Here is a 70352-nt window from a genome sequence, read left to right as displayed (position 1 = left end):
CTGTGTGGAGCACCTGGGAAGCGGTGGGAAGGGGCAGAGGGTCCCTGCAGGTCCCGGGCACCGGCTGCCCAGTGGTGGGAGCAGTGGCTGCAGTGCCCGGCCTGGCCGGAGGCGCCCAGCGAGCACGGGCGCTGTCATGTCGCTGTTTGGCAGCTCTCTGCCAAGCAGAGCAGCTTGTTCTCTTTCTTCAGGGATATCCTAGAAGTGTCCCGAGCTGATAACTTGCTGATGTGCAATGTCTCAAGTTTATTTAGGCAGTTGGAGTCTCTTCAAGCTTCAAACAAATGCCTAGATTGTCTCCAAGGGAGGAGTTAGCCACCAGTGCGTCCCCAGTCACATCCCTGTTGTGCTCAGATTGATTAATGCTTGCAATCCAGAAAGAGGATAGATTACAATTGTGAAATGGAGTCATTAATTTAAAAACAGAAGTTGGATGAAGCAATACTATAGAGTGTAGCTCTTTCCCAATCATTTAAACAGCTTAAAAACGCAGATTCCCTTTCATCATGCAATTCTATAGAAGCATTTTGTCATGCAAACAATTAAGCTCCAGTCCTCTGGGAGCAATGCAGCTGACACTGTCAATCCGGGCGAATCTGCCAGAGCAATAAATTAATCACAGACGCCTCATTCCAGAGGTTCAGGGAGGAAGTTGTGGAGTAAAACTGTGTTCTGGGCTTTGCCTGAGGTCAACTTAGGTTATTGTTGCAGCCTTCCCAGCCTTGAATTCTCCAAATTAACAAAAGTCTTGGAACTGAATGGGTTCTGTTACCTGCTGTTGCTCCTGTTTCTTTCAGACTTTCAGGCTTTTTATGGTACCAGTCTTGTTTCCTTGCTATGTTGCAGACAGAATCTGCTGTAATGATGATTTCTCTCTATATTATATTGCTTCTTGCTCTTTGCTTTGCATCATTTGCATCAAAATATGACAGATTTGCCTGAAGAAAACAGAACACAACATCATCCCATGACCAGGTCTGAGACCTGCTGGAGGAGCCCAGTGTGCTGGTTGTGCCATACACAGAATGCCCAGGAAAATCTAAGGATTTGACTTTGGAAAAAAAATAAAAGAGAGAGTTTTGGTATATGATAGCATATCCATTAACAATATGAATAACAGTTTCAGATGTAGCTAGGAGTGCAAGCCGCATAATCATGTTTACTTCTCACCTAAGAGCAGATTCATGTAGTTGCATAGAACTGGGCAGAGATGAAGAGTACCAAGGAAGAATACTAATTACCAAATAGGGAAAAAGTACTAACATCCATTATTGACCAGTAAAACCTTCCCAACAATACTCAGAGCCCTCAGAGGAGCCAGTTCCCGTTATCTTCTGGATCATGTGCTCAGGGCAAGACCCGATGGGTTCTTTAAAATTCGGCAATGAAGATTTGATTATTCAGCCTTCTGTTCAATTTCCAACGTCTACAAAAAACCCTTGTTGCCAGTGTCTATTTTGTGCTAGTGCCCTTTTCAGTACCACATGATTTTCTGAAAGACGCAGCTATTGGAATAGCCCTACCAGCCCGCAGGAGCCTGAGTGCAGCTTCACAGCGGAGAAGCGATCTCGCTGTCCTTGTGAAACGCGTCCCTGTGATGTGGGCGCCGAGCAGGGCAGCTGCCCCAGTGCCAGCACAGGGACCTGCCTTCCCAACAAGCTGTCCTTAACTCTAAATGCAAGCACAAGTGTTTGAAGGGCTACCTTGTAACCCAAATAACCCTTGAGCCCCCAGCTTCCAAAATTATTTATTATGACAGTTTGTGTTAGTAGGTAGCTATATATGCAAATGTGTAAAGAAAGATCCAGAAATCCCCATCTGTTTGAGTCCAAAGTAACACAGAATGGACCCATCTCTCCCAAATTGCTCTCTAACTGCTCTGTTTGCGTGCACCAATATGGAAAGTCTTTAGCTGCTTTTGTACCCTCTGTAATGCAGGGGCAGCCTCTATTGGGCAGGTCACTAATGGTTCCAGCAGCTAGAAGTCATTCAAATTTCTCTGGTAGCTTCCATCCTATGCTTTATAGAAGACCCAACCAAGCAGCTGCTCTGGTTTTTCCTATTTGATTACTGTCCCTGCTAGTAGCGTTACTGACAAACCATGAGCAGGCGTTTGACGAGACATCGTTGGAGGAAAAACGCAAGCTGAGAAATGCTGAAGTTCTCAAGTCTCTGACATGGTGAGATAGTGAAGTAGCGTGCTAGACAGCTGAACAAGTCAAGCACAAATAGATGCATGTGTTAGCAGGCTTGCCACGCTTCCGCGACCGCTTCAGCAGCTTTATCTGTTACTAGTATTTTGGAAGGAAGGACAAAAGCTTAAGGCAGGGGGTGATTAAAGAGAGAGATCTGGGAAAGTTTAGACTCCTTGAGAATAAATCTGAGTAATGAAGAGCATTTATTATGTCTGTTTAAAGCCGTAATAAAAAGGACAAAGGGTAAATGCGTGCTCCCAACAATGAATTCTGGTTTATTTGTGGCTGCCACCCAGCTACACCCCGGGTGCTCTGTGCCTGCTTGCCAGGACAAGCGCCGGCCGGGAGTGAGCCGTGCCGGGCAGAGCGGCCGCAGCCGCCGTGCGCAGCCGCACGCACCGCGCCGCCGCGCCATGCTGGGCGCCGGCCGCTCTTTCCCCAAAAGCACAGGTCTCTTCTCTGGTATCTTTGCACGTTCTGAAAGTACCGGTGCTCCCCAAAGCCCCTCTGCCTACCTGGAAGCTGGGCCGGCATTTAACTGCGGGCGCTCGGCTCCCGTTTTCCTTGCAGCCTGCAGGCCCAGCTGGGGCTCAGCTGATCCAGGCCGGCGCTGACTTTTCCGTCCTCAGCAGTGGCTTTTGTTACACTGCCTAAGGAGCCTGGAGCTCCTGGGTCAGCCCTGGGCAAGCCCAGCCCGGCCTCGCTGGTCGCCGGAGCCGCAGCCGGTGGGATGTGCCCTCGCTGCCGCGGGTGGCTGCAGCTCCTGGGCGGCGGGCGCAGCCGCAGCACAACAGGGCGGCCCAGCAAAGCCCCGCGGTGTGGAGCACAGCAAGTGCCTGTCCATGTTCCACAGCCTCAGCCCGCCTCACTCTTCCTGTTAGCATGGGCTTTTCCACCAAAAGAAAACTTTCCAGTATTGGACTGCTTGACAGTGCAGAAAGTGTGTTACAACACAAGCTCTCGGGTACAAGCTCTTGTGTTGTCATCAGATCTCGGATGGGGTTGGCCATCGCTGCTGAGCACGGGCTCGCGCTGGGCCCTGCGCACCCGATGCTGCTGACCATGCTTGTATACCTGCTCTTACTCACCACAGTGTAGTAATCGCACAGACAAAAAATTAATGACATTCCGGTGCACGCTGCCTTCAGGAGAAGGCATTGCTCAGCAGGGAACTTATACAGAAAAATAGGTTTCCACGACATGCTGCCTACTTGACGGGAATTTTGTTAACATGGACTCGCTAGCAGCTACGCTGCCAGCTGACGGGGAGCATCACTCGTCCCCACAGAGCTGGGAGGCTTCTCATGCTTGTACGCTAGTTAAGATCTTCAACAGAAAGCCTTGGTTCACAACTATTTAACATCTGGGTGTAATTACTGACTTGCCTCAGCTTTCACCAGATAATAATCAGATAACTTTGGAGTAGCCTAAAGTTTGTGTTTTATTAGAGAGAGGTCAGAGCAACAAATTTGGCATCTGGACTTCTTAGGAGTTCAAGTGCCTGCTATGCAGATAAGGATGCAGGTTTGAAGCATATTTTAAGTTCAGAGGTATCCAGAACTAAAGTTTCCATCTGAGTTTCTCAGACTATCTGCCTGCAACAAATGTCATAGGTGATCTCTACATGATTTATTTCATATGCTGAAGCAGAAAGAGCAACTTCTCCTTTGAATTACTATAATTGTTATTCCAGTTCAAACTTTCATCCACTGTTCAGACTGTGACCATATGTTGTCCTCTCTCTCCCTGTTTCTTCTCCAGTTTGCCCTATTCCTACTAAATTCGCAGCCTGTTTGTGTTGGTCAGAAGCCTCAGAACCTGTACGTGCTGCTGTCTGCCAGGCTGCTCCTGCATGACCCTCTCCTCTTTGCAAGGGCAGCTCGGTTTCTATTCAAGCTGCAATGTTTTGCTAATGCTGTTGAATTTAGTAGCCACGTTTTCTGTTTTTTTTTTTTTTTTTAGCAGTTGTTTTAGTAGTCTGGCTGCACTGACTGTAACCCAGATAAATTACAGTATATGCCTATTTATTTTTATTCATTTCAGAGCTTGCACTGGATATTTTTTCCTGTTCCTTTCAGAAGAGGGAATCTGGTGCAAAATTAGAAACTGGATTCCACTTGCGTCATTTCCTTGAACTTAGAAGCATTTCTCATCTCAGAGGAGCAGCCACAAAACCCCTCTGACCAACAAAGAGGCCGCTCCTCTGTTCCCTACACCTTGGGGACCATACTGTCAGGCTGGGTAGGACAGCAGCATGTATGACCCTGCTTTTTTGGTCAGCATCTCAGCAACTGTGATGGGTCCGAGGATCCAAAACACTTCCCTTGAGGCTTCCAGCTTCTCAGAAGCTCTGTAATACAGAAATATATATATATGCAAACACACACATATATATATCCAAAGGCTATTTTCTCTACACTCTGTTATCAAATGTGTTACCCCTGTTGTCAGTCTGTCACTTGTGGCTTCTTCAAGGAGCCATGGATATGTCCCAAACTCCAAGTTTAACGGAAGTGCTGTAGAACAGCTGCTTTCAGGAAGGTTGCAAACCAACAAACTTTTATATCACGTTACATTTCCTGCAAGAAAAAAATGCCCTTAAAGTTTGATTCAATTGATATCCTAAGCAAAGAGATAATGGGGGTGGGAGGAGTGTTTATTTCTGTAGCGTGTGGCTGGATCCTTCCTGATCCCTAATAAGCGTTAGTGCACGAGTGCGAATCCATGCAGCTGCCGAGCTGCAGCGCTGTGTGAGGAGCGGAGCGGAGTGGGGGACCATGAAGGGCAGGGCTGGCTGTCACGGGGCCCCACGCTGCTGCGGGCCTCGAGCCGTGGCAGGAGGGCTCCGCTCCCGTGGGCTCCCGGCGGCAGCACGACGGGATGAGGGCCCCGCAGCGCACGAGTGGCTGGAGCGCCTCTACACAGGCATCCCTGCTGATCCGCCAGGATTTGTGGTGCTTTTCTGGGAATTTCAAAAAGAAAGAAGCGTAGGAAGGGTGTGAACACGTGCCAATACTTGCAGAGAAAAACTGGGAGGCTCAGGCCATTCAATATTCAAGTGATTGAGAAAAACCAGTGCTGGGTGTATATGTATTTAATGTGTCTTTGTGTAAGACAGATCTAATAAAGAAAACATGATCTCCGCCTTTGATAAGAGACAGGTTAGACTGACAGAGGTTCCTGGGGATATGCACTGGGATTATGTATATTTTTTGATTTACTACTCTGTGATGTTCTGATTTCAAAACAGCTTCATATTACAGCAGTAAGACCAGTTTAAAATGTGATGCTCCCTAAGGCTCAGTAGAAAGATGCATGCTATTCACTATTTCTATCAGTTACTGGGAAAGAAATATAAAATCATTGCTGATTTTGCAGTTGTTCATATTTTCTAAACATGTTCAGGAATATATGAATTTGGGGACTGCACAAATACCTGAGAATCAGGTTTTTAGGAAGTCAGGTCTGCTTATTTTTTCAGAAATAGATAAACAGTAGTTTAGTGTTGAAAAAAATCCCCTGATAGAAGTGGTTAAACTAGTGCAGCTTCTGCTCTGCGGTGAGGGGCAGTGATGAGCCCTGTGGGGATGATGGGCTCCCAGGGAGTGACCCGGTCCACAGCTGCAGGCCTGTGAATTAATGTTCATTTGTGTTAGCAAAACACCAACCCACAGGCTCCCTCTCTGCGGGAGGCCACTCTCCACGCTGCTCTGTCCGTTTCTTCCCATTATGTCGTTAGCAGAAACGATGTTTTTGGCGGAGGAGCGTGCGAGGGTCACCCGGATAGCGCTCCCGCGCGAGGCCTGGTGCGGCCTGCGGGCACAGCCGCTCCTCCTTGCTGTTGTTGCCGCAGGAGGAGGCGCCCGGGTGAGGGCAGCCCTGGCAGGGGGCCTTGACGGGGCTGCATGGGGCCAGCCGGGCTCTGGCCCACGCGCAGCGCAGGGCTGGCTCGGCGGGAAGGGCTGTGCCCAGCCGCGCGGGTCATCCTGTTGCGCCACGCACGGCGTGGAGAGCCTCCGCGGAACCAGGAATGCCAAAGCAAAGCCCTTCCTGATGCTGCGCCCGCGCCGTGTCCGCCCTGGGCGTCGCGGAGCTGGAACCCAACCTCTTCTGCATTTACAAGGGCTTGGCAGTTTTACAAGGGCAATTTGGATCCCAGCAGAAAGTTAACATATGTCGGCTGATGGGCAGAGCCCTGTTTTTATGAGGGGGGATAGGAGTGTCCTTGCTTTCTGCTGTTGGCATCTGCTCCCAGCAGCAGAGCAGGGATTGAGGCCGGTGCTCACACGGCGGCCGTGGCTCTGGAGAGGGGCTGCCTGCGCCCGCGTTCAGAGGCTCCGCACGCTGCCGGGAGACATTCCCCGTGGGAGCTACACGTGTTTCTCGCCGTCGTGCTGCACTTTCTCCCTGTTTATTTCCACACAAATGTCTGTCTTGCTTCTTTGCTCTTCGTTCCTGCTGCTCGGCCTTGCTGTGACCGCAGGCTGCCTTGACAGAAATCGCTAGTGAGAGCGGTGTGCTCTGCCAAGGTTGTCTTTATTTAGACAAGGCTCCTGCTTTCGGAGTGCTCTGCTCGGGAGGACCGGCTTGCTGCTGTCTGTGCTGCACACTGCGGGGCCGCAGCGCTCCCAAGGAAGGCGCCGTTCACACCTCTGCCTTGCTGCGTTTCTTCTCCCCTGTTGTACAGGGAAAACGGCATCTTCTGACCAAACTAGCAGTGTAAGAGACAATTTCCAAGCGTTTTTTGGTCTGGATAGCGAGCGATCCTTCTGTCCGCAGGACAGGGTGTCGGGCCCAGGTGGAGCGGGCCGTGTGTGCGAACCCTCCTCTTCTGGCAGAGCCGCGTGAACGGGACCTCGAGGTTCCTCCTTTTCCACAGAGCAGAGCAGAGCAGACTCAGGACACGTGGTTCAGCTGTGTTGAGCATCACGTTATGATTATTAGTATTGCGGGGCCTGGCGAGTGTCGCACAGGGCCCAGCACACGTCCCCTCCTGCAGGCGCTGTGACTAGGACAGGGTCTGACCTGAAGTGTTGTGTCCAGAGCCGGGAGAGGGCAACATATGTGAAAGAGCTGTAGGCAGCAGATGTACTCAGGCGGGGGCAAAGCCAGGATTGGAATTTAGGTTCCTACCCATTAAAGTAACAGGATCTGCAAGCTATGAACCTGCTCCTCGGCTGTGATGGATGGAGAATCGCAGTGAACCATGCAGAAGGGTGCCTGGAGGAGCTGAGTGTAGGTGTTGGTTTCACATCCCCACGCAGGGGGGTTGGCGTGAATGTTTCATCAATTCAGAAATGTCCTGAGAAATTTGCATGATAAAAAGCTTGAAAATGATTAATAGCAAGTGAGAAGGGAGTAGATTTCATGGGGCTTTTGGTTAGAAAAAATCAAGCGTCTTTCTAATATCTCTACTGGCAAATAGTCCTTGTGTGCTGCTCGCTTAGTTGTTGTTTCCCAGAGCTGTAAAACGGAGACCTTGGGCAAAACAGATGCTGTTTGGTCGGGTGAGGATTTAAGCCAGCCAAGCAGTGTGCACACATAGTGCCACCTGTTCTTTACAAGATTTTAGTGTGTTGAAGAGAGATTTTGAGGTAGACAATAATTCTGGAACAGAATATGAATAATGGACAGAATTGCTCCATTTGCAGCCTCATCCTCCCCAGGGAAATGTGTCTGCATGCACAGCATTTTGACCACCCTGGAGCTCCTGAGTGCCCCTTGCAGAACCAGCGTCCTGAGGTACTTCGGTGATAGAAGTCACACAAATCCACACGAGATACCCTGCCACCATGGAGTGACAGTGTCACAGCCATAAAACAAAATAGGTTGTAAGGGTCTTCCCTTAAATATGTGATTTTTCCAGGGACTGAACTGGTTATGTACATGATTTGGGGTTTAAATACTTTTGCATGGAAGTTTGTGACATATTGAGGGTTTGTTTTTTTAATTCATGATCAAATAAAATACTTCTAACAATTAAATCATTAACTTAGATTCCACTGGAGCATCTGTTGAAAAGATCAAGCTTGATTTCCGCATCCAGATCCATGCAACCCTGAGAAATCATCCCTACCCTAGAAAACTGGCAGAGTAATTCTCAGTCCTGCCAGAGCCAGAACAAGCAGAGCCTGCCTTCCTCAGAGCCGGGCTGCTGTGCCTGGTGTTCGGAGGGAGCTGCTGGAGCTGATGCTCTCCAGGTGGAGCACAGGAAGGCAGCAGTGCCCGGTGGCCCTCACCAGACACAGCGACCAAGACCCTGCGCACAGCGAACGGGAGCTCTCCCTGCGCACAGCGAACTGTAGCCCTCCCTGCGCACGGCGAACGGGAGCCCTCCCTGCGCGCGGCGAACGGGAGCTCTCTCTGCGCACAGCGAACCGTAGCCCTCCCTTCCCTGCGTACACAGAGCTTTCCCTTCCCTGCGTGCAGTGAACAAGGGCTCTCCCTTCCGTGTGCACACAGAGCCCTCCCTTCTCTGTGCGCACAGAGGCCTTCCCTCCCTGCACACAGCACATGCGGTACCGTCCCAGTGCGGCTGCTTTGGGTCTCTGAGGGCCTGAGGTCTCATCGCAGAGCCACTGGTAACTCCTCCAGCCCCTACAAGACACTTTCCTACAACACATGGGATTTAACTTCATGGGCATCCTGCAAATGGTCCTTTTCTAGCAGAAAAATGTTGGAGGCAGTGGCAAGATTCCTGCACACGCTTGTGTCAGACATGCACACCAGACAGCGTGAGTGCAGGAATACGATATTCTTAGGAAAACAGGCTCAGAGTAGGAAGGAGGAGGGAGATCCCATTGACCTTCCCCTCACTCAGTGTTTTGTGAAATAAGCAAACAATGGAACTCATGTTTTGTACTCCAGAGTGAAAACAGAATGAAATCTATGTGGGAGTCTAGTTTAAAGCACGAATAGATTACTAAAAAAAAAAAAACAAAAGGAGAAGATAATGGCAGAAACCCCTCATCAGGAGCCTCCGTGATCGAGTAATCATGGCCAGGAGGGCAGGATCCTCTGCAGCCAGCGGCCGTGCCGGGCTGTGCTCTGCTGTGCTGAGCTCTGCTCTCCAGTGCTGGCCTGCGCGCTCCCGTGCTGGGCTGTGCTCTGCCGTGTGGTCTCAGGGCCGGCCAGGCCGGGCGACACCGCTCCTGTCTGCAGGTGGCTGCATCCCTTCCTGATGGTTGAAGAACGGCCAGAATCTTCGACAGTGGATAAAATCCCAAACGCTAAAAATTTACATGACCACTTGCAATGTGTTCCCGGTTATTTGTTGTCTTCCCTGACTGCTATTCCTTTACGTAACTGGATTCTTGAGCAGAATTTCAATTGCAGCCATTCCCTTTTTAAGCACAAAGAGATAGTTTTAAATCTTCTGTAAGTGCTTGAATGACTTGTTATCTTTTACCCCCATGCACACATATTGCCGTATTCGTGCCTGAAAGGGGCTGGAAGCCGGGCAGAGGAGGGTGCGGGCATGGGCAGCGCCGCAGGCTGGGCACGGGTGAACAGCCCCGGCAGCTCCTCGCTGGGGCGTCCCGAGAGCTCGGCTGGCGGCAGCGCCCTGGAGCCCGGTGCTCCAGGCTCCTCTGCAGCCGCCGCTGCCTGCATCTGTGGGCCTGGGACACCCGGCTCCGCCAAAGAGCTGCCAGGCTGTAGGGATCTTGTTTGTAAATACAGTGCAGCAAGAATGGAAGGTTCCCCTGCCTCAGCATGACTCCGACTGTGAAAATCCCTTTTCTTTGGCCTGAAGGTTCCTCTGCATGTGTGTGTGTACAGCTCCAGGAAAGCCAGGCTGAGCCAGGCAAGGAACTAAGCGTAGAAGAACTACAGCAGAATTTATGTAGATGGTTGAAGTGCCGGTAGTGCCGTCGGTTCTGCTGGCTAACCTGTCGTCTTAGAGAAAGCACTGGTCCCAGGCAATGCAACTATTGCACCTGCCTTATTCCACTATAATTAGCTTTATTGCTATATAACACCTGTATTTTTTCCCCCACTTGATGGCATCCAAACCCGCGGGAGAACAGCCCGTGCATGGTTCCTACGGGCTAACCTGACTGATTGCATGTGGAAAGGAACAGTTTCTAGCAGCCCTGTTGGCTGCTCTGTTTTTTTTTTCCTAGCAGTGAATGCAACATTTACAAAGAAAAGAAAATGTGTTGATAGTCTCAAGGACAGGAACATAGTTGAATGTGTGGGCCCTGAAATCTGGCCCCAGTTCCATCATTGTTTAGGAATTCCTCTTAAGGAACCATTGAACATGTCTGCAAGTTAACGGCTGCTTTCAAACATTAATGAAGCGCCTTTTTTTTTTTAATTTTGGATGCAAAACCGAAGTGGAAATTTTGGGTTTCTTTGGCTTGTTTGCTTTTTTAACTTGGCTGAAGAGCTGTAGAGTTCTAGATTATCCATTAACTTCAAAATTGTTTTTTTAAAGCACAGATGGAGGTATTAAATAGAAAAACAAAAGAGCACTCTACAGGTTACTCCCTGAGTGGGAATGAGTCATACACAAAGCTTAACTACTACCCAGCACCAGATCCTATCTTTAGAAATTTTCTGAAGCCATTTGAAATTTGGGCAAGATGTGCAGTGCATCATCTGACTTCATTACATTAAAAGAAAAAAAAAAAAAAAGCAGAGACGTATAAAAACCTCATGAACCTCTGTTGGGAAGTTAAATTCTTTTTGATTTAATTAATTTAAGTGTGATAAGAAGCTCTGAGTGCCCATGTCAGTGAAGTGTGTGCAGAGCAGCACAGAGATGGACGCTGCTGCCGGGACTGTGTCCTCCTGCACTGCGTCCTCCTGCACCATGTCCTCCTGAACCACATGCTCCAGGACCATGTCCTCCTGCACCGTGTCCTCCTGCACCGCGTCCTCCAGGACCGTGTCCTCCTGAAGCACATTCTCCAGGACTGTTTCCCCCAGGACTGTGTCCTCCAGGACTGCGACCTCCTCCTAAGCAGCTGCACCAACTGGAGATGATTTCTCAGCTGCAGCTACCTCAGAGGTAAGACCAGCTCTCTAGGGCTCCAGAAAAGTATGAGCTGGTTTAGGACTCACCTAATTCACCTAGCCATGGGGAGAAGGTGACATGCCCGAGCTCAGCCTGAGCTGCGGTGTCTGCGGGACAAAGGCTGCGTCCCCAGCGTGTGCGGCCGCCCCAGCCCCGGGACTGCTCTTGGCAGCGGGCTGGGCTGCCCGGGATGCTGCTCCCTGGGGGCAGCCCTGGAGCTGGGAGGGTCCCCTGAGCCCGGCCCCTCAGTGCCCTTGCAGGGATCGGTGGCGCTCAGCGCTGTGTCCCCACGCCCGGGTTGCCCTGCACTTCCCTGGGGCTGCAGGGGATGTCGGGCCGCGGCTCAGACCCGGCTCGTTCGCTCCTTGGAGGAGCCAGCCCGTTCCTCGGCCTGGCCCTGCCCCATCTTCCACAAGACGCTCTCAGGTGTCGGGACGGTGCCAGCGGCTCCGCACGGCCGCAGCAGAACAGGGCAGTGCAGGGCAGCGCGGCCGCACTCAGCGGCTTGGGGGTAGAGCTTGGGTAGAGCCCGCACAGAGAGTGGGAGGGCTCTATCATGGCAGTGATGTGGAGAGCAGCCACTCCAGGGAAGGGCTGCGTGTTCAGAAAGCCCCAAGAAGCAGCAGGCTCCAGCCCGGACGCTGCAGGGGAAGCAGGAAACAAGAAACGTCCCTGGAGCGGAGGTGCTGCCCAGCCTGCCTGGGCATGCCAGGCACCGTGCTGGGCACTGCACCGTGCCATGCACTGCACCATGCAGTGCACGATACACCGTGCATCATGCCATGCAGTGTGCCATGCACTGCACCATGCAGTGTGCACAATGCTGTGCATCACACCATGCACCGTGCCATGCACTGCACCATGCAAGGAGCAGTTGTGAGGACCAGAAATTAAAGCAGTTGTAATCTGCTTTAAACTTATTTCTCCATGTTGTCCTCCATGTCTCCAACATCATTTTATACACAACCACTGTGATTGCTTCTCCTGCACAAGCACACAATCCATGTCTGCTTGTCCATGGTGACAGGGAACAAAAAATAAATCTGCACGGGTGTTTGAAGATCTTGCTTTCTGAAGGGGGGCATTAGCTGCTGCTCTCTACCTGAGATAGTGATATATTTCTGATTTTCTTCATTAGAATTTTTCATAACTATATTTCTTTTACCTCACAGAAACTGGGAAAGATCGAAGGCCCCCAAAGCCCTGAGCATGCTTTGGGATATAGCAGGGGAGACCAGGAATCTTACAGGCAAATAACTGTGAACACTACGACCGTTAGGAGTTTCATTTATTTAAATGCTGTATCTTTAAGTGACTAGGCCCCTCTCTAGACACCCTCTTCCTTTGGTTCCACTTTAAATAGAAAAAATTATTCTCAATTTGAAAACGCAGGTTTTTCTGCTTTATAGAAAATATTTGCCTCAAACAGTACATGAGTGTTCAATGTCCTGGTTTTGATGCACAAATAACAGTTGAGAGATATTTATTTTTGTGAACAGAGTACCGAGAATGTATTCCAAAATACGGTCTTTTATTCCATGATTGCCCACGGCTCCCACAGAGCGCTCTGTATACCCTGATGTCTTTATTTTCTGAATTCACATCGCTCTTCTTGTTCACAGTTAGCCAATGAATTCTTCTTGGAACCTGCTACAGTTCGAAGTGGAAGAAATAAAATAGGCCATCTCCCCCTGAACTTTGCATTCTCCATATCCATTGTCCAAAAACATAAAATGTAAATATCTTCATCCTCCTTGTGGCTGCCTTGATGTGTGCAGGAGCTAGGGGTGTGAAGATTCGGCACTTTGTTAGTGGCCTGGGAGTGGCATGAACAGTTTGATCTCAGTGTCCTGCAGGGTAGCCATGGCTGGCAATAGCTAGAGACTGTCACAGATCAGCTGCACTGGCAACACCGTGACCTTGAAGAAGTTCCTTCACTCCTAGGGAAGTCTGAGAAGCCCTCAAGCCTAACCCATCTGTACTGGGGTGGACATTCTCGCTCTGGGCACAACACAAGTGCTGGAAGGAGCTTGGAAAAGAGGAAGGTCACGGACCTGTCAAAGCAAAACTGCCCCAGGGGCTGCCTTATTTTTACATATCACTGCTGCTCACAGACACGGTTTCCAGTGAACGGAATGTTTCTGGTCCGAAAGAACCGCAAGCTCTTCCTTCTGTTCAGACTGCAGCCGTGCTCCCTCCCGTGCCCTGATGCTCTGAGGAGAACATCTTCCTCATGGTGTGCCCTGGTGCCGCTGCGGCACCTGGCAGGAGCGGCAACACTCCCTGAAAAGGTGCATTTCTTCACCGAAAACTAAATCTCTGCAGCGGATGCAGCTGTGCCCTGGCATTCTGCATGTCCCCTGCCCGGCAGCGTCCCAGGGACGCATTCTTTTGGATCTGCACAATTGCACAAAAAGGCAGGATGAGCCTTTCTCATTGCAAATCTGTTTGGGTTTTTTTTGCTCATCCGCATATTGTTATAATTTATTGTTGATGTTGCCCTACAATGCAAAAGCAAAATAATAAATGATTATTGTCTTCTTCCACTGCAATTCACAGACCAGGGGACTTGATTTGCTCTGGAGGAAGGACAGCCTGTTTCTTAAATTCATTGCCTCTGGTGACATTAACTGCACTAGGGGTAATTGGTTCAGGACGTATTTCTTAGCAGATTCTAGCAGGCTTTGCGTATCTTGTCCGGGGGACAGTGTGACAGACAGCTGTGCTTGTCCTTTCCAGAGCCAGGCCAGGTTAGTCGGTTTGTCATCCTGAGATCCAAGTAATTTTACAGAGAAAGAATCATCTTCATTTGTGAAATTAACTCTCCTATCAGAAATAGAGCATTTATTATGTCGTATAACATTAGGTTAATAGTAATAAGGAAAAAATGTCTGGCATAGAATAGCTGTTCCTCAAATAAACACCACTCAAAAAAAAAAGCTTGAAAGTGTGCTCATAAGTGTATGAACTCAGATCACTGTTATCAAGAAAAGTCAAAGTACTTTGTTGCCAAACATGTACATGTGTGTCTGTTAGTCAGAAGGGGAATACTGTTGGGGGATACATATTTCAGCTGAGGACACATTGAACTGAGAAGATCAAGCATTTGGATGCACTGATGAGAGCTTGTGCAAACACTTACATAATAGAGCTGCTTTGGGGACTCATTATAAAAATACTGGCTTCAAAGACATATGTTTGCTTTGGTTCGTATGTGAGCAGTTTCTCATGCGCAGACTTGCAGAGCAAAGTTGGTGGATGTGTGTCTGTGACCGGGAGCCGGCCAAAAGGAGCAGGAGCAGGAGCGGGAGCAGGAGTGATGGGCAGGGAGCTGGACAGGACCCGCTCGCTCCTCGGGCTCGGGTCCCCGGGAGCAGCTCGGGGACCTCCTCGTGCCACACACCACCGTAGCGCAGGGAGGATCGCTCTCTGCTGGGACAGAATGAGAGGAAAACACATATTTCTGTGACATTCCCAGAATATGATGGTTCACTCTGCCTGGGAACCTTTTCAGTCCCTCTTTAACATGGCCAGGAGTCTTAGAACAGAGGAATTTTCATTCTATGTTTTTCAGACAGGCCTTTCCGCAATTAGGGAGAAATATATAGTCCCCAGTGACCCCTTCAGAACTGTCCAAGAACATTCCCAGATCCAGTTGATCTCATTTCCAGTTCCTGAGGAAACTCTTGTCTCTCAGAGGCCTGTGCCCTGGGCCGGGCTGTGGCCATGGCCGTGGCCTTGGGCCGCGTGTGCTGCTACGGTGGCCGCGGGTCTGGCTGCCCACGTGGCTCCGCAGGGCCGTGCAGGGCGCAGAGCCCTTGGCGAGGATGGGCCATGACCCATCCCAGCCTCGCTTCTGCGAGCAATATCAACGACGCATCTACTCTGAGCTCAGCAATGCTGTCCTGAGCTGCTTATTTTTCTCCAAAGTAAAATATCTCTCAATTTTTATCTATATTTTAAGATTAAAAGTCCATCCCAAAGTTGGACAATTCCGCAGAGTTCATACTCATGTTTTTTATCATGGGCCACTTCTGTCTGGGCGAGACCCTTTGTGGCCAGAGGCCAATAAGTCTCTGACCCACACACCATCATTCCATCATCCCAGGAGCCTCCCCCAGGATCCTGGCTCTTCCATCTCAAGTCCTTAAACTAACAAATCTTAAGAAACTGAGTTCCCCTCATCCTCAGGCTTCCAGAGCCCTCTGTCACCAGCAGCTCCTTGTTGTTCTTCTCCCAGCCTTCTTGTCCCAGGTGACTGAGTCCACATTTAGCTGTTGGCCTTCAAATATATCCCTGTGGTGACCCGGGAACCTTAACAACCTCAGCATAGCCTAAATGTTAACTTAAAAAGTAATCTGTGTGGATCCGAGAGGGGGATTTCCAGAATGGGGGAGATGTCCCTTCTGTTCTTCTCAAGAGAAAAACTGCCCAAACATGACTATAGGTTCTAATAACTTGCAGTGTGCACAATTTAGTAGAGATCCTTAGGGTTGGGTAGCAGCACCTTTAGAAACAGGCTCTCATCAGATGCTCCCTACAGTACTGCTTAGATATGCTGACGTAGCTCCTGTGGGCAGCAGGGGCACGGGCATGGGACTGACGATGCCACTTCTTATGGTCCAGCTAATAGGGAGGAAGAAATTAATAACATATTCAGAGTCAGACCAGAATGAGACCGGATGAGGAAAGGAAACCTGAGGAATTCAGGAACCGAAGGTTCCTGGCAAAGAGTCCTAATTGTCTTTGAGACGACAACTTCATGTCATCCTGGATTTTGGTGAGTCTTTTGGTGCATAGCTCTTCCCTGGGTGACAAGAGTGTTTGGGAACAGTCAGTATGTCTGAAGACATTCACTCATTCCCTTCTGTTGACAAACAAACATTCACTTATGCTAAAATGCTATTCCAGAGAGAAAGAGTCATAGACTGGCATTGGTTGTGCACCAAAACAGGGTCTCAATATTAACATTTCTCAAAGTAGTTACATGAAAAACTCACACAACATGCGTAGTCTTCATCAAGTGAGCCTTTTCTGTGTTAGCAATACTACAATCTAGCAATACTAGATGTCTATAATATTAGCATCATTCCACACATACAGGGTTATGAAATTATGGGCTTTAAACTGCTGCCACTGATGGCAGATTGCCTGCTGGATTCTATCGGATTCATCTTCATAAGCCGGGGCAGACTGTAACCCATTGACTTTCTCAGGGCAACTCTCTAATCAGTCTTATCATTAAATAGTCCTAATACTCAGGCAGAATTAGAGCACAACTCATTGACTGAATGTTTAGTAGCAATGGGTTACCTTGATTTTGGAGAAGATGTAGATCAAATACTGATACTTCATACTGGCCAAAGAGCTTGAAGATTGAATCTCATTAGTATAGAAAAAAAATCTGCTAATAGAGGAAAGCTGCTGTCACTATGCGTTATAGACTTGTAAGAGAAGGGAACTGCAGATAGTGTTTTAAAACTTTTATTTGATTTTTTTAAGGATATAATCTCTCTAGCAATATGAATTAGAGAACATCCGACTCACAGGATACAAATACACATTTGACTCCCAGTTTCTAGGTGGGCATTTAAAGGCAGAATCAGTAAGATACAGTTAATTGGAAAAAAATGCTAACAGATTTAATGACTATTGGTAAATGTATGTGCTGTAAGTGTACACATGTAGATACAGCGGTATTCATCCCTCTTGAGGAAGGGTTGGAAGAAGAAGGAGGCTGCCTCTAGACTAAGGGAGAGAGTTGGGGCCTCGACAAGCAAGGGAGAAGCTGCAGGAGGGACATGAGCCGCCAGGAGATGTGCCAAGAGCTGAGGGCCCTGTGGTGTGAAAGGAGCGGCCCTGGCGAGGCCTGGGCCGCAGCAGAGCCAAGCAGCACCTCGGCAGGGCCTGGAGAAGTCTGAGTGATTACGGAGGGGATGCGGAGGTGGCAGAGACATTCCAGATGGGAGGACAGGGACGGGAGGGTCACTTGCACGTGGCAGTTGGGTGTCTGGGGTCTCAGGAGCAGCTCCCGAGGAGGGAAACACACTGGGAACTGGCACAGGTCTGCTGGGGCTCAGCCATTGCACCAGCCTGATACGTGGATTGGGATGGCAGATTAGGGATTGGGATGGCAGATCAGGGAGGGGACCAGCGGCAGCAGAGCTTGCCTGGACCCGGAGCTGGTGGCAAAACCTGAAATTGCTCTGATCTGGGGTTGGGTGTTCTGGCACAACATCATGGAGGGCCAGGCTCAATGGAAAAGGAGAAAGATAGAATAGCAAGAAGGCCTGCAGGGCAGGGAGAGGTAAATTGGCAGCAGAAAACCTAATAAATTGAGGCTTGCAAGTTTGGGCTGAAAGACCTAAAAGACCTGGAGAGAAAAGGTAAAAGGGTGGGTCTGGACGTGTGTTGGCAGCCCTTGGCAGGGAAGTTTGTGAAGCTCCTGTGTGCAAGGCCAGCTCTCGGCAGGTGTGAGGGTCTCTCGTCCTCACGAGGGCCCTCCAACACATCCAGTTTTCAGCTTCACCAGTCAGGAAGCCATGGGCTTTAGTCCAGCTCCAACAGCCAGAAGGCCCCTGCACTGCTCCTCTTCCTACAGCTGTCTCTGACTTGAAGGAAGCCTCATGAACGTGGCCAGGGTCACGGGTGACTCTCTTTGATGCCCTGCAACCTCATCCTCGGTCCCCTTGCAGGAGACAGTGCCATCGACACAGGTGTCCTGCGCACTGCGCACCCTTGGAGCTGTCACCAGGGCCATCCCAGCTCCGCCTGTCACTGGCGCATGCACACAAGCCGTTACTAAGCAGAGCATTTGACTCCACTCTTGTGGGTTTTCGATGTAGCCAGCAGCCTGGCATGGGACGCCGAGTTACTCCTGTCTTCACAGAAATGACCAGGCAGCTGCTTTTCTGAAAGTTACTTCAGAATGTGAATATCCACTAGGAGAAATAAAAATCCAGGACAAGAACGAGCTGCAAAATCCTGGCCTGGAAAAGAAGGGCTCAAGGTTTCCAAGTGTGTGTGTTTCCCCACCCCCAGGGAAGCTAAATATCGACGGCCTGCTTTAACCTCCGTGCCTCTGCTGGAACTGCCAACAGGAGCCACGAGTGCCTGTGCGGTTGGTCCTTGCGGGGACCCTGTCCATCAGCACGGCCCGGCACTGGGCCCTCCTGCTCGCGAGGCCCTCTCGTGAGGTGCCCTCAGACAATAGCCCTTGCACAACCTCCGCTTCTTCCCTGCCGGCTTCCTTAGGCAGAATAGGCTCCTTATATATTCCCCAAGGCACTGATATTGATCTCCATCAAAAGAGAGTCTCAGGAAAACGCAAGTACAATCACAGCGATGGATAGAATTACAGTACAATGCCTTGAAGCTAAGCAGTGACAGCTTAATAGACCTGCAATAAATGAAGTACAAGACAAAAACAATATGCTGTGGGAACCATAAATATGTGATTATGAAATAACAAACCAGGATTCCCTAAGTGCCAACAACCTCCTAGCATTCCATTTAAAAACTATAAATCTGCCACGGCCCAAGTTAAGTAAATTCCCCTCAGTATATTAAACTCTTTGTTTACAGGAAGGGTAATTACACGATCTCTTAGTGCAAATAAGAGATGCCCACTCCAGAGCATGTAAAATTAAACAAGGACATTTCATGCTAAACTGAAAAGTTCCCTCTGACATTAGGGGAAAACTGCCATTGTCTCAGGCGGGAATCGTCTGTACCCACCTTGCTAAACTGCGACCTTTCCTTTGATGCAAGGGGAACAGGAAAGGGTTAAGGTCCCCCAGTAGATGTTGATGTGGGCAGGAAGGACCATGCAATGAGTGGTTAACTGGAAGGGGCACTTTCCTACATGAGGGACAAGGTCAGATCCCAGGAAGAGCAGCTCCAGTTTTCTGAGTTGTAAGCTTGATTCTGACAGTGCCTCCTTTATGAGTCTGAAGAAAATAGAGAAATTTCCTATGGATAGATGAAAGATCATAAAACTCACCAACCTTAAAGGGAAGTTTTGCAGGTTAATTGGAGTTCATTTCGTAGTGCTCTTCATGTGAAAGGTGCTAAGAGATATACATTAACAAGAAAATTTAGAAAAGGATACAGGTTAAGCTAAAGTTGAGAAGGGCATAAATATTTCAATTGCAGGAAAAGGACTGGTTCAGACACAAAAAAGGAATGGTTAAACTACTGAAAAATGACTAAATTTCCAGTTTCTGAATTGTATTCCTCAGTCAGAGAGGCTGCCCAAGAGTGGCAGTGTTAAAGCACTTGCTTCCTGCACGAACAGGTTGAATTCTCAGTGTTCACAGTGACCAAATGGACTCCCAGCGATAATGTGCAACCAGTGCTTGATATGTGAAGCCATCAATTTAACGTGAGTGATAGAGAATGAGGTCAGTTACGCCCGAAAGGAGAGAGAGGAAAATAAGACTGAAGGCAACCTAGGTCCTCAGCAACAGTCACCGAATACAAGTCCAGGTGCACAAGGAAACAAGATGGACAGAGAAACTGTCTCTGCAAGTGCTCACCCAGGCAAATCCTGCAGAACCCGAAGGCTGCAGGGACGCACAGCGTGGCAAGGAGGCGGTGCCTCACTGCCCGCATGGCCAGGACAAATCCAGGGTCCTGCTGACACGCAGATGTCTTCTATGCTTCTTCCAGCTGTCATGAGCTGCCACGGCTTTCAAGCAAATTCCAATGTGAGCTCAGGGAAGAGTCATCAGGACGTTTGGGAGCAGGTTATTGGCATGTACCAAAGCTCAGAAAGGAGTCTCTCAGGAGGATGAATGTAGTCTCAGCAAACTTGTAACTGTTCAAAACATCCATTCGGACTTCACATGCTTGTTAGAGTTTTTTTTTTAGCTGATCTATTGACTGTCAGTGGTCAGTCTGCACCATTCAGCTAAACTTGCAAGACAAATTGCTAAAAACACTAACATTAAAGTAACTAAGCATTTCTCAGAGTAGGACTGAGTTCCAGCAGCACCCCCTGCAACATACAACACACTCAGTCCTCTCCACCTCTGATATATCTCATATATATATATCTCATTACATATAAAAAAATGCCCATTTAATTGTAAACACTGTGACTTAGTCCTATTGGCGTCATAGGCTGCTTCATGGATGAAAACCTTCAGTTGGGCTATACAGCTCCACAACTTTAAAAGATATCCCATGGAGTTTTCCTCTGCTGTCATGTCATGGACTGGACCTTGGAGTAGGGATGGGAGAAAAGATCATTTCTGGGGGGTTGGATCTTCTGAAGGACTGGAGATTAATAGAAGTTCAGCACTTTGCCAGCACAGGAATACAAAGAAAAACTCAGAAAAAGAACAGTGATGACAGAAGGGCTCACTGCAATCAAAACCAGACCAGGATCTTCCCCACGTGCTGCAGGAGGGAGGGAGGTGTTGCCCTGCGCAGCGGCCACATCTGTGCCGGCTGCAGATGGGCTCTGAGGGACACGCACTGTGGGTCGTATGAAAACAGGAAACATCCTTGCATGCGGCACCAGGACGAATCAAGAAATATGGAAAGAACTTTTTTTTTTTCCAGCAATTTAAGCAAGTTTTTCCCTGGAGTAGGAGGACAAAGGAACCAAGTCTGTGAGAATGAGGAAGAACTTTTGGCCAGGAGAGAGGATCATCTGTGGTTAGCTGGCTAGAAAACATTTCAAGGCTCAAATAAGTATCCAATTATGCAAGATAATTGGGCCCGCTTGCCTAGAAATCCAGCTGAATGTCTTCCAGAGGCTGGTGCAGTTAACTGCATCTCTCTGGCTAGGGGAAACCAACAGTCTTGGATGTGCCCTGATGCTGTCCTTCTTGCATGGGACAAAGAAACACAGAGGCAAACAAGGAGCTCTGGCTGATAGAACAGAATTGAGTCCCCAGCTGAGACCAAAGAAAGGTGGACCTACCATGGGGAAAAATAAACAGAAAAACAGGACTGCTTTTCAGTTTGCGGCATAAATCAAAGATTACTAAAGTAAATGGAAAGATGCTTAGATCAGCTTGTTGTGCACTGGATACAGGTCAGTGCCTGTTCTAGCACAACGTGGCCACGTTCTCAGTTGCAAAATGCATAGGTTTCTTTCACCCAAATAACTCTGTAATCCAAATCCCTGCGAGGGGTGCGATCGCTTCGCTGCAGTGCAAGGACAGCCAGCCCATCACTGTCCCCTCCGGAGTCCCACGGGATCTCACTGTGTAGAAAGGAAATGGCCACGTGCAGGAACAGCCCTCCACTGTTCCCAGACTATTCCCAGGCCTCTTCAACTTTCTTTCAGAGATTTCTTTCATATTCTCATGTTATATCAAGCCCAAGGAACACCTTTGTGTTTTTTGTGCGTTCTTTCAAAAGTGTTTGCCTGTCTCTAAATAATTTTAATTACCATTTGTTAAATATCAAAACTAAATGGTGCAATTAATAATCCTTGGCCTTGTATTCCTAGAGTCTGTCCTCCTGCAGTACACTAATCTCAGGAAAAAAAATCCTCTCAGGAATTAGAAGCTAAACATATTTTTCAAGACATTAGGGATCTAATCCTGTTGCATTATATAAGCCAGTAGTCAGTGAGCTTCTTCCGAGCTATGGTTAGCAAGCTGAAAACCTTTTTATCTATTTGGGCACTCTGGAAATTGCCTGTCCCATAGAGCAAGGAACTTTTCATCTAGTTTATGCAAACCCTTCCTGAAACTTCTATCAAACAAGAAGCAGCTCAGATCCTGTTTACCCTAAAACATTTACTTGTGTTCTGCCGAGGACAGAGGTGGAAGAAATGCGGGCCCTCCTCCATCCCCGTACCCGGCTGCGTGGCACTGCGGCGTCCCTGCCGGCGCGGCGGGGCCTTCGCGAGGCTTCACGCGCGTCGGGCCAGAGGCTCCACCGGCTTCTGCCCAATGGAGATTGACACGAGATGGAACCAGAGATGGAGCCCGCGCGCAGCTGTTGCAGTTTGCTCTGCAGAGCGTTCTCTCACCTGCCGACCTTGAGTGACAATCTTGCTCTGTATGTAACCCCTTAATTACGATTATAATTAATAAGCCTCTCTCTGCCTCTCCCATGGGGAGCCCTTTCCTCAAGAACACTTTGTAGGACTGATTCCAGCACGACTTTTCAGCACCACTCTCCCGGATCCCAGGTTTCGGTTGTTTTTATTGCACACAATTTGTAAAAATGGATTTGTCCCATAGTGACACTTCACTCTTGGCACTGCTCCCACGCATCAGGAAGATGCTGAGACAGACATAACAGGAACACTGTGTAAAAGGACATGGAAAAGGCAGTATAAACAAATAGGAAGTGTTGGTAAACAAGGCCTTAAAGAGCCTTTAAATCACACGCAAATCCTGGGCACGAGGTCTCAGCACGCGGCTGGGCGAAAGGGGACCCTCAGGTGCAAGGTGCGTGGTGTTGCCGTCCATGCCGCTTCATCGGCCTCGTGGAGGCAGGGAGGCCGCAGGGGCCTCGCTCGGCGCACGGGCACAGCCGGACCGACGCGCGGCCTCCCCGCGGCCGCCGCGGTCCAGCGCCGCGTGCCCACGCGGTTCCGGCTGCCTCCGGCCTGCGCAGGCGGAGCTTGGCGCCGCAGCAAAAGCCTTCCTGCGTGTTTGCTCTGCAAGGCCCATTGCTTGCCATGCCAGCTGTGTTTCAGGTACGCGCAATGCATCCTTAAACAGGAGCACCGCATCGTCTTGTGGACTGGGAACTTCCTCAGGCGGAAGAATGGAGGCTGAAGTGAATGGACTTAACTACCTGGGACAAACCTGATCCTTATCTGCTTTTATTTCCTTTTCAAAAAGTACTCTAAACCATTTGCATATAAAAAGAAGATCACATTAAATTCTTCAATCAGCTATACCCCAGTAACTTCTTTAAACTGGAAGTAAACTCATATTTATTCCAGGATACATTTCATTAAAATTCTGCAAACAGTCCAGGAGCTCTTGTTTGAGAGCCTCTCTGTTTAGGATTATAAAGTTCTGGAAATCTCAAGGAAAACTGCTATATACTTCCAAGACATTATGTGTCTAAAGTCAGATCCCTAAATGCGCAGTGCGGCCAGTGGCTAGAAATCTGGAGAAACGGAAACTGGAGCTTCCCCAAGTTTCACTGGAGATTCAGGCCACAAGTGAAATGAAGATGATCTTTGCAGCGGCCTTTTTCCAGCCATATTTCAGAGTGCTTTACAGAAAAGGGCAGAAGGACCCTCGATGATAAAATCTTATCTTGTCTGCATATCCGTGTACTTAATTTTATGTCCATTTTACTGTCTGTCTATGTATCAATTTACCTATCTACACCTGCAGTCTATGTGTTGGCTGGCAGCCTGGCTAGGGGATTTTATAGCTTTGTGTTAATTCATAATTACTATTTTCTTCATTCCTCCAGTGAGACTAAGTGCCTCATCAGCCTCATCAGCCACCGTGGCGTTTGGAGGAGATGTGGGGACAGGAATCGCAGCCAAGGAGCCATTAGCAGCGAGTTGGCTGAACCATTGGCAGAGGAGGAAGCAGCCTCCGAGAGCAGATCCTCACTCATGCTTTCCTCTTTGCCGTTCAGCTGCAGGAAGCAATTGGCAATGCCGGGTCCTCTGCAACCATAAAAAGGATCGGGGAAGTTGAAAGACACTCAGAAACCTCGTTGTCAGACTGTCCTTTCTCTTCTGAGCTGCCTCGTACCCATCAGTTACGTGTGAGATGGAAACAGCCAATTCAGCTTTCTGTGTTGCTTGTTTGGCTCCTCGCGCTCGCACTAGCCGTGTTCATGTTTCCAGCCCTGATAGGGTTATTTATACACAACGCAGCTTCCCTCTCACTTTCTCAGATCAGTTTTCTCATCGTGCTTGACTCCGTCTACTTTTATGACCGCTAAGTTTAGGCCTGGAGCGCTCTGAAGACCCCGCTGGACGCGCGGCGGTCGGTTGGTAGCGGGAGCCATGCCAAGAGCGCGGGCGGGCGCCGGGGACGGCAGCTGGGCCGCTCGCGCCGCCGTTCTGCACACGGGCTCTGCTAAAAAAGCCCCATGGCCCGCGGGCATGGAGGCCGCTGGGGGATCTGCGGGGCCACGGGGAGATCAAAAAAGGAAGGGAAGGGAAGCACTAAGCACTGCTAAAATAGAGAGGAACAGCTTGCTAGTTTATCTGTTTATCCTTGGGCTGCCAAAAGCTGTGGAGCCCTTTGGCTTCCCATTGTGCCGCGGAGTCGGGAGACCAGGGGGCAAGAGGCGCTGCTGCACGGGGCTCCGTGGGATGTCGGCGCTGCCCCGCACGGCTCCGCTCCCTGTGTCCCGCGGGCGATGGGGCTGCTGCCCCGCATGTCCGGTGGGCAATGGGGCTGCTGCTCCCCATGTCCCGTGGGCAATGGGGCTGCTGCTCCCCATGTCCAACGCGCGGCACCTGCCTGCTGGGAAGCGGCTTGGAGCTCCCCGCTCCTTCCATTTGCCCTAATCCTCGCAACAGGAGCTGCGGGGACACAGCGAGGACCACGGCAACGCAGGGCTCAGATTCCAGGGAGGGGGAAGGAAAATAGATAGCAGAAATGAGCAACAGCCTGCGAAGCCGCGTTATGAGGCTTCTTCCCAGGAAACCAAAAGAGAACAGCCTGCTGTGCGCACTGCAAGGAGGGATCCCGTGACCACGGCTGGCCCGGCACAGCCATGGGAATTGCGGAATAAACCTGAAAATGAGGAAGGCTTTCGGGGGAAAAGTGGAGACGGAGCCAGCAGCTCCCGAGGACGAGCGCTGTCCCGCTGGGGTAGGTGGGACTTGGGAAACCTGGCTGGGTGGTGACGGCCCGTCCCATCCCTGCTCCCAGAACGGGATAGCAAAAGGCCACATTCCTTGAGGGAGAGGAGAGGCAGTTGGAAAACAACAGGACAAATACAAATACACGGAGTACTGGAGATTTTTGTTGTTTAATAGGGAACTACAGTAACAGCAACAAAAAACCAATGTTTTTCCTCCTTTTTTTTTCTCTAATAAAGCTGCCATTTTCATGATGTCTCAGAAAAACAAGACATCTGCTGTTAATTTTCGAGTGCAAAAGGACTCCCCAGATAAAATTTCAGTACTAGTTTATGAAAGGACCCAGAATATCACATGATGAGCAATAACCAGCTCTGAAAAAGAGGCTTTGGACAATATGGTTCCTGTTACAATCATGCAGAATTTTATTCAATAAATGGAGGCTACCGGTTGAGCAAGGCACAGACCAGTACTGAACTTGCTGGCTTTCTGTTGGTGTGTTCAGTCTACTGAAGGGTAAAAGAACACCTGCACTCATTAGCAGCTTTCATTACATCCGTTTGCAACATGGGACAAAATTGCTGCCATAAAAATGGAAAGCTAGCACTGGAGACTGGAGTCTGGGCAGGCTGACTGTTAATCGCTTCCTGAGATTTCGCGTTCTGAAGCCAGGCAGGTTCGTACGCTTGTCGCCGTATACGGGAGGCGCTCTGCGCTCGTGGCGCCCGCGGCCGCCGTGCCCGGCCGTGGCGCAGCGCAGGGGAGCCGTCTGCTTGCTGCCCGGGACAGGAACCCAGCCGACGCGGTCGGAGCGTCTTAGCGACTCATGGACCCAGGTTGCATTTCCAGGAAAAAGGCTGCTGGCAGGAGGGCATTGCAGGCTGCGGAGCCAGGACATTCCAATGCCAATCCAGATCCTGAGCCCCCACATCTGCACTGAGATCAGTGGCGAGCTCCAGGCCAAGCACTTGCTGTGGGCAGAGGTGCCGGTGGCTGCCAAGCGGTGGCTGCGCCAGGCAGGGAGCTGCAGTCTGTTCTCAGGCTTCTCCTCCAGTGTTTGCCATGGTTTGAATTTCACCCCAAGGACAATTCCTGATCTTGCTGCAGAGGTTCCTGGGCTCCCTGCGTGCTGCCAGCCATGAAGCAGGTGGGTGACCCGCATGGTACCGCAGCGCGCGGACGGCAGGGACCGCGGCGCTCAGCCGGGAGGTACCACAGTGCGCAGCCGGGAGGGACTGCAGAGACACTGCTGGGAGGGACCACGGCATGCAGCCGGGACCCCAAGGTCCCACGGCCTGCTTGATACCACAGTGCACAGCCCAGACCCTGAGGTCCCGTGGTCCACACGGCACTGTGGTGCACACAGTCGGACCCCAAGGTCCCGCGGCCCGCACGACACCGCGGCACGCAGCTCCCTGCACCCCGGGCAGCGCTGCAGCCCTGTACTGGAGACGTGTTCCGCTACAGACCAGCACCAGAAACCCACTGACCCAGCTCCTAGTAAGCTCTGCAGCCCCACGAGCACGTTCGAGCTCTGGATGGCTGCGGATCTGTGCTCTTACAGAGCACGGGATAGTGTTTTTTTGGGGAAAGCAAATGAGGAAGATTTGTTAATGCGAGCCTCTAGAGAGAAGATGTTTAATGACTCGTCCCCTGTCAATCTGTTACGTGCTGCCATTCTGAGCAGAAACACAGGCTATTCCGAGCCAAAGGGTGTTATTCAAAAAAGTATTTTCTCAATGTCCAATATGTTTGACAGGACATTGTAAACAATCATTTTGGTACCAATCCAGCAAAGCACTTAAGCGCAGACGTAACTTTAAGCCCATGCGCATCTCCTAGAGTTCAGCGGGACTGTTCGTAGCTGTGCAGATGAAAACATATTGAAGCGCTTTGCTGGGTCAGGGCTCTTCGCTATCTCTCCTGAACCTGCCTGGGGTGTTACTGTACTTGTGATGAAGTCATGCAAAGTGCCTCCCGGTTTCCCGAATGCAGGAACAAGTCCAGCATCGGTTATTTTTTTCAACCCTTGGCTTTCTCTGAAATGAAAGGTAAATCTCAGTCACGTCCACAGACCAATGCTAAGCCTATGGCAAAAATCTCTTACAAATATCTACCATGGACTTAAAAATTCACCCTTTAGAAAAATTACAGATACGAATTACCTAATACATGCTATTGAAAAAATGAGAAAATGGGACCGGAAAAAGCAACAAGTTCAAATTGGGTGTGGGTCATATCCAAGACATTGCCTGGTGCCCAAAGCAGCGGCAGTGCCAGGAAAAGCCCTCTGGAAGCCGTTCCCCGAGGACGTCTCATTGGCTCCTTCTGCTCCCAGCCGAGCTGCTCTAGTGACAGAGGCTGGGGAGTCACAGAGGAGCAGGACGAGTCACGCAGGCAGCACGGGCAGGCAGAGCGGGGCCGCGTTTATGTCCATTGGACCTGGCCAAGCTGTCGGGGAGTCCTTCTCTGTTTGTCAAACAAGGTGTCACAGAATTACTGAGGAAGAAGAAATCTGAACTACCAGATAAGATTGTTTTTTTCTAAATTTGAAAATAGCAATAAATGGAAAAAACTTGGAATACAAAAAAGATGCGAAAAGATGTGAAGGCCATTCCCAGCTCTGCCGTCTAACCACTACCTGCAGGCCTCACACTTCCCAGAGCGGAAACCTGCGGGAGGGATGGTACCTCTTCTTCCTGCTTTCCAGAGATGCAGTAAGATTTGATTTGAAACCAAGTAGTGAAGCATTTTGCAGCTCCCGAATGGGAATGGCAGAAGCAGAGATAATGTCTGACAGTTTTCTGCCCGTTTCATCAGTGAGATGAAATCTCTACAGCTACAAGTCCGAATGTTGTTGAACATGGGTTCAGCTCTCTGTATTTCCCCTGCTTTTTCTTTTATATCTTGGGAATAGCCCTTGGATTCAGAATACTTTGATTTTTAATGGTCTCCCATGTAGAAGGACTCTAGCGAGGACTGAGCAGGTCAGCACTGATTGCTGCTCACGTTACTTGAACCCTGAGCAGAGGACGCCCTCCTGCCCTCGGCAGCCCCAGCTCAGATCCAGGTCTCTTCCCACACGGCTCGGAGCCCATGGGGCAGGGGACACTCGCTGAACGTCGAGAACAGAGGCCAGAGACCTGAACATAACAAGCCTTTGCCTAAAGTGAACTGCAAACTAATGCTGTCTGCTCTACTGAAATCTAAATGGTTTGAACTCTTGATGATAAAATCTAAAATATTCCAAAAGGAAGGATGATTTCTGCGCTTAAGCTCAAATTGAAATTTTGCAGATAAGGTCGGTACAAAGTTCCTTCAGCAGTTAGTCTGAAGGCAAAAGTTTTAGAAGCGTTTTCATGTGCCGTAGATGGGCACTGTCCTGTCCCTGGGGATGGTTTTGGGGAGATGTGTGATGTCATTTTGGAAAAAAACTAAAAATTACAAGAAAATGTACTGCCTCTGGCCAGAGCGGCAAAGGAAACATTCTGGTTTCTCACAGCATTGGTATTCAAGTGTAAGTAGCCAGCCTCGGCTTACTGTGAGCAACCCCTTAGCTCGATCTGGAGAGCGTTTGGAGCTGCCCTCCGTGCGTTTGCAGAGTAGGGATCACTGCGAGCCGGATCCCGACCTCCCCATTCCCATGGAACAGGCCTGCAGTCGGGAGAGGTTTTCCCTGGAGTAAATGCCTGCCATGGCAGAGGGTTAGAATATAACTCCTCTGCATCCAGGTACTAAGCAACTGCTGCCAAATCTTATTCTGACATATTTAAGTCATATGAAAAGAAAGACTAAGGAGATAGAGAGTTAATAGAGTTAGAAAAAGAATTCCAAGGGATTTTATTACTGAAGCAATTCCATTATATAGCTAGCCTTACATGTGCTTATGTATTGGGAACGCCCTTCATTCGGGGAAACCAGATGTCTAGTGCTCACCTGCATGTAGGAAGCTATTACTGGAGTTTCCTGATCACGGTGCTATTTCATTTTATTTTACTTCTGACTGCAAGCCTGCTAAAACACTGCCCCGTGAGGACTGATACTAGTGCGCACCTCAGCTGCAAAGCGAAGCCTGCCCCGTGTCCGTGGTGTCCTCGGGAGCAGCCGACAAGCAGGTCAGCTCGTGCAGGACCGGCCGGCGCTGCCTCCTTCCCTCGGAGAGCTCGGAGCCTCCGTGGTTTTCCAGGGAGGAGCAGCTCTGCGGTTCCCGCAGGGAGCGTTCCCGCACTCCCGCTCCTGCTGCTGCCTGCCCGGAGCTGCCTCGAGGAGCTGCCTGCTCTGCCTGCCCGGAGACGGGGCCGTCCCGGCACGTGAAGCCGGGTGTCACGCGGCAACGGTGGGGAGAGGACGGTAGTCGGGTGTGACCCGTGTTTGTCACCGTGTCTCCCTGCCCCACGGTGCGTCCCGCACGACGCTGCTCCCCATGCGGCTCCACAACCCGACGGCCTTGGCCAGTGTGACAAAAAGCAGCACTCCAGGAAGCTGCCTTTTTTATAGGGGTCTGAAATAGGAGCGGCTAGAAGGAGCTGGAAGAGTTAAGCTTTTAGCTTTGCGAGTGTGTAGATACTCTTAGTGAAAACAGAGCCAGGAGCCCCTCTGGCATCTGTAATACAGACACGAGCTGCGGAAAGCACGTGGGAAAAGTCTGTGACGGTATCAGTGAAGCAAGAGGCTTCCAGAGGTGAAGCAGTTAATGCAGCATCGGGGGCACAGGGGCCGTTTCACTGTGGCCGCGGCAGCGTGCAGCTGTCCCCAGCGCAGGTTGTCCACAGCGTCAACGGGTGACGGGGCCGGAGCTGTTGCTGCGCCTGGCACCGGCCGCAGCGGCACCGTGGGGATCCCTCCTAAACAGTTCCTGCTTGGAGCACTGTGGCCAGTCATTAAGACACGAGTGTGATCAGGATGCTGAAGGGCCATGAGATGCAGTATTAGCATGATGGTAGTCATGCTGTTTGGTACTTGTTCCAGTTTTAACTGTCCTCTTGAGGTCCGTGTGCTGAATAGATGCACAGAAAGAGGAGTGAAGCTGCCGACTCGCTCCTGGGAAACAGACGAGGGGGCAGAGAGAGGCGTTATCGCGGAGGGAGGGCAGGAAGGGTCCTCGGAGCGGGAGAGATGGAAAATCCTCGTTTTAGAGTAACTTACACCGCTCACCGCCTCCTGCCCAGGCTCCGCATTGTCTACGGCCAACCCTGGCCGGCATCAGCGCACGGAGAAGCGTACGGTGTTGCAGATAAGGCACGCACGAGAGCAGGGGATTAGGAGCCCTTCCATCTGCGCCCCTGTGCGCGAGCAGCAGCGGCTGCGGGCAGGAGCCGCGTCCTCCTCAAGCAGCGAATGGCACCAGATGCGCAGAGACGAAGCTGCCTTTCTTAAGAACTCACTTGTTCTTCGAGGACCTGACCCACGCCTGTCAGCAGCAGGTTCATCATAGGAAGAGCCATCGACGGACGGAAAAAGCCCAAGAGGTCTGGACAGTGTTGGGATGGGAGTCGGGAAGCGCGAGTGGCGAAAGGCGGCATCCTTGGGAATGATAAACTGGAGCTGGCCAGAAAAATCATTAAAATGCTAGTGGGGCTTGGGGAGGAAAATTGGTAGCTTGTTCCTTCCAGTGTAACTACAATTCCTCAGATTGCTTTTCTCTGTATATGTGAGTGATGAACAAATGTTTTAACACGCTTTATGATAATCTAAAATATAAATTATTTGGTCTTGTATGAAAGTCACTAGAGAGCAAATATTAGCCATTTTAATAGGTAAACAGACTTCTGTTATCATCAAAAAGCTGTAGCAGTGCAGTTACCCACATCTGTTTTTAAAGTGCTGTAAATTTTTGAGATGAATTTTCCTGCATTCTCTCTGGCCTATCGTCCCGTTAATCTAATATTCGTAATAAGTTGTTTGTTAGGTGAAGTCCCCTCTGATTTCAGCCCATAAAGGGTGCACAGACCAGGGGCTCCAAGCCGCGCGCCTGCTCTTGCCCGGCTCTAGCAGCAAATCCCGATGTGTGCTCAGCTCGGCACAGCGTGCGCCAGCTCCCAGCTCCGAATGTGCAATAGCAGCTGCCTCCATTTCCTTGGAAGTGCCTCACATGTGCCTAAGTTCAGAGCAAACCCAAAGCTGCCCTTCTAAAATATTCTTAATGAAGAAGCTGCTTGGGATGTGCATACCAGAGGCAAGCTGAGTTTTCACTATGGGATAGAGAAAAATATCTTTAAAACCTTGTAAATGGGCTCCTCTATTAAAATTTCCATGCCACACTGCAAACTATGCAATGCAATGTTGCACATCACTGATCCTGCCCCCATCCCGAACGCACGAACAGCCGCGGGAGCAAACAGCCCATTTCCCAGCTAAACGCGGATGGGGCCGATTGGCTCATGGGTGTTTTTATAGCCAGGACCCCCCAGCTCACCAGGGACCTCCATCACCGTAGTGGGCAGCGAAGAGAAGGTCAGATAATGGTAGGAGTTTTAATTCCCTATTTAGATTGAAAAAAAAAATCAATACTGCAAACATTGAATTATACCTTGTTTGACTTTTTTTCATTTTTATTTTATATTAGAAAAATGAGTATTATTCATTTTACATCTGTTGTATGTCACAATTATTCATTTTACATCTGTTGTATCAAGCTCTGTTTAAAATCAATAAAAACATATGTGCAGAATTTTAGGATGTTTCCAAGTTTCATTTATTTTTATAAAATGCATTAAGAATAGACATAAAAAACAACTCTCAATTTTTAATCTTTGTTTAAAAAATTGATTTGTGTGAGGAAAATGTTTGTAAAGCAAAGAACGAAGTGCTGACTCTCATAAAGCTATAGGAAACATTTTACTGATGCCTCCTTTATGCCTCGCTCGTCGCCCCGCTGTAACCCGGCTCTGTCCGTGTCTGCGGCTGCGGTGGACCCGGCGCTGCGGCGGGCCGGGCGCTCCGGTTCCTGTGCTCCCGGCTCCGGCTGGCTCCGCAGGCAGCCCGGGAAGCAGCTGATGCTGCCCACCCGCCGCGCAAAGCAGCGGATTTAAACCGCGCGACTTTCAGAAGAATCCACATCAGCGATGTATTTTCTGTTCTGCATAACAGAAAGTAACGCGTTACACGCGTTACAATTCTTAACTGCAGGCTTAATAGGAAAAAAGATCCTAGAATGTTAAACAGAAAGACATTAGTGTTTGACGGGCGCAGACAACGGAATGGCCCGGGCGCACCCTGGCTTGCAGCAGCAGAAACCCTTGGTTCCGGCACGGCCGCTCAAGGCCCCGGTGCAGGGTCCTGGCGCCGGCAGCTACGGGCCTGGGGCTCCGCTCTGCTGCCCGCCCTGCTGATTTGGTAACCACAGCTACAGCTTAGCTTTCATCCCCAAGTTATACATTTGTGTAGTTTTTGCCCTTATTTTTTTTTCCTTCCCCATAAACTCTGCTTATTTTACTGTGCTAGAATTTAACTCTCAGGGCTGCAGCTGAAAGCTGATCCTGATGCTGACTCCTAAACTGTGGAAAGCAATTTTATGAAGAGGATTTAACTTGGCTTTAATGAAACTTGTAAAACAATCCTGAAATGCTCAGGAAAGTCACACTTTAATATTTATAAGATAGCAACTGCACATAAAATACTCTCTGCACATCTTTAGTGCATTTGCAGTAAATATTTTTCCTGTTCAACCACGTATTAAGATTTAAGATTAATATGTTTAAAGACTTTCAAAAAATAGAATGCAGGGCCAAATAAACACACACCAGAAAAGCCATTAACTTTTAACAATTTTAGAAACAGATCTGCAAATAATGGCAAAATGAAGAGCTCACAGGGAGCGTTTTCAGAAAAGACAAAAGAAACACTCTGACTTCTTTGAATTTACATGGTGATCTCATCGCAAAACTGCTTCTAGAATAACGTATCTTACCTAAATAGACAATAAGAGCAAAGTGCTGCCTCCAGACGGGTTTCCAGGAGGTGGATGTTTGGGATATTCCCTCCTTGCTGGGGACGGTGGTGACCCTGCTCGTGCGGGCAGTCCGTGCGGATGGCCCAGCGGTGCGGGAAGCGCAGACCCGCGCAGGCACCGCGCGCGGCCCCGTCCCGCTGCAGCCCGGCGAGACTGGCCGAGAAGCGGCGCCGTAAACCGCGTCGCCTCCGCAGGTATCTGCCTGCTCGGGGGAGGCAGAGGAGCTGGCGGGGCGGTTGCGGCACTGCTCGCAGGGGCTGCTGGTGGCCTTGCTCAGCATTGCCGCTGCAAGCAGCCCCTCCACAAGTCAGCGTGATCATGGGCGCAACAGGAAGAAAGTACTTTGAACTGGTGGTACGAATCATGCAAAAAAGGGCAGTTAGTGTTTTATGAGTGCTTTGAAAAGCGGTGCAAACGAGGGCATCCCTGCAGGAAGTGCCTCTGGGGTGTGCGGAGCCTCCAGCAGAGCCGAGCTGGGCCTTGCCCAGCAACCCGGTGGCTTTGCTGCGGTTTACGAGTATTTGAATAATTCACACACCATGCTCGTGTTTTGCAGTGTCTGTTGTCATCCTAGGAGCTCCCACCTGTTTTTTCCTTAGTGCCAGCGATATGTGACTTGGGATGCAGAAATCCTGGTGCCCTTCCCAGCACCCTGGACCCCGTGAACTTCCTCCACCCCGGCAGTGGGACAGGGACTCTGCGTGCGGCAAGGCACTTTGTCCACTGCTGCGGGGGTTTGCACAACCTCCCCCTGCTCTGACCTGTGAAAATGCCCCCGAAGAGTCAGCGTGACAGTTCTTTTTCCCTGACTGACTCCTCTTCTCCTTTTGGCACAAATTCCTCTTTTCTCTTCCTCTCTCCAAAGCAGCTGGAATTAACAGGCCTTTTTTACCGTACCTGAACCAAGTACCTGCTGAGGTCTGGGAATGGGACACGATACCAACATTGTCACCTTGGAGCAGTTCTTGCCGAAGCAGCAAGGGGAGCTCCCGCGTTGGTTCTGGGAGCGCCTACACAACCCGGTCCGATTGGGTCCTTTCGGATGGGGGCGCGAACAGCGGAAGGCTCTGGGCCCCTGCGGCAGCACGGGTGGGCGCCGGGCGGGGGTACGAGCAGGGGGGCGGCAAAGCCTCGGCGAGCGGGGGGACAGAGGCTGCTCGGTCCCGAAGATCCGCAGGGAAGGGGCTGCGGCACGGAGGCTGCAGGACGCCCACGGAGGCTGCTCCAGGGCTCGGCGAAGCCCCGGCCTTCGCTGGCCGTCGGGAGCACCGGGAATGCGGGGAGCACCGGGAATACCGGGAGCAGGTCCCGTGCGCGGCGCGCAGGGCCGGGGTGGCGCGGGCTGGAGGCTGCGCCCTGCTCGGGGGCGCTGCAGGTGCGCGGGGGCGGCCGCGCTCCCTGCGCTCCGCCCGCGAGGCCGGCGCGGGGGCGGCGGTGGCAGCGCCGGGCGCGTCGGGCCGGGCCCGCGGCTCCGGGGGCTCCGCGCGCGCAGCGGGAGGCGGCGGCGCCGCCGGCGGGCCGGGCCGGGCCGGGCCGGGCCGGGCCGCGGCGTGGGGCGGGCCCGACGCGGCGCCTCCTCCCGCCGCCTCTCCGCGCTCCCGGCGCGACGCGGAACGTTAAAAGAGGCGGTGGCGGCGGCGCGGCCGCTCCTGCGCGCTCCCCTGCGCGCGCCTGTTGCGCGGAGCGGCCATGGAGGTGCAAGTGGGGGTCGGGCGCGTGTACCCGCGCCCCGCGGGCAGGACCTTTCGCGGCGCCTTCCAGAGCTTCTTCCAGAGCGTGTGCGAGGCCTTCCAGGCACCGGGGCCACGCGCGGAGCCGGGGCCCGGTCCGCCCAGCCCGCGCCCGCCACCCGCTGAGCCGCCCGGCGGCCCCTTCCCCGCCTGCGCCGCCGACCTCAAGGAGCTGCTGTGCGAGGCGGGGGCGCTGCCGCCGCCGCTGCTGCCCGAGCCGCCGCCGGAGCCCGAGCCGCCCAAGGAGGGTTTCCTGGGCGAGAGCGCCAAGGAGCTCTGCCGCGCCGTGTCGGCCTCCATGGGGCTGGCTCTCGAGGCGCTCGAGGCGCCCCCCGAGCCGCCGCCCCGCGACGACTGCATGTTCGCCGCGCGCCCCGGCTGCAAGGGCGCCGAGCCGCCCCTCGACGTGCAGCCGCTGCCGCTGTTCCGCGCTTCGCCGCCGCCCGCCGAGCCGCCCGCCCGGCCCAGCGTGGCCGCGCCGCCCGCCCGCGTCAAGCTGGAGGGCGCGCTGGAGCGCGGCTGGGCGGCCGCGTGTCGCTTCGGCGCCGAGCTGCCCGCGCCGGGGCCGGGGCCCGCGCCGCCCTGGCCCGCCTTCTTCGCGGACGAGGGGCAGCTGTACGGGCCGTGCGCGGAGCCGCCCGGCGGCCCCTTCGCCTGCGCGCGTCCGGCCGCGCCGCCCGCCGAGCCCGCCGAGCTGCCCCCCGACGGCTGGTTCCCGCGGGCGCCCTTTGCCGCCGCCGCCTGCATCAAGAGCGAGGTCGCACCCTGGGGCGACGCCTACGCGGGCGCCTACGGCGACGTGCGGTGAGTGAGCGCGGAGCCGCGCGGGAGCGACCCCCGGGCGGCCGCGGTCCCCAGCGGCACCTAGTCCCGAGCGGCGCTTGATCCCGAGCGGCAGCGGCCCCGAGTGGCGCCGGCTCCTGACGGACCCCGAGCTCTCCCGGTCCTATCCCGGTGCTCCCGGACTCCTGGCGGCCCCGGGCGGGCGCAGCGGCCGCTCCCCCCGTCCCTCCGCGCGGCCGGTCGGTCCCGCGGCTCTGCCGGGGCGCGCGCGCGGGGAACGCGGGGAAGCGCTGCGGGGCCGCCCCGCTCCTCTGCCCGGCGCGGGAGCAGAACCGCCGCCGGCGCCTTGTGTCTCCGCGGGGAGAAGCAGAACCCCCCGAGAGGCGGCTTTTAGAGAGCGTGTGGCCCTGGGGTAACATGCGGCGGGTGCTCAGGTCTGCAGGTGTCCTGTGGGTTCAGGAGGAAAGTAGTTTGCAGGAAATATTAGTTGCTTCAGGAAAAGGCATGGTATGGACGGCAGGTGTTATTGATGGGCTTGTAGGGTAGTGCAAGCCTTGAGCAAGGGGCTGTTGGTCTGTGCAAACAGGGGCACCGGGTCTCGGATGATGGGCGCCTGCCATCGCAGGGTGTTACGGCAAGACGCGCCGCTGTTGGAGCCGCTGTAGCCGGCGGAGACCAGCGTTGAGAATGTGCTGCTGAAGGGTTTTCCTTTGGAGCGCAGGAAACCTGCTGGCCGCCTGGCTGCAAGCAGCAGCCTCAGCTCGGGTCCGTTCTGCCTCCCTGCAATGCTCTGCGGTGAGGACTGAGGTGTGCGAAGAGGCTGTGAAGCCTTGAAACCAGCACAGGCAAATGGGACCCACTTGCACCTCCGTGCTGGTTCTGCTGCCTCTGATGCTGGTGTTTTTATTTGTGCTGTCTGGTTATTCCCTTCCCTGCAAGAACTAGCTGGGGTACCATATAGAAAAGCTGAGGACTTTGAGAAAAATGGGGTGAAGGGAAAGAAAGGTCAAAATGAATCCATTTTACATATGTTGTAGCAGTAGAAGAAATTGTGTTGTGTTCCTCCAGAGTCCACATAAAAACCTGTTGCAATCAGTGTGACTGCAGCAGGGCTGTGTAGGGCTGGAGAAGTTTCACTATCCAAATACTGGTGATTGCTGCCGCAGGTTTTCATAGCAGAAGGCTCAGTCCAGCAGTGTCCTACCTGGGGGTGAGGTCCCTGCAGCAGGTCTACTTAGCAATAAGGGGTATTTTATTAGGAAAGCAGACTGGGATTTATGGTGGCCTGCAAGCTGTCGGTGGGTGGACTTGGGCAGCAAGCTAATTTTGCCTGAGTTTCGCTTTCGAGATGCAGGGTGTCTCCCTCGCTGCTGCGGGCAGCACCCTCCCTGTGCCCGCTGTGTGGGCTCGGCCCTTGTTTCCCTGGGAGAAGTGGCACTCAGAGCCCACCCGGCGGGTGATGACAGCAGGACTCGGTGCGGTGGATGGAGCGACGTTTCGGAAAGCGCTGCCTGCGCTTTGAACCGCCGCCGCTGTGAGCGAACGGCACAGTTCACATCCATCCCGTGCTCGAAGGCGATTTTAAAATGCTGTCAGCAAGGAAAAGGCTTCTCTGAGGTCAAGTAGAGCCGTGCAGCTGAATCGCTGTTGGGTTTATTTATTTGTTAGCTCTGCATCGCGCTGCCTGTTAAAAGCAGCCGTGCGCGGCACTCAACCTGCCGCATGCGGAGCGGCAGCAGCGCCACGAGAGCCGATCGCGGCCGCTCGGCACTGGCCCTGCGGGAATGGAGCCGGGGGCTCCGCAGGGAGGATGGTGGCCCCGGCGCAGTCGCTGCTGCTCGTGTGAGTGGAGGGGTCTGTGTCCGGCCGCGCCAAGATGCTGCGGTGCCGTGACAGCGCCTGGTTGGGTCTGTTTGGTGTTTGCGGCCATGTCACTAACGCGGCCCGTGACGGGCGAGCGAGCTCGGGGCTCTGCAACTGTTGGCCTTGCGCTCAGCTTATTGCATAATTGCTGCCCGCGATCGGCGAGGCGACTAACAAGCTCTTTTAAGAATAAGAGTGGATTATATGGTAAATTGAAGGCTGCAGTCTTAAATTAATTGACGATTGAAGTGCAGAAGTGAGTGGTTGGGGCTGAAGGAAGTGCCGCTGCTGCGGCAAGGGGACAGGCGCGGGAGGGTTTGTGCATGGCTGGTCGGACGTCCCTGCCCATGCGGTTCCAGGCTTTGGTGGCAGCTCTTCCTACTGCCCTGTCTCTCCTGAGTGGGGTCATTGAGGCAATCGCTGCCTCTCGGAGGGAGTGATAGGGCTCAAGGGAAGGTGCAGGGCCCGCGGTCACGGAGCTGGACGAGCTACGATGGGGCTTGCGCCCGGCCCAGTGCCTCCTCTGCACCTCTGCTGGGCTGGGACTGGCTCTCCCGCACCGCTGCCATGCCCGTAACCTCCAGTGCTGGGCCAGGACAGGCGGCAGTGCCCTGGGAGAGGGGCTGTGCAGGCGGGAGCGCTGCTGCTGCGTCCAGCGCTCCCTCCCCGCGGGTTTCCCGTCCGAAGCCGGTGCCCTGCGCGGCTCCGTTAGCAGTTCCTTGCCTGGGGCCACAACTCTTCCCGCAGCACGGCTGAAGCGATCGCTTCATTTTGTGGCAGTTTGAGCGCCCTGTCCCAAGGTGGCTGGTGTGGCACGAGACCCCGTGACCGCTGGGACAGACAAGCGTGTTCGGAGCGCGTCGTGTTCAGTTGCCAGCGCTCGGCTCCCCTTTGCGAGTGGGTGGCAGGGCTGCTTTCCTGCAGTTTCGGTTTGCAGAGCGCAGCTCGCTCCTGCAGTCTGAGCAGGTCACTGGGCTACCAGGTTGGCCAGCAGCACCCACTTGCTCTGGACATATTTGTCAACGTTCCTACGTGTGTTCAGGGCCATTGTGGTGGCCGTGCCCTGCCTGTGATGACAGTAGCGTGGCTTTTGTGCCATGCCTTGCAGTCTGGAGTAGGAAGTCGCAGCAGAACTAGGTCTGTGAGCGTTCTGTCCTTGAAGAGGATGAGGGGAGGAAAGAAGCCCCCTTGCGAGCTTTGCGGTGGGGCCGCGTAGCAGGAGGCAGCGGGTTGGGCCTGGCGTCCCCGGGCGAGTGCCAGCAGAGCGTGGGGCCATGCGGGCTGTGCCCTGTGGTGGCACCGAGGGGCCCGCGGCTCCTCCAGCCCTGGGAAGGACGACAGCCATGGATGTGAGGAGCGAGAAGCTTTGTCCTGCGCTGCAGCCCTGTCTGTCCCTGCGCCCTCCGGATTAGTGCGGTTGGGTGGATGAGCGGTGCTGCTGACCAGGAGAATATTCCTGGGGTTTGGTGTCTCCAAGGTGCAGGGTTTTGAGCGTGCTGGGCAATATTGGTGCAGGGAGAGGCTTTGAGGAGGTGACGGATTTTTTTCTGTTTTGCAAATGGTGCTTCTGCATTTCCAGACATTGACGATGGCAGGTGGGGCTACAGGGATTGGCACTGGAAGTCGGGGCGAGACAGGCAGGGGGATAAACCTCGCTACCGGTGTCGGCAGGAGCAGTGAGCTCGTCTCTCCAGGAGGGGACAGCTGGGGCCGCAGTGGGAGCCGGGCCGGTCCCCCTGTGCATCCCCCTGCGTTGCTCTGCACCGGGAGCCTCGCGGGGCGGCTCGCGTGGGCGCCACTGTCCTCACATCCCGCTGTGCCTGCTGGAGCGGCCCCGTTTCATGGATCCGTAGGAGTGTGCTGGGGAGCCCTGTGCTCTGCTTCCCGCTTCGTGGCTCCTCCAAGGGGCCTTACGAGGGCGGCAGTGGCTGCTGTCTTTCCGAAGACGATGCTTTCATCTTTTCCTGCCCTTTCCTCCCAGCCTTCCAGCCATTCGACTGTTGGATCCCGTAGCCGCGCTGGCCTCTCTGCTGGTCAGGAACGGCAGGAAAAGCACCGTGACCTTGGCTGGTGCGCTGAGAACGGAGCAGGGCGAGCGTTCCTATCAGCGGCCTTCCTCCTCCTCCTCTTCCTCCTCCTGCTGCTGCTGTGGGGGTGCTGGGATGGGGACAGTGCCCCCGTGGCTCCCCAGGGCCACGGGCAGCCGGGCTGTGCCTGTGCTGGCACTCGTGCTCGTGTGCCGGGTGGTACCTGGGGCCCCAGGCCTGTCCTGCGTCTCTCGTCTGCATCTTGGCTTTGCCCAGCAGCTTAACAGGAACTTCCTGGGGGAGAGTCACTGTTTTCCCAATCTCTTCCATCCTTGTCCCTTTTTGCACCCTTCATGTGCTGGGAAGTCTCCAGTTCTTTTGACCAGAGTGCCCACGGTGTCTGCAGCTTCCATTCCTGAGGTCCCTGCTCATTTACCACATCCAGGGTGTGCAAATGTGCTGAGACTGGGGAATTCGGTTGTGTGTCAGGACACAGCGGTGCTCTGGGGTGTCCCGAGCTCCGCAGCTCCCGCGGGTCCCTTGGTGGCGCCAGCAGCAGCTCCTGTTCCTGGTAGGAGCTCTGTGGCTGTCACTCATCGGAGCCCTGCGGGACCCAGAGCTGCGGCCGTCGGGACCCTGCAGCCCTGGTGCTGCAGGTGCCCCAGCTGAACGCTCTGGCCCGGAGCTTATGCCCTGCGGGCGGTGTGAGGCTGCTGGCCGGCCTGGCCACCCGCCTGGCCCGGGCCGAGAGCTCTGCTTTTTGGTTATTCGCTTGATTGCTGCTTTTGTGCCTCCCTATGTCAGGGGAGGAGAACATTTCCCTGAGGATGCATGAGCAGAGCCCTGCTCCCCGACCCGGGTGCACTGCTGCACCTTGGAAAGGATAGAAGAGGTAAAGCAGCACTTTTTTCCCTTTCTCATTTGCAGAAGAGCCCGAGCCCAATTGTGGGTTCCTGGCTTGGTCCCTGGGGCGCAGAGCTGCCCCGCTCCCCCCTTTGCCCTTCCCCAGCCGTGCCCCGCTCTGCTCCCAGGTCCAGGAGTGCTGGGTGGCCAGTGCCACAGCGGAGGAGCCGCCGCGCCGCGAGCTGCTTCCTAAGGTTAACTGCGAGCCGCTTCCTAAGGTTAGCCGCGTGCCGCAGCAGCCTGGGGAGGGGGTGCGTTCCCATGGGATCCGCGGATCGGCTGCCTCCCGCCCAGCTGTGGGGCGGAGCGTGGCCGGGATGGGCGCAGAGTGGCCGCAGGCCTGGCAGGACGGGATGCTCCAGACGCCGGCTCTGCCGTCAGCTTCGGCCACGTCCCCAGCTGCCGTCTGCGCCCGGGAGCGCTCCGAGCTCGGGGCTAAATTTAGCCCCGTGGCCCCTGCGCTCCGCTTGCAGATGGCTGTAAAACACCCACTGCCGGGGCGCAGAGCTCCGCCAAGCCCAGAGGGCTCCCCGTGTTTATGGTTCAACTGCCACTGCCCTGAGCAGTGACGTCTGTGCTCGAGGCCACTGCCCTGTGCAGGTTCAGCCCGTCAGGCTTTCCAAGAAGCTCTTCCAGGGCCCTGGTGCTGGAGAGCTGCGTCCTGGCCAGCCTTACGTGCTGGGAAGCGGCTCCCCGTGCGGCCCCAGCCCCCTGTGCATGGCCCTTGGGCAGTGGCAGCTCCCACTGGCGCTGCGCTCGCCAGCCCCGCGCGGGTGTCTGCAGCCGCGGGGCCCATGCCGACCTGCTGCAGCGCCAGTGGGGAAGTCACCACTTGCTGTGGTCGCTGCCGGGGTCGGGACCGGCCTCACGAGGCACTTGTGTGTGTTTGTGCTCCGTGGGGCCTCGGGGGATCCGCTCCGAGCGCGCGGGATGTCGCGTTGCTGTGCGAGCTGTAGAGGCCTCTCTAGAAAACAAGAGCTTTGCCAGGGAGCCCGGCAGATGCTTTGCACATGGACCCCTTTCCAGACAAAATAAGTGAAAGAATTTTTATGTCCCTGCAGCTGTCTAATTGCAGAGGTTTTATCTGGCATAAACACTCCTGAAATGGAACAAGCTCGGCCCAAATTGCACCGGCGACTGCTGGTGGGGCCTGACATTCCCGTGTCCCATGTGGGTGCAGCCCATGCCCCGCTGCAAGCTGGGTCCCCCCATTCCCCTGGGATGGAGGCAGATGCTGTGCAGTGCTGCATGGCTCAAGGGGCTCTTCACCCTACAGGAACCGTGGAGCTGAACTCGTGTCGCAAGCGGGCGAGGTGTGGAGCTCCTTGTTGCACAAGAACGTGGGAGCCTCGGTTTACCAGAATGCAATAAAGACACCCGAGGTAAACAAGGTACCGCCTCAGGTGGGTTGGAGTCCTGCTGGAGTCCTGGCGGGACTCAGGAGCCGAGCGGCTCGGGAGGGCGACCGCTCCTGCAGCCGGGATGCAGATCCTTCAGCAGAGAGCTGGGACCTGCTCCATGCTGGAAAGGCCAGAAAAAAGGGGATGCTTTGTTTTTGATTCCAGCATATGGAAAACGAGCGGTTTCTCATGGCTGCCCAAACCTTGGAGGCCCCTTCACACGGGACCTGTTGGTGGAGCTTGCAGCTTGTGAGCGACCCTCCCTTGGCCTGATTCACTGCGCGGTCTGCAAGGCAGCCTGTTCTGAAGTGTTTAGTCTTGGTCTGCTAGAAAAACAATTTAACATGTTTTCATTTCTATTGAATTTGTATTTCCCTTTGAATGCAGCCCGAAACAAATCACAACTTAAGAGTTTGCTGGGATCTAATGGCCAAGGCGGTGTCACGGGCTGCGTGCTGAGCTGTGGCAGGAAAGGGCTGGGGTCGGGCTGCAGTGTGTCATTGCCCCATAGCGAAATGGGCTTTCCCGGGGGGGCTGCTAACAGCAGCGACTGCCCTGCTTTCCAAAAAGGCCTTCGACACATATTTAAAATCCACCCTGTTCTTGACAAGGCTGCACATTGTTGCCAAACAAAAACGTTTCCGCAGGGAGAAGAGTGAGTGTGTTCCTTAGGGAATGTCATCCAGGAGAGCAGGTGTGGGAGAAATGAGCAGCCGTTTGGGCAGCATTTGCCATTATAAATTATGATTGCACTTGGAGTTCTGTGTGACCCTGGTTTAGATCCATGCACAATGGTTTCCTTTCTGCGGTACCACAGCAGATTCTCCCAGTTGAGCTCTCAAGGTCATGGAAGCGAAAAGGCGCAGGCGTGAGTGTGGCAGGGTGAGGGGAGAGCTCCAGAGCTCCCGTGTCGAGGAGGCAGCGGCAGCACTGGCCGGGGCCATGCAGAGTGATGCTGAGTGGGGCCATCGTGGGGCCTGTCATGCCCCCTGGATGTCGCCTCAGCCCTGGCCCTGCCAGCAGCGGGTCCCTTGCAGTGTCACGTGTGTGGTTTGGCACTGTCCCCTTGCCCTTTGCTGCGTCGGAATGGGAGGTGAGAACTGAGGAGCTCCGTGTGGGATCTCTGAGCTTGGAGCACGTTGCACAAGAGGGTCTGTCCTCTTGGGAATAAGCAGGGTGCTGGGGGTCCTAGGGACACCAAGGTCTTGTTCTTGCAGCCTGCAGGTGCCTGCACTCACTGGGATGTCCCCATGGGGAGCAGCCCAGCTGCAGCTGACGGCTCCCACTAGCGGGACGTTATTTGGGGCTGTGCTAGATCTGCCTGCCCTCCCCTTGCCTGGTTAGCTCGGAAAGTCCGTTATTTGGGTCCCAGTCACAAAAGAGATCCCGTGCATTTGCTGCGGCTGCATCCGTGCTGCACATTGTGCTCGTGGAGCAAGCGAGCTCTCGCCTCCGGTGGCTGCGAAGAGAAGGCACAGTCAGTTCGGAAACATCATCAAGGATGTTGAGAAAAAGCTGAACCAATGCAGTGCACAAGGCTGCGTGTTAACATTGCACTGCTGAAAGTGCTTTAGCGGGTGGCACCTGACGAGTTCACCCGCAGGCTGTGCGATCTCAATGGGAGCAGCTCAGGGGCTGCAGGTTTTGGAGTCACCCCAGCGCTGTTGGAGTTGGTGGCCACAGAGCTGCTGCGTGGGGCGGCCATGGGGCCGGTGCTGGAGCCGCGTGGCCCTGCCCTGGCTCCGCTTGCCTTGTGCCCAGGTGCGAGTCACAGGGCCTTGTTCGGGCATGAGTCCCATAATCCGCTGGCACTGAGCCAGTTATTTTTTTGTTAGCAAGTGTCATGTGCAGAGGATGGTGCTTTGAAAAGCGGTGTTTACTACTGATAACATCACTGTTATCTCAGATAGGACAGTGCTGGAAGCAACTGGAGCAGGGCTGTCATCCCCGCCTGCACGTGGGTGCGTTCTGGGTGACGATGGGCATCTCTGTGAGCGGTGCTGCCAGCCTGTGCGACCTGCAGCCGCCGCGCAGGGCGGCACGGAGTCCCTGAGAGCGTGGGGTGCCCAGGCCAGAGCAGAGCACCCAAGGGTGCGGGGAACCCGGGCAGCCAGGGTTGAGCCCTCTCGCAGGCAGTACAGGGGACAGCACCGAGGCTGTGGGGACAAATCCCAAAGCAGAGATTTTTCCAAGGGCCAGCCCTGCTGGTCCCGGGATTAGAGTGCTGCTCCTGTTGTGCCATCACAGGGATGTTTGGCCGGGATGCACCTAAGTCCCAGGGCTGCTGCCAAGCCCGCTGTGCAAGCGCTGATGCCACGGGGGTCAATTAATGAGCTGGCGCAACAGGCACATCTTCACCATCGCGTTTCAGTCTGGTGGGTTGTTCTGTGCCAAAATCACTGTGATGGCTGCAGCTCGAGTCAGGAAAGAACGGAGAGTGAAGAGGGCGGTAAGCGTGTTTGCTCCTTTGCTCGGTTGTATCGGACCACTGGAAAGTGGAGCCTGCAGCAGAGCGGAGCCCGCAGCAGAGTGCCTGCTCATGCACGGGTCCTGGGGATGGTCCTTCTTGGAGCAGGTAGGACGGGGCTGCAGGAGCCTCCCCGAGGACCTGCAAGGAGAAGCGAGTCCGTGGCCTGGCACCAGGGCAGGCATGGAGGGGAGGGCGCCGTGTGGTGCCTCCCTGTGCCCGGGCCGTCTGGTGAGGACGCCCCTCGTCGCTGAGGTGGAAATTCTCTGCAAGCTCTGCGAAGCAGCTGACTTTTCTCTTATCCAAGATTGCCCTTGGTTTTCTGGGCATGTTGTGAAATCTGGGCTGTTTGGTGAAATTAACTATTGACAAACAGAGACTGGAGTTACAAAATTACTGCTCCTGCTTTGCACAAAGACATGCGTGTGCCACGGGCTAAAGCAAGCTGCACTAGTTACTTTAAAGCACGCTGATGAAGCGAAACCCTCCTCCTCCCGCTGCGACGGGGGCGCTGAGGGTGTTTTGCTCCGCGCGGAGTGGCTGCCCTTGGCCTTCGGCGCAAGCTGGGCCCGGCACCGCCCCACGTCACCGCTGGCGAGTTGTGTCTGTGTGCGCCGCTATCTCCGCGCTTGGGCTCGAGCGAGGGTGACACTTGCACGCGTGGGGCAGGCTGCGTCCCCGTGGGGCCGCGGCCGGGGAGCCGCTCGCTCGCGTGTGCTCTGGGGGGGAGCGTGCAAACACCACCACAGGCAGAAGGATTCCTCCTTTTCAAATGTCCGATAGCATAGAAAGGAGGAAAAAAGACAATACCGTTGGAGGACGGAGGTGCTGTGGCTGGAGGCTTAAAAATTACTAGATATTTAAGAGATTTTTAGCAGAACTTTTTATTTCACGCTGCCTGTTGATTCTTAGGTGTGTTTTCAGTAGCTTCTGAAGCGACCTGTCGGGCCCTGCTGTGCAGGGTCTGCTGCAGACAGGGCAGTGGCATTGCTCTGGGAGGGCAGAGCAGCCTGCTGGCATGGGGAAGCTGGGAGGACCAGCTCAGGGTGCTTGTTACATCTGGACATGCACAAACTGGGGCAGATAGGTCGCTGCAGACTGTATTTCCTCCTTGTGATCAAGAATTCAGAAAGAGCCTTGGAAACGGAGGCTGTACGAGGGGAAGATAGTTCAGTGGCCTCTGTAGAAGAGTCACAGGTTCTGATTGCTGCTGCTTGAAAGATGCTAAGTCCCTCAGAAATATTCCTTGTCCTCAGAGTGGAGGATAAAATTGCTGCTCCAGTTATTAACCTAAAATTTAGGCAGAATCTGCATAGCTCCAAGCTGGGGAATGTAAGAAAGCTGCACTCTTGTAGGATGCAGCTGGCAGCAAGATAGGAGACACAGAGGAGTCTCGTTTTGATCTCACCAGTTAACGGCACCGTTTTGTACTTTACTTTCATGGTTAGAGTATTAGAAAAAGACAGGTTTGCTTCTGCAAGCAGCGGAGAAAGTGGTGCACGTGAAGCCCTGCGGCGTGGGATGAGAGGGCCGGTTTGCAGAGCGCCCTCCTGGCACGGCTGCCTGCGCAGGGCATTGAGGGCGGCTCTGCTGCACCTGGGGATGCCCTGCGGGGCTGGGGCTGGGGCCTGCAAGGAGCCCCGCTCCATCCCAGCCCTTGTTTGCAGGCAAGAAAATCACAAAATGTCTCTTTGGACTCCTGAACGGATGAGTGGAAAATATGAAGCTAAATAATCCACGGCAAACCACTGCCAGCAGTTAACTCTGATTATTATGTGACAGCTCCTGCACGTTGCAGTTTTGGACAGGGGTCCTGTGCTTGCTGGCCATGCGCTGCGGGGATGTGGGCGGCCGTGTCAGGGTCCTGGCAACGGTGCCCACGTGCTGCATGGGCCCGGCGAGGGGCTCTGCTCGTGAGTATAGGCGGGAGAACAGACACGTTCACAGCAAACGTGCTGTGACTCCAGCAGAACTTCCTGGCTTTGTTTAGGAGTCATGCGCATAGACAGAGTCCTAGCGGAAAGCTCGATGCAGTGTGGCGGGGTGCTCAGAGAGGGAACGGGCAGAAAACCAGCAAGAAGGAAAGCAAAAAGAAGAGTGACGTAAGGGAGTCTGATGGCTGGGTAGAAAACAGTTTAAAATAGAAACAGAATAATAAATCCATCTGTAGTGAAGTGACACCAATGACTTTAATGGGGTTGAGTAGCTTTATGAGTGTGGAAAGCCTTTTTCTGGGGCGTGCCGAAGCCCTGCTCACATTCGCGGAGCAGCAGCGGGTACCAGGGCTCGGTGACGGGCAGCTCGATGGCCCCAGGTCCGTGTCCCCTGCCCGGGCAGTGCTGAGCGGGGATCCCTGCGTGGGCCTTGGCGCCCTGGCTGCTGGCGGCTCTATGGATCGCTCAGGGTTTTGCCGGGAACGCTCTCCCAAGCACCATCTGCTCCGTGGTGACTCCTCTCGGTCCATCTTGCTGACGCCTTCCCCGCCTCTCTATTCTGCCCCTCAGGTTGGATCCTGGCTGCGAACACGTCCTGCCCATTGACTATTACTTTCCACCTCAAAATACCTGCCTGATCTGTGGTGATGAAGCGTCCGGGTGCCACTACGGAGCCCTCACTTGTGGCAGCTGCAAAGTCTTCTTCAAACGGGCCGCAGAAGGTAACGCATGCAGGGAGCAGCGCGAAACCCAGCTGGGTGCCAGGGCTCCCCTGTCCCCGAGAGCTGGCAGTGCCCACACGAGCTCTTTGCTAGCAGTGAGGTGCTCAATGCACGAGCGCTGGAGGCATTTGCAGCATCGTGGTGTGTTTTTCTCCCGTTGAAGTTGAGCAGCCTTGCTTGCTTTGGGGAACCTGCGCGCCAGGGAGATGAAGGTTGCAGGTGTAGGGGCAAGTGTGCTGGGTCTCTAAGGTCTTTGGAAATGTTAAAGGAGAAACTTCATAAACAAATTGATTTCTTTGACCTGCGTTTGTTGTTTCACATTGTAGACTGCCCTCAAAAAAGTAGCCCAAACAGTATGCCCTAACATGGTGCTTTTCAATATTTGATTATCTAAGTGACCTCATTAGGCTTCAGGTAGCTGGTGTCCCCTTTTCGTATTGAGAACCCTCAAGGGTTCCCTAAATCCCGTCAGCTCCGGGCTCTCCCTCTCCTGCCCCATCAGCCCTCACAGATGTGAGACCGGGCTCTCCCTCTCCTGCTTCCCGTGCGGAGGATCGCTCCCTCGGTGCCACCCAAGCAGCAGCTCTTTGCTGCACGGAGGCGTCCGCCTGCCTGCCCTGTGTCTGCCCTGCGTGCCCAGGCCCGGCCCTCGGGAGCCCCGCAGGCTCCCTGGGCTGCGGCTGAGCCCAGGTGCCCCGTCACGGCAGACACTGTCTTTACGTCGTCTTTCCTCGGTAATTAGAGTATGGCAGGAGCAAGGCCAGTTCTTTTCTTAGGCTGGTGGGTCAATAACTTGTAGTTTTATAACTACATGTAAGAATTATGATTCCTTGGCAGCAGAGTGAGACTGTTTGCTGTGGAAGCTTAACTGTCCAGTAATATAATACACCCATAAATCACACCTCTGACTTGTTTTCTGGAGTGTTCAACCAATACAAATCATAATTCTTCCTCAGAGTAAAAGGGACTTCTCAGCGCAGCAGCCCCCAGACGTGAGTGTCACCGCTGAGGCAGCGTGGCCGCCACGCTGGTGACTGGCCTGGCATTGGCACTCGGTGTCCCCACGTCTCCTTCTCTGCGGATACCCGTCCTGCCGGGATGCCGCCCTGTGCACATGCAGGGATCGCGCCAGGCGAGCTCGGGGTGCTGCGGAAGGGAGTGGGAGCAGCGAGGTGGAGGGACCAGCACTGCTGTCGCCTGCACTCGGAGGAGCAGGGAATCACATCCCACCCAAGGCGCTGGAGCGGGTCACACCGCTCTGGGTGGGTGCGTGTTGCGTGAGTCAGTTCATTGCTGCTGCTGTTGGGGTCTCACCTGCCTTTGTCAGAACTTTTGCTTCTGAGCTAATTCCAAAATTGTTGGGTCCATCTTCCGAGCTTTGGTTTCCTTGGTGCATTGTGCATACCGCGAGGGACACCTTGAGCATCAGGGCAGGGCCCCAGAGGACCTTTACACCAAAAACCTCCACTTGCCATACTAATAACATTAAAGGATAGTAGGTCGGGCACGTTTTCCCCCAAGTAAATTGTTCACAAGCATGTGTGCCTGCCATATTCCAGCCCTGGGTAAGGCCACCGATTGCTGGTGCGGCCGAGGTAAAGAACAAGCCTAAGTCAGCAAGTTCCTTTTGACTTCCAGTGAGGGAGCCCTGGCCTCCTTGGTTGGATGAGGTGCAGAGCACCGTGTCAGGCAGTAGGTGCCGGACACGGCTCCTCTTCCACATCGGAGCTGCCTGCACGGAGCATCACATGCTGCTCACAGCAGCTCACTCCCTTCTCCACGAGTGGCCTAAAAATGTGTGCAGGGAAGCAGATTTTGCCAGGTTGGTGTGGTGCAGCCGTAGATGAGACCCTGCTCGCGAGCCAGCAGGTTGCAGCAGCCGGGGCGTCAGGAGCTGGGGAAGGTCAGGGCGGCTGCACACGCCGAGCGGGACAGGAGCAGGATGGTGCAGAGCCTGTGACAGCAAATGGGCCCCGTGGTGGGGACAGGGGGAGCTGGGACTTGAAAAGCCTGGATGCTCCCTCATCCTGCTCTCCTGAGTCACAGGATTTAAATCTGGGGGCTGCACCTCTGTGCTAAAGTTATAGCAGGCCCATTTCTCTTTGTCCATCTCTGCTTTCCTGGCTGTGTTCTTGATTTCGGGAGTGATTTGGGTGGGTATTATAAAGAAATTAATAGGAAGCAGTCTCTTTGGATTTAGCCATGTCATGGGGTGCAAGCAAAGGCAGAACTCTTCATGGTTTTGTGCCTCTGAGCCTTTGGCAATAAAATGCAGTATAAATGCATTTTATATGTTGAATAATTACAGCTAGGGAGCTTTGGATTGCATCTTATGTTGCTGTTACCCTGAGACGCCTGAGAATAGCTTTTTGGAAAAAAGAGGCAGTAAATCAGGCTCATTTGTAAAAAGTGAACACAGGGTAATGGTAGGTGATGATTTTCTGTCTTATTCTTGGTGATTTTCCAGCCAGACCTTTCCTTCTTCATGATGAGGAACAGTCTTAAAAGCTGGTATTTCGGTGTGTTCCTAGGTTTTAAAGTCTATAAAATGAATCTCTGAAAACCTTAGGGCATCTTTTGACCTGCCGTTGTAAAATGTTTCCAAAAGCTTCACAGATAAGAAAAGAACCTCTTCTTTCTGCCTTTGTTTCCTTCCTGTTACTCAAGCAAACCAGCATCTTCCAAAGGGTGGGAGAAGCAACGTGCTGTGAGCTGGACAGCAAAACAAACACATCACCTCACAGGGAAGAGAGAGTAGCTCAACTCATGATTTGTCTATTTTTCATATTTTTTTGTCAGATACAATTTTGTACTTCTTAAGCTTCCCCGAATTGCTGCCAGAGTTGGATATATATTTTTTTCAAGTTCAAGTCTAACCAGTTCTTCCAACAAGATGCCAGAACAGTTCATAGGAAAGACATGAATGTGCCCATGTCCTGTCAGGTGTCTGGCTTTGTGAGCTCTCCCAAGAGCAGGTTAAGTGTGGGCAAGCTCCAAGCCCCGCCATGGGCTGTTTAGCCCTGATGTGAACGTGGAAGATGGACACCAGGTTCTGGTGGTCACACAGACGACTTGCTGATCTGCATTCAGACATGCCCTGGATTAGCCTTTCTCCAGAACACTGTTTTAGGGCCAGCTCAACACTTTCTTGCCAGTTCTCAAGATGATAGCAAGTTTGAAGGAACAGATTTCAGAGAACATCACCATTTTTTCAGATTCTTTCTTCTCTTTCTGCTGGCCTACCTGGCACTATGTAAAAGGGCCTACAGAAAGCTGTCTTGGTCACCTGCTTCGGCGGATGGCTCCATCCATGGCAGCGCAGCGGTGCATCCTTTTGGGGACCTGCTACATCGGCACCTGCCTCTCCGTGTGAGCCTTGGACCAGCTAATCTGCAGAGGTCCCCTCCAGCCTCAGCCATCCTGTGATGAGCTCTCTGCATGGTGCTGGTGGCTGCTGCTCGCTGCTTCAGTTATCGCTTAAGCTAATGATCCTGTCTTTTTGGTGTAAGGAGAGTCAGACGAGGCATTGATTGGAGCTCGAGGTGGACGTTTTAGCTTTGAACAGGTTAGTGAGCTAAAACATAATGGTATTGACTTGTTGCCAGCGGGTCAAACAGTTACAGTGTTTTTGCTCATTGGATTTAAATTTCTTTAAAATAGAGCTTTAATTTGCACAATCATGTAGTTGTTTTTGCAGCTTGAAGATTACCCCCGGCTTCTCCAGCCTGTCATTGCCGGACTGCCTGCCTGTATGGAGCTGCTATCTGTGTGTGCTGTTAATGTGCCAGCACCTGTAGCTGCTCCATCCTTGTTCCCCTGAGGCCAGGCACGCTCCTGGTCGTGTGGGTGGACCGTCATTCCTGGTGTCCTGCAGGGATCCCTTCCTGCCCTGCAGCCGCCGTGCGCCGAGCCTGGCGCTCTGCTCCCAGGGCTGCCGAGGCCGCTGCCCTGGGCTGTCTGTGCCCTGCACCGCGGTTTCACAGCGAGGTGGAAATGCGTGATTCAGTAATTAGGGGTGACCGTTAGCAAAACTGCTTTGCAAAGACAGTTTATTAATAGTGACTTGTTGCTGGATCCTAAAAGCCAAGTAGTTTTGTCCTCTACTTCTAAAGGAACATGAGCGAGGAATTGTAAAGCAGTCCCTGTATCTAACGGGTACACTCTGCTGTTGCAATATCCCAGTTCATGACAGCAACTGGTACCGGATTTTTTTAAGGAAAGTGCTAGAAAACAGGCAGGTGCATGCAATTCTGGGCTGGGCATTTACTCTGTCAAAACACTCTGTTTTATTCCCAGCAGTTAGATTTTGGTTTATGCTTTGAAACATGAGGATATAATCACTCATCGAAAAGGTATTTAATGGGCTTTCACATCACATAAGACTGTAAATCTTGCTCCAGATGTTGGCAGAGATCGCTGTGCTCTCTGGAGGAGGCTCCTGCGCTAGGCACGGCACTTCGTGTGGCAACAGCCTCGTACTTGAGTAACTGCTGTGTACTGAGCTGCCCGTCCCCTGTAAATTGTGATTTGCAGTCAGGAGCAGAGAGGTGCTGTTCTCCTCTTGCGCTGCTCCTGGTGCTAATGGTCCTCTCTGGGGATGAGCTCAGCCAGGCTCTGGAATGCAGAAGCCTCTTTCTGCCCAGTATCAGCTCGGAAGGGAGCAGGCAGAGGCATCGGAATGGGTGGCAGCGTGTCCGGGTGCATGGTGAGGTGGCATCTCCAGTGATGCTCCCGCACAGCAGCAGCGTGAGTGCCTCTGCAACCCGGTTTGTCACCTAGCATGGTCAGGCCACGGAAGAGGGGGGGAAGGGTCTTCTCCAGGCTACGTCCAAGAGGGATGTCCCCAGGATGAGTGTTCTGAATCCCGAGCAGCATCCTGTGTGGGACAGGCCGTGGGGCTGGAGCCTCCTGCTGCGTGGAGGGATCCTGTCCCAGAGCAGGGTGGGATGCAGAGCTCAGGGCTCCTTGCTGGAGGCTGTGGGAGGCCAGGCCTGGAGCGGGGCACCCTGGCCGCCACCATCTCCATCGCTTCTCCATGTTTCCATTGCCCTGTTGCTGGGGGGCGGAGGGGGGAAGGGAAGAAAATTAAAATTTTAAATAGCAAACACTGCTGTTTTTTGTGAATAGGAGCTAATTTAGCGTAAGTATTGCTTATTGTTGCCAGTTATCTTCTGCGTGGTTTCAGAATGAGCGCAACCTTTCCTTGATGTGTGATCAATTGCCACAGCTTGCTAAATTCCAGGAAGCAGAATTAGATAAGCAGGTGAGGGCTGTTTAGACTAGCTGACTTCTTTTATTCTGAAACTTGATAAAAAATAACTTATTTGGTTTGTCCTCTGTGGGTAGAAAAAGAGACACTGTAAAATGTCAGTAGGACTGCGCTCAGTAAGGAAGTGGTTTTGGAAAACAGATGTGGCAAATACAGAGTAGCTGGTTCTGCAGAGAGCTGGACTGCTGGGTATAGCAGGGGAACGTGCATGAAGCCCAGACCCGTTTGCAAAGCTGCAGCCTCTGCTTAGGAGCAATATCTCAAACATCTCCATCTTTGCCAGAGGGAAAAGAGGGAAAAGATCATTCCAGTGTTAAACCCAATAAAACAGAAAATAGCTCATTTTTCTTTAAATAAAGACCAGTTGATTTCAAATTTGTCAGCTTGTTCTTAGATGAAGAGAGAAAATGATCCTGACATTTAAAAACCTCTCTGTGCATGAAAAGGCTCTGCAGCTCGGTGGGGCCGTTTTGTGCCCCAGCCGCTGTGCGAGGGCGCTCCGGCGCTCACCCTCGCGCTGAGCCAGGTTTCTGCATCGCCTCCCTCCCTGTCAGGGTTAGCGGCCGCTTTGGGTTGAGTCACGCAGCGCCCGGTGCCGCTCCCGGCAGAGTCTCGGTGTGAAGATGTGGGTTTTGGAGGCAGGAAGCGGCCCTGCCTGTTGTGGCCAAGCTGCCCCTCCGTGACCTAGGGGCACGGCGAGTGCAGCGGGAAAGCTCCTGTTCCCCCGGCTGCGGGTGAGGAAGCAAAGTGAAGCAGAGATTTGTTAAATGTGCCCATTTCTGAGAGTAATGATCTGAGAGAGCAGGCAAGCCTTGAAGCCGCCCGACGCGTCAGGGTGGATCTGCCTCCCTGCCTTCTCATCAGTGTGCGAAGTGGCTCCCGGTGTCCCTAACCTCAGACGAAGCGCATGGCTGGCGGTTCTCGGTGCTGGAGGATCCCAGGAGACCTGCTGTGTCCTGGCAGCTCGAACCCCATTGCCCACGTGGAGGTCGTGGGTACCGTGAAGGATGGTGCTGTGGGAACAAATGGGATAGAGCTCAGGATGGGACCTGTGTCCTGGTCTTGGTCTAGATCTTGGTTGTTGTCTAGGTCTGGGTTCTTGGGCTAGGTCTAGGTCTTGGTTTGACTTTTCCTAGGGTTTGGAGCGATTATTGCAGTAATGATATGGTAATTGAGACCAGGAAGAACAGATAGGGCAGAGAGAGAGGAGCAGAGCAGACTGCCTTGGAGGTACCTAGACTGTGGAGTGTCCCAGCTGGGAACAGTGCCACGGGGCTGGGATCCAGACTGGGCTCCTGCTTTCCACGTGGGTGCATGGAGCAGAGCACCCACTTCCACCAGGCGTGTGCCTGCAAAGAGGTCAAGTAGCGAGAGCACGGCCGTGGCACCCGCTTTCCCGGCACAGAAATAGCTGCCAGTGACCCAGTTTCGGCTGAAGTTGTGTATTACTCATCCCTCTCAATAAAGTGCTGAAAAGGGGGAAGGTGCTTGTGTTCTGTGCGACTTTGTGTAATCTCTGCTTTGGAGGCTTTTCTGTGTGTCCTCAGTGCTGTTAATGAGCGAAGGGAGAGGGCCTTGGAGCGGCGCTGATGGGAACGACCTTAAAGGGTTTAGGGGGTGTCACGTGTGATGGGGACAGTCTGGGTGATGCAGCCTGTGTGCGCAGGATGAGTTGCTTGGGAACCCCAGGCCTGTGGGTGCAGGACATGGGATGCCTGCCCTGCTAGGGATCGGTAGCCACAGGACCTCCTTGGAGCAGTGGGAAAGTAACTTGGAATGTGGAGGGCAGTGGGAAGCAGGGCTTGGTGCTGATGTGACGGGTGACTAGTGCTTGCTGAAGGGCTGGCCCCTTGCCTGGTGCTGCACCTCAGGGTGCCGCAGAGCTGTGCGTGGGACGTGCGGGTTGTTAAGTCCATGCAGCACCAGTAGATCTGCCCATACGTGCATATGTTGCACCGAGTTCCTGGAAGAACGTGCACAGCGAACACTCGCTGCGTGACAAGCACAGAATCGATGGGTATGGAGCGGTTTCCCCATCGCCTACCTCTGCAGAACCTGTAATGTGCACCATGCTGCTGCTGGGTGAGACTGGGCTTAATCTGGAGCAGTACCAAGAACATCAGATAAATCCTGATCCCAGAAATGTGTTTAGACTTGACAAGGAAACCAATTATGAGTCAGGAAGGAAAGTTACTTCTTGGTATGTCCAGAGAATGGGGCAGTAGAGAAAATCGGGTGAAATCTGGATAAATATCACCCCTGAGAGCTGCTTTTCCACTCTTCAGCAGCAGGAAGGCACCTGCGCTGCAGATGGGGAGGGCCGTTCGTCACCCCACGTGGCTCCCATGGGTCCCCATCCCCGGGTGCAGGAGGAGGAGGAGTGGGCAGAAGAAGGCTTTCTGTTCCCTGGGGGCCTGGAAGCTGCTCCAGCAGCTCCCGGCATCTGCTTCCCAGCTGAAAAGACGGTGCATCGGGTTGCACGCCCATGCTGGAGGTGACAGAATGGTGAAAGCTGAGAGGTATTTTTTGGAAACACATCACAAAGCTAGCACAGAAACGTGGACTTGGCTTGGGTAAGAGCTTGGCGAGTGCTTGGCTGGGAGAACTGAAGGCCATTTCTGCTCGTACACCTGGTCTGGCTCGTTTCCCCTCTCCACGTGCTGTTTCTTGTGCTTCTTGCAGGGAAGCAGAAGTACCTTTGTGCCAGCCGGAATGACTGCACCATCGACAAGTTCAGGAGGAAAAACTGCCCGTCCTGCCGCCTGCGGAAGTGCTACGAGGCGGGGATGACCCTCGGAGGTAACCTGCAAGCAGCAGCGTCTGTTCCGTGCGCCCGGGCAGCCCGGCTAATCGTGCGGATAAGTAATGTCCTTGCTATCTTAATACCAAATGTCTGGGTAAATGAGGCTCATGGAGCATGAAGAGCTTCAGGAAAGCTCTGCAGTTTCCACTGACAAAAAACTCTTCCTTTATATAAAACCTTGTTCATCAGGAAAAATATATGAACAGCCAGGTAAAGTGGATTTGCGCTTGTACCAAGTCACTTTGAATTGCTCACTCCCATTTCAAATGATTTTTCACTGGCAAAAATAGACGAAGGGGCATTTTTCTTCATAAAAATATGGCACCAGTATTTTTCTTCTCTAAAGGGACATTGCTACTGTACCAGTAGTTAAATTCCTTGCTATAACATGACTCTTTTCCAGATACATAAAGCTAGCAAATGTGTAGCTATACCAAAGCCTGAAGAAGTATCTGCTTCCAAAATCTGAGGCTTTCTGAAAGCTACAGTCCAGACCATACAAAACCACTCTCGTCTGCATCGAGCAGGTCTCCTTTCCTGACCGAAACCTTGGGATTTCTGCAGAGCTGTGTTCCTTGCAGCTGCCTTGCTTCTCTCTACCTCAAGGCCTGAGAAATGTTCAGCATACAGTAATTTCCAAGCACCTTTGAGCGAGCGTCCTGCAGGTTTAGTTCCTGTGGCCTGGGGGTGCAAGGGGAGCGCGCCGGAGGAGTCTAGCAATGTGGGATGCCATGGAGGGAGCCAGGCATTTTGCTGAGGTGCTCGTGGCTTTGCTGAGGCGCCTTGCAGAGCCCGTGTGGTGCCGCACGTCGTCTTGAGGTGCTTGTGGCTAGAGAGGTTCCGTTTTACTGCTCCTCCAGGAGCAATGACTTCAGTTTTATTTCCCCTGAGCAATTCTCACCGCTCAGGCGCAACGATCTCCCGCGTGGAGCGGAGCAGGCTCCAACCTGCTTGTGCCACCTGCTTTGCAGGCAGGAAATCTGGGAGAGCGGAGGCAGCTCGGGGCTGGGCAGCAGGGAGACGCGGGGACGTGGAGTTTCTGCTCTCCCCAGTTAGGGCAGAGAGAACAAGCTCATAGAGAGCATCCTAAAACCAGCCCCTTTTGTGTGTGAGTGACTTGTGCCAAGCCAGGGAGCATCGGTACGTGGGGGCGAGTAGCCTGGCGGCGGGATGGAGCTAAAATGCCATGTGTAGGTGAAGTTGTGAGCAGAAGAGGCTGCCAAGCCCTGGTGGCCGGCTGCGTTGTGCAGTCAGTCCATGGTGGCTGCTGCACGTGGACTTGCTGCTGTACAACCTCTGCCCTCCTTGCCGCAAGTCTCTGTCCTGTCCTGTCCCACACGAGCTTTGCAGTGCTTGTGCCAAGGGTTTCCTGCATTTGAGTGGTAGGAAGGGGTCCGGTGATGGGCTAAGGCTGTCCGCCTGCTCACTAGTGTTAGCCAGGGAGCGTCCCTCCATCCTTCCTGCAGGATCTGGTTCGACCTCCTGCCATCTAGTCCCATGTCGAGTTGGGCATGAGGAAGGAGGCTGTTTTCCTGGAGACATCCTGGCTCTTGGAGCCTTCCTGCCTGAATGCCTTCATTCTTGCTGGAGTTCATGGTGAAATTTGCTTTTGGGTTTGGGGTTTTTTTGGTTCGTTTGTTTGTTTTCTTGTTTTTATGGCTCCTGGCGATGCTCTGTAACTCTGGGTCTCCTGGAAGTGAGGACTTCTCCAGGAAAGCTTCAGCACTTCATGGTCAGCCTCGCAGTGTCACTGTGGCAGCGCTGTCCCTGCATTGCTTATGTGATTCCTGGGCTCTTTGGGGCTGGAAAGGGCAGAGAGGAGGAATCAAACCCAGCTCCACCATCCTCAACCAACCAAAGGGCTCTTTGTAATCCTATCCAAGACAAGCACGTCCTTATTTTTCGTGGTAAAGTTTCCTTAAATAAAAGCAGACATCCATCAATGCAACCCTTCTGTAGGACACACTGACAAAATGCTAATACTGATTCCACCCCCTCTCCTTTTTTTTTTTTTTTTTTTTTTTCCTTAAGCTCTTTGGGTCACCCTGACCTGTTCTGCTTGGTCTGTTTTGCATTTGTTTTTAATGTTGGTTTAAAAGTAATTGTTAAAAACATGCATGCTATGAGTGTCTCCACAGCTATTTCTCCCACAGCAGAGGCACAGCCTTCGCAAAGGCTTCCAGGCTCCAGCCACTTGGTCTTAACTGCCTGTTAATTGCCAGTCACTTGGAGGGAGAATAGGGCTGACTGTGAGCAGCAGAGCCGGCTCTGAGGACGGTCAGTGGTAGGAGGAGGTGACATACTGAAGCCTTATTTAGGACTCTGCTTTGGCACAGAATGGCAATATTTCGAAGCACTTCATTATTGATTGAGATCACTCTGACCTGAAAGCTGAAATCCATTAAACGGAATCTTCTCTCCTGATCAACCCTATAAAGCCAAAGAGAGGAAAAACATTTAGAAAAGGGTAATACTGCTTTCCCTTGCTTGGTTCTGCTAGTGCTTTTTCCTCCCTGTCCTGCAGGACCCCTTCCTGTTGCAGGCTGAGGTATCTGCATGGTTCTCCGATGCATTTCAGTCCAGATGTGCATTGACCTTGTCACTGTGCACACTCGCACCCAGCCACCGTCATCCTGTCCCAGTGGGGACACGCACATCCCTCAGCGCCCACCAGTGCTCAGCTGCACAGCTCTGGATTTAAGGCACCTGCTGTTTGTTTGCCCCCAGTGCATTTTATTCTTAGCATGCATACGGTATAGTGTAGCATCCCATACACCATTCCAGTTCTGCAGACTAAACGTATGTATGCCAATGGTCTGGATTCCCAACTGGTTAATGTTGGACTTCGCTCCTCAGCCAACAGCTTTGCCTGTGAACCTGCTGCCTAATTGCAGCACTCCCAAACATGCAGGACTCGTTGCTTGTCAGGCTAGAAGACTACAGCAGTAACGGTGTAGATCCCTCGGCAGCCCAGGACGTGAGTCATACCTATACATATTCCTAACTCAAGTCCATTGTGGTTAAAAGAGAGCTTGTGTCTTACAAAAACAAGTGATATTGATGCGAAAGTTTCCAGCGCTGGAGAATCTAACACACTTTTTGCCGGGCTGCTGCAGTGCTTAATAACTTCCACTGCTGCAATAGTTGGCTCTTGTTTTTCATCTTGTCAGTCCTTGATTTCCACCAACTGGATCATCATTACTACTCTACTTCCTAGATTCAAAAGCTACCCTAATGAATTCCTGTTTCCCCAGAGAGTCTGTGTAGGCTGTGACTAAAATAACCCCTTTGCCTTCTCCTCCACAGCCACTAAATTAAATTCTTCCTTGCTCCAAAGGGCTTTTTCTTGTCTTTATTATTATGACTTCTGCAGTTTGCCAACATCTCCCTGGCGGTGTGACCCAGCCCCCTGTTCCCTTGTGAGCAGCATTGGTGCTCAGAGCTGCACCGAGATGCTCCAGCTCCGTGTTCTCCTTGCTGTCACCGGGGATCCTGCTAGTCCTGCAGCCTCTGACTCACGCTGCCAGCTCAGGGTTGTGTTTACCACCAACTTTTCTGAGAATTCAGGCTTCGTAGGATGGAGCTTATCCTTCTCAGTATACAGCTCACAGTTTAAGGTGCTGCATGTACCTGTTTACAATGAAATGCAGTGTGTTAGAGGAGCCTGAGCATAGCAGCAGACCCTGATCAGTCTCATCATGACTAGTTCTTTCCTTTCATTATTGTATTCCCATCTTAGTATTGCCCTACAGACTTCATTCGTCGAAATATTTAATTTTCTTTTTGAATTAATATAAATGTTCGAAAGCACAGGGCCGAGAGCAGCCCTCATAAGAACCAAACCTGTTTGATAATGTTTCAATATTTATAGTTACATTCAAGAGGCATTGGCCAGTTGATAGAAGATCATTTCTATTCAGCAGTATCATTTTATGTTCTGTTTTTTTGACTCATATGCAAACTGAGTCAGATTACTATGCTAGCACTATTATTTTTGTCAATTAAAATTATCATGCCAAAAAGAAAAGTAGCTTGATAGGTTCTGTTTTCAGCAAACTGAATGTTGATTCAAGTTAACAAATAATTTGAAGAGCAGAATAAGTCAAGCCCTGTTTCAGCTTTTCAGTCATTTTGCCTGAAGCTGAAATCAGACTGACATGCCTACAGTTGACAAAGGCTCTTTGTAATTTTGAATACAAAAGTAGTTTTATTCCAGTTTCCTAGAACTTCTCAGAGTTTGCAGACTTGTTAAAAATCACTATCAGTAGCCCAGAGCATTCCTAGACCAATTCTTCAGAAACTGCTGGCTGAAAGTCATCCACGCTAAGCTGCTTAAAACGTGTATAATTGCTGCAATTGCTCTGTAACGTGCTCCCTAGTGGCTTTTGCAGTGCTGAATATTTTATCGTGATATCATAGTATATTACATTGTCTGGGCTTTTTCCAAATGCAAAAAGAATACCTGCTAAACCAAGAATAAAACAGGATTTCAAATGCATTGCATGTGCAGATTGCGGTCGCAGTGCATTTGTCATTGTTATGAGGCTTCCTGAACGATTTTTTTTCTCTAGTAACAGCAAAAACAGACTGATTTTTTTTCTTGTTTTCAGTCCCACCTGCTGGGACTCATCCCTCCTTAGTTCAGACATCCCAGGTCTAGACTTTCACCTCGCTTAGCTCCTCCTGGAACTGAGAGCAATGGGTGTCTCCCTTAAGAGCAGATCCATTGCAAACATCTGTTTCTGTCCACGGTTATCAAGGGAGTCAGTGAAATTAGAAGAGATGAGTCCCACACTGGGGTCTGCGATGGTGTCAGAGTATTTTGGAGATACGTAGAACAAACCAGCTCCTCCCTGCATCGACGTGCTAGGTCTTGGTTCCAGGTGCCTTTGTTCCCAGTCAAGGGCTGAGCAGTAGCTGCCATCAGCAGGGCTTTTGCAGAAGAGAAGCAAAATTAAGGTAAACGTGCTTGTCTTTGCTATGGGAGAATTGTTGTCTTGGGAGCTGTGTTTGTGAGAACATCTATCCGGAGCCCAATATTTTTCAATTTGAAATAAGTGTGAAGTAAGATTCCAGTAAGGCCAGGTGGGCTATTTCAACAGCTGAATTTTGGAACAGATTAACTACAACAGTTTTACAACCTAGAGAAGTCCTCCTAAAAGCTATAGATTTTTATACTTAGTGTAATCTAATCTTCACCTCTGAAGCTTTCCTCCAGCTAATAGCACCAGTATTTCAATGATCTGTGGAACAACTGCTCCTGTAAAGCTCAGACGTAAAGCTCCTCTGAGTTCCTGTCTGGCTTCACTGCCTCCTGGTGCAGTGGTTTATGGCTGTAAACTCAGGCGAGCCTGTTTTTTTCTTGCTTCATGGAATTTCCTTTGGCCCTAGAGAACTCAATTGAAAACATTTTAGCATTTAAACCAAAGGCTACGGAACGTGGCTTTCACCTCAGACGGAGCTAGCCTGACGCCTCCTTCCTCCATTAGCAGTCGGTTTTTAGAAGCGAGGACTCATCTGGTGCCTTTGCACGTCGCTTGTCCAAAACAAAGACGAGTTGCAGCTTGCGGGGCCCGGCTGTGCCGCCTGCCCCGGAGATCGCGCTGCGCACGGGAATCTCAAGGTTGCGGCGCGGAGCGGGGCTTGCCAGAGCTGCTGATGGATGTGCGAGCTGGAGTCCGAGAGGAGAGGCTCTTGTTTTCGCTTTGGCCTGTGACCCACACAAAGAATTGCTGAAGTATGTCTCACTGCATATGGCCTTGTTTTCCTGTTGCTCTTTTATTTTTATTACTGTTTTCTCCTCCTTCTTTTATAGAGCAGCCTGCCTTAATTACACTTACAGTAGATCATCCAAAGTACATTACTTAAAGAGCAGTGTTTTGAATTGATTTACAGAGCTGCACTTTAGCTTGACATTTTTATGTTTCACTGCTTATTTTTCTAATTACAGCTGAAAGGAAATTTCAGATAAGTATCATGCAATGTAGGAGCCAAAACCCCAAGGACAATGGGCTTGATGTTATATTCTTTGCTTGAATTAAACGATCAGCTTTTTTCTTTAATTAATTAGGGGGTTTTGGAGCCTATTAAGGATGAAAGCAGTAATATCTACTGTAGCCTGCCAACTCCTGCTTTGCTGAACGTTGTCACATAGGTATCAAATTAGGTAAACAGGAACTCTACGAGAAATTGGCCGTTGTGCTTGTGACGCTCCTGGTGTGTTCTGTTGGCCAGAGGGTATTTGTGATTGAGGAACAGGTGTATCCCCAGGAGAGACTGCTCTCTGCGGTGAGGTGGGCACCTTCATTTGCTCACTGCAGTCTGAACCCCTGAAGTCTTCTGTCCTTGCTTCCTCTGGAAGCTGACCAAGAGACCAAGTCTACCACTTCTCACATCATCTTTCATGGGTTGACTGGGAAGATACCTGGAAAAGAGCCGTGGAAGCACCTACCAACCTTTTAAATATATCTTTCATAATAAGTTTGTAGAGCAGTAATGCAGCTGGACATACCTGGCTGCACAAGAGTTGGGGCAGGAGGAGTCCCATGCAGAGAGAAGGCCATTGCCCACCTAGGAGCTTGCTCTTGGGTGCAGCCCGTTTCCTGCTCTTACGCTGAACTGGGGAGGTCAAAAGCATTTCAGTGGCTGCAGCAAGGTGAGGACGGGTGCCTGTCCCATGTGCCCTGAGTCTGGTGCCAAGTGGAGCTCTCCAGCTTATCGCATTAAAGTGCAATGAGGATTTTTGCAGAGCGTGATCAGATGCAGAGTTTACGCATGGGTGGCTTTCCTTTCTAAACACATGTGAGCAGTTATGTGAATCACTATACCTTTCCTCTTCCCAATCCTTCCTCTTATGAGTTGCACATAGCTGCATCCAGTCACTGCTGAGAATGTAAATTATGCTTGGGGTTTTTTTCCCTATAAGACTAATGACCCTCTGAATATCCTCGGGTAGTGTGTGCCCCCTTTTCTCCTTATGTAATGTCTGTGTATAGTGAGTAGCTGCTGCTCTTCATCAGTTTTGCTTTCATTGTAAATGTAAGTGGTGGAGCTGGAAGCCAACTTCATTTTTAAATGTTGTGCTAAGATGTGTTGTTTTCCACAGCCCGCAAGCTTAAGAAGCTGGGCAACCTGAAGATCCAGGATGATTCCGAGGCAGGCGGCTCGTCCAGCCCCGCAGAGGAGCAAGCCCCCAAGATGGTGATGACCCACATCGATGGGTACGAGTGCCAGCCCATCTTCCTCAACGTCCTGGAAGCCATCGAGCCCGGCGTGGTGTGTGCTGGCCACGACAACAGCCAGCCCGACTCCTTCTCCAACCTGCTGACCAGCCTGAATGAGCTGGGAGAGAGGCAGCTGGTCTATGTGGTGAAGTGGGCAAAGGCCTTGCCAGGTGAGAGCAAATTCACCAATTCCCCCTCTTTCCCATCGCCTTCTGAGAGCCCCCTGCACACCCCATTATGGACATCATGAGGTCGTAGAACTCATGTTTGCACTTATAGCATAGGTTCAATTCCTCCTCCTGGAGGAAAGAGTGATTTCGCTAGGTGAATCAAACGCATGAGGTTTCACAAAGTGAAATTCAGGAGATGAAGCTGCACGTCTCTAAGGCTTGGGTTTGAATTGCTGCAAAGCTTAATTGGGCTGTCTGGCAACTCAGCAAAAGTTTCTGTCCTTAGAATCTGAAGTCAATTAGTTCTTATACAGTTACTTTAAGGATGTCTTGACAAAGATATGTGAGCCCATTTGTTATTAAGTGGTTACATCTGTGTATGTAATTGCAGTAAAAGCATTTTCCTGAAACACTCCCCAAGGCCATGATGCACGTGCCCCATTGCTTTGCACCCGATCACAGCAGCAAAACTGTCCAAACATCTCCATATCACCTGCTCTTCCTATCTGCACAGCCTCAGGGACTTGGAGGTTCCTGCCTGAGCTGGGAATGACAAGAAAACTCCTTTGCAACTGCTGTTTGACCTGAGACCTCTAACATTGCCTCTTTCAAACGGGCATTTATTCAAAGGAGCTAATTCCATCCTCATTTCTTGACCTGCTTTTCCATATTTAAGTTTTATTAATCCTTCTATAAACTCATTTTCTTTTTTTCCCTTTTCTTTACCTCTATTTACTATATATCCTTCCATCCAAAATGCTGTCTGCTTCTTCAGTGCTGCTTATTTGCAGGGAGACGGGATAAGGAGTCTCTGTGGACCCTCGCTAAAGTTACACGATTGCAATAGGTGCATTTCAGCCGCTAAAATATGAGGATGATTTTTGCTGAAATCCACACTAGAGGATTGGGCAGGTTTCGTACCGTACGCGGTGACCCACTTTGCAGACGTGTTTCTGTGCGACACATTCCGCAGTTCGCCGTGTGGCCCGTTCCGGCGGTGATGGTCGTGGCTGGCGCGGGTGGCAGCTGGCACTAACGTGTGCCCGGGCTGTCATGGGGTGCTCGTGCTCATCCTGGGGAGCTACCGGAGCGTCTCCCCCAGCTGCCGCCCGGACCGTGCGACCCTCTGGGTGCTCCGAGCAAGGATCTTTTTCCTCTCTCTGTTGCTCTTGGCTTCGTGATTTTGTCTGTCCCCTTTCAGGTTCCTCTTTCCTTGTAGAATTCCCCAGTAGGTTCCCTCTTTATATATAAATACTTAAATACCATTTCCTACATTTTTTGTTCTACTTAGAAGAGAGGGAGGTGAGATTTTCTTTTTTGCTTAGGTCTTTTGTTGTTGTTGTTGGGGAAACTCCTGTGACCTTTGTGGTTTGTTGTCTTCCTATACTCTAATTCTGAAATTCCTATATGAGCTCTTTTATTTTCTCTTTGAGAACCACTTCCCCTTTTCTCCTCCTCTAAGGTTGCCCCTCCTGAGGTTTTGCAGTTGAAGTTGTCCTGGGTCAGACACACCTAAGAGAAAAGAGTGTATTAAATGTCTTTATTTAGTATCTCTGAGAGTTTATCCTCAGAAGAGGTATGATTAGCCAGCCTGTCCTTTTCTGGGAAGGTTAAAAAAATCAGGAAAAAAGAAAACCAAAAAATAAAAGTAATTTCTAGAGAAATTACTAGGTTTCTGGAAAGTCAAGATTAAGTGCCTCCCCTACCTGCTCACCCTCCCTGGGCCTCTGAGACCTGTGGGCAACTTGGGAGCAGGCTTATCCTGAAGGAAAACTCCCATTTTAGAGCCCCTGGAGAGGACTGGGCTGATGAGACCGTCTAACCTAAGATGCTGAAACTGAAAGATAATCTCACTTCATTTTGGGCAGACTTTAGCCTTGGTCTAGCATCTCTAGCCTTGGTCTAGAGCCAGTGAGAAGCTAAGGACCTTTGGATCTGCTTGGAGGGACCCACATTGCTGGCCAAGAAGGCATCCTCGTTAGCCAAGCCTTCATTTAGAGCTCTGCCCCTCGGGGTGTCTCCCATGCGATGGATGACTTGGGAAACCTGCAGAGATCCAGCAGTGCCAAGGCTCAGCTCCTCGTCTCGGTCACCCTGGCATGGAAGGGGTTGTTGTCTCCTCTGCAGCCAAGTCAAGGCTGCAAGACTCAGTGCTCCCTCGGGACGTGCGAGGGGCAGCGGAGGTCTTCCTCTTTGAGATCAGTCCTGTTAATCTCTGAATAGCAAAAGAGAGATACAAAATCCCCAGGATACTGCTTTTTTCTTTGGCAGTCAGCTGATCTTGCACTACAGGCTGATGGAATGTATTTATAATGAATTCAAAGTTGTGATCTGGGGGTATATTAGGACTGGAGAGTTTCCAAGTGGGAATTGTTATCAGCGATATAAGTGAGAACATCCCCATCACAGATACATGCCATTACAGACAGTCTTTTTTAGTACTGAGGCTGGGTTACCGTGTCCATTGTGATTCCTCCTCTGCCCACTGACTAAATGAGTTACAAGCATCAAGATCACAGTAAGGGCAGTGGGACCCAGCCCTCCTGCCAGCACCCTGAGACGGCGGCATGGAGGTGATACCTGCTCCTCCTCTTGATGAAGTGCCAGAGAAAGCAAATGATAGGATCAAAGGAGGAAACAGGAAAATAAGGTTTTCTACTTCAGCCCTGGTGATGAGCTGTAGGCAGAGCTTTTGCTTTCCCAAACTTTGCAGTCTGTACAGAGGTAAAGGTGCCCAGGAGGACTGTCGGTTTAAACAGCCCTAAAGCACTGTCATTTTAAAAGCCCTGTTCCTTAAGTTCTTGAGTAAAAAGAGCTTTGGGCAGCTTGTGAAACCAGGCACCTTCTGCGCTGGCTCACCTATGTCGGACACGGGGATTTCTTCCGAGAGCACTTTGCGACGCCACCAGACCCGCCGCACCGCGGAGGGCCGAGGTTACGGAGCTGAGTAGTGTTAATGGGAACCTGAAAGTGCTTTGAAAAACGTTTCTGTTCCTTACAACCTTGTTTTGCTCTTCTGTACTAAACCCGACCCCCTGCCTCCAAAGGCCTGGTGCTGCGTGACGCGCTCGGCAGACACGGCCCTACCGTGTGGCGACGCTTGCAGCAGTCACGCGCGGCCGGAGGACCGGCCGGGCCTCATGACAGTGAGGTCATCCAGGGAAAAGTGACGCTGCTGTTTTGTGTTTGAGTAGTCACTCGCCCTCTGAAAAGACAAAATACAGTGGCCAGAGAGGAGGAATGCTTATGCCAGCCAGGTTTCCCTGGGCTGTGTGGAGGTGGTGCCATCTGTCCCCAGCCCCTGGACTTGTCCTCCGAAGCGGGAGCCGTTATGCACGTGCAGAGGGCCAGGTGTTTAACAGCAGTAATAACGAACCTGCAGTCAGCTACTGTCATGGTATTTTCCAAGGCAGGAATAACCAGTTGTCACCGGCAGTGCCTGAAGAGAAGAGACCCATGAAGAGAAACTTGGCTGCTGTGAGGGGCGGTCCGTGTCTGAAACAAGCTCAAATAACTGAATTTCATTGCTTTGAATTTTTTTGGTTAGTCCTAAAAGATTCTCCCATGATCTATAGAAAGAACAGAGGCTTTTTCAAGTGTAGGACAGCCAAAGATCTTACCAGGGAGTCACGCAGGGCTGGCGAGGAGCAGGGCTGGCATTTGTCGTGGGGAGAAAATGCCCATGGGAACCCATGGCCCAGTTAGATCCAAGTCATGGTCTCCTGGAAAGATCAGTAGCCACGGCTTTTCCAGAGAGCTAATGCAGGACGGAATTGAAAAACCTATTTAATTTAAATCCATAACATACATCTGATTCAGTGCAGGTGCTGGGAGTTACAGTGTGCCAATTAGAGAAATTCAGCTGAGACATTAACTTAGATGTGCTGTCAAAAGATCAGCTTTCAAACACACTTTTATAAAAATTGCCTAAAAGGCAGCAAATGAGAATTCTACAGTCCATTCCCGAAGCTGCTAGGAAAAGCCTGTAAAAATAAAAGGATTGTGAGTATATGGGGAAAAACACCTTGGGTGTCTCTGTGCTGCACAGCCACCCAGTGAAGGGGCAGTGCAAGACGTGCGCTGTGACTAAGGTCTCATTAATGGAGGTGTTCCTGTAATTAGAGGTGCTGCAAAATCTCTGCCTCCTTTGCATGTAAATTAGGGCTTTAAGGATATTTTGTTTACTTGGGTTTCTGCTTGGAATTTGCTACCTTATAGCATATGTAAGTCACACTTTAACTGAAAGGATACAATTAACTGTGACTCTTTTTCCATGTCTGGACAACAGAATTTCCAGAATACAAAAGGAGTATTCATTTATATTAGAAATGTTACTTTGTGGTAACACATGAGATTTTAAATTGCTGACCTCCTAGGGATATGTCATTCTGACAAAGCAGGCTGCACACCAAGAGAGAAGATAAAGAACCTGTTTATAAACTGTGCTACTTTAAAATTATTTGCAAGAAAATGGTTATACTTTCAGCTTTTTCAAATCATTGGAACATTTATTAATTTTAAATTTGCTATGGCTTATCTATGTAGGAGTTATCATTTGGGTCTCTTCAAACTATGCCAATACTAAAAGCTTAACTAGATATTATGACATTAGATTTTTATCTATTTTATTTTACATTGATTTTGCTCATAGAATCTCTAAGGTACTTGCAGAGGGGGATAGATTTCCAGGGAGTAATAGGCACTTGCTTTTCGAACCCTTTTCTTAAAGGTATTTTGGACTGAAAAGTGAAATCAATGATCTCTCTTAGAAGTGTCAGCCTCTGCGATTCTGGAACCTGGTTAGATGAGCAGAAAAATGAGCTCAGAAGTCCTTTAATCATAGACTGTTGCCTTCAAATACTTCTTAAAACACTAGTCAAGCTTGCTCACATTTTTTTAATGAACATAATTACAAGCTAATGAGCAAGTACAATTCTCATGCAAAAGGTTATCTGCAACTTTCAACAAATATGTCGAAAAGCTGATAGTGAATTCTTCTTTGGCTGGATTCACTAGATAAGTAGTAAAGGATTTTTATTGCATATAGTACTGCAATTAAATATGAAATTCTAACCAGGATGAGCCCTAGAAATGAGTGGGACTAATTTATGGGGTTTTGATCTGTCCCAGTGCCAATCAGTAGCAATGTTCTGTGAACAGGTTTCACTCTGGCTGCCTGAAGGTTAATGCGTGCTCGGTAGGCAGCCAGGAGTCCTTAGAATGGAAAATTGCCAATACACCTTCAGTGGGACATTGCACAGAGCTTTTATTTTTTCAGTCCAGTAACATGAAAGCTGAAAGGAGAATGTACAAACTTCGAGTAATTTTAGTCAGCAGTAAAATGCGGCTTGTGCTTGTTCAGAGCTGACAGCTTCCCAAGTGAGAGGGAGACACTGATGATTATCCGCTGAAGGAGTTAGAATTGTTTTGAATTTGATTGATGTAGCGCATAATTTTCTTGTAAATCAGATTATATTTGGCTGCTTACAAATATCCGGAAATTTTTCCTCAAGTGCACTCACAAAGGACACTGTGAGTGTGTTTGTGTGTGGATTATAAACATGCCTCTGATTTAGCTGTGAACTGTCAGCTGGAAACACTGGTTTGAACTGAACTGATACTTTTCTTTAGCTTGCAATTTGGCAGAGATATTTAATTATTCAACAGATAAATGTGATATGTATTATGTATAGGATAGACAATCCAAAGATGCTCATTTTGTGACAAGGCTTTGGGGTATTTATGGTGATGACTCTCAGCATTTTATATATATTAAAATCCATTTGCCTTCTTTTGGTGAAGCCCTGAGCTGTTGACAAAAACAGAAGTTTCTCAGCAGATTTCACCGAGTGCTGGAATTTCACCCACGGGAGGTAATTGCTTCCCAAGGCTCCGGTTTTGTCCTGGCGCAGGGAGCTGCGGAGGGGCTCGCACTGCGCCGGGGCTCCCACTCCCCTGCAGCTGTGTTGTTTGCACAACGCAACAGATTATCCTCAGCTCTTTGTTTCTCTTGCTTTTTCCAGCCCATTTCACACTGTAAATGTAAATGTTGTGCAGCAGGGACTTCAGAGTTTGCTTTACGAGTGTATAGGATGAGGCACAGCCCTCACTCCCAGTTTGTAATTAGTACCTGTAGGAAATGAGTGACGTTAAATAATAACTTGGTGCTGGAAATGCTTAGGACCTTTAATTGCTCTGTTTCGCTGTGACTTTTGGAAGTCGCTGAACTATGTCCTGCTGTGCCCTCTGTGACTGTTGGGTCCCAGAGCCTGGCTTGTTCATCTCCCTGGGACTTGCAAAATCCTCAAGTGCTGTTTGTGAAATTCCTCGAGCCGTCGGGAGGAGGAGACCTGCAGCGCGGCATCCCTTTCCCCTCAAGGACTTGGCTGTCCGTCGCCTGCTCTCTGTCTCCTCCGCTACGTGCAGAGCAGCTTTGGGCTCTGGGGTGCTCTGACTTCCTCCCCATGCGGCAGCACCGGGTGCCAACGGTGCGGGGCCGCCGCAGCGGTGCCAGCGGCGGGTGCAGGGCACGGTGTGGTGCAGCTGCAGGGCCAGTGTCACCTGGGCACACGCCTGGTGTCTGCTGGACCCGCTGCGGGTTTGTAGCCTTGCTGTGTCTCTGTTACAGGGTTCCGTAACCTGCACGTGGACGACCAGATGTCCATAATCCAGTACTCTTGGATGGGTCTTATGGTTTTTGCCATGGGGTGGAGATCTTTCACCAACGTCAATTCCAGGATGCTCTACTTTGCTCCAGATTTGGTCTTCAACGAGTAAGTACTCCCCAGGGGCAACATGATGTTTGGCTCCCATGGGTCCTGGGCGAGGAATGGGGCGGCGAGGAAGGTGCTGCGGGCGGCCGCGCGGGCTACGCGGAACGACCTGCTGTGGGCTCACCCGGCCAGCTCCAGGGGTGCTGCTGGGTCCGTAGAGCAGCCCGGCAGCAGGGCCAGGAGCAGCCCAGGAGCTGCAGAGCTCCTGCCCTTCCCGCCCTTCCCTCCGAGCTGCTGTTGCGTAGACTCCCCTTGCCAGCTCCGGAGGAGCAGTTCACCTGGAGCTGCCTCCTTTTCCAGGGTTTCCTGTTCTCAGCTCCACAGGGCTGTGGCCGTGAGCAGACAACATGTGAGCGAAGGGAAAGAGCGGGGGAGAGGTGCTTTATCTTGGGGGGACACGGGACGACGCCTCTGCAGCTGGAAGTTAAGGAGCAGACACACCACGGTTCTGACCCAGCTGCACGGCTGGAGAAGCCAAAATGGGAAATCCCGGGAAGCAGAGGGCTGTGCCCGGGCACTCGGCTCCCTCCGCTCCATCCCCCGGAGCTGCAGGGGGTGTCAGGGCCTGCTCTGCTGGGGCTGCAGCCTCTGCAGAAGGACAAGGGCAGGGGAGGTGGAGAACATGGGTGTCCTGACGTGTGTGTGGAGCCTCCCAGGTGCTCCGGGGCTCCCTGTGCTGTGGTCGCTGCAGTGATCTCCTGTTGTTGCTGACACAAAGACAGGGTCTGTAGGAAATGTTTTTGTTCTTCCTGGGTAATCCCAAAATGCTCTTCTCGGTCACGGCCTTGAAGAGAAAACCCTGTTCCTTTACGGATCAGTATGAGGGTAATTGCCACGACACTGCTTTGCTGTTTCGAATGGAAGAGATTAGTTCCTGATGGTTGTGCTCCGACATGGGCTCAGCCTTAGGGAGGTTTTCTTGACACTAGGGTAGCAAGGTTTGGAATAAAGAAGCAGTGAAATAGCAACCGTACACCTGCTTGGGCACTGCGGTCACATCTCGCATCCCTTTGGGACAGCCCGGGTTAGCGAGGCATGGCAGTGATTTTCAGGAAAGGAGTGGATCAAATGCAAATCCCAGCAAATCCCGGGCAGCCGCCCCTTTGCAGGCAGTGGGATTCGCAGGGTGTTGACCACGTTCCCCTGGGCCGCGCGGCGCTGCGTGTTGCTCGGCCCGGCAGGAGCGTTGCCGGCAGCGCAGCAGCCTCCGCAGCAGCGCTGTGTCTGCCCACCAGGTACCGCATGCACAAGTCCAGGATGTACAGCCAGTGCGTCAGGATGCGGCACCTCTCTCAGGAGTTCGGGTGGCTTCAGATCACGCCCCAGGAGTTTCTCTGCATGAAGGCGCTGCTCTTCTTCAG

At 52.0% G+C, this 70352-nt stretch overlaps 1 protein-coding gene across 1 annotated transcript; it reads left to right on the top strand.

Annotated features, from left to right (window-relative positions):
- Positions 1-34581: 34581 nt before the first annotated feature.
- LOC148594164 (androgen receptor-like) lies at positions 34582-70347 on the top strand (the record flags this gene model as incomplete). Its single annotated transcript, XM_088527622.1, has 6 exons — positions 34582-35458; positions 46602-46753; positions 54705-54821; positions 61931-62218; positions 68847-68991; positions 70227-70347. Coding segments are annotated over exons 1-6 (1668 nt in total), but the record flags the coding sequence as incomplete, so codon positions are not given.
- Between the last annotated feature and the right edge of the window lie 5 nt (positions 70348-70352).

This window comes from Tinamus guttatus, unplaced genomic scaffold, assembly GCF_059628265.1.
Source record: "Tinamus guttatus ecotype Peru unplaced genomic scaffold, ASM5962826v1 Tinamus_guttatus_pri_ptg000287l, whole genome shotgun sequence".
NCBI classification, from domain to species: domain Eukaryota; kingdom Metazoa; phylum Chordata; class Aves; order Tinamiformes; family Tinamidae; genus Tinamus; species Tinamus guttatus.
This window is presented reverse-complemented; position numbering and strand designations above follow the sequence as displayed.